The sequence below is a fragment of the Barbatula barbatula genome (assembly GCF_947034865.1).
Source record: "Barbatula barbatula genome assembly, chromosome: 6".
NCBI classification, from domain to species: Eukaryota; Metazoa; Chordata; class Actinopteri; order Cypriniformes; family Nemacheilidae; genus Barbatula; species Barbatula barbatula.
In genome coordinates, this window is record NC_136765.1 from 19,521,848 (window position 1) to 19,582,795 (window position 60,948).

Below are 60,948 nucleotides of genomic sequence, written 5' to 3' on the forward strand. Positions count from 1 at the left end.
TCTATTTATGTTTCAGCAATCATCGAGAACAAATACTCTTACAGCAGCAAGTGCAGTGATGAAAGTGTCCAGCACCTAATAAAAACCTGACAAAAGCGGTATCTGTATGTAGGCTACTTGTGTCTAAATTTACACTCATTAAATATTGTCCAAAGGTGAAACCAGCCACCCAGCACACCCAAAAAGAGTTTCATTTGTGTTTAATACATTTGTATATATTGTCTGTTCATTCCTTCATTGTCACATGAGCCGGAAACTACTCAACTTCCCCTACAGGTTAAATCTCATTGTTATAAAACAGCACACATTTAAAGTGAGTCAACAGTTATGCCGGGATCATGCCATGATTTATTGTGTGCTCATGTTGTAGTCCCCCCCCCCTTCACACGTCCAGGGCTCGCCTGTTTTCAGAAATAATAGTACAGCTGTATCTGTCTTTTATAAATGTAATCAAACTAAGTTTGCAATGCTACTCTATAGGAATTTAACCCGTTAACTGTCACTGTTCCATACATGGAACACCTGAGTTTGCTTCAATATTGTGCATGGAATTTCTAGTCGAATCATGACAAACTATATATTTTTGGAAAGGTCTAAGACTCTAGAATACAATTCTTTTCGGTGTTTTTTCAAATAATTTATTCAGGAAGAGTAATTGTTTCTTTTTTACGAAGAGTGTGCTTAGATTTGTTAATGTCCTTTCAATTGTCACCGTTCCGTATACGGAACACCCACGTTTGCTTCCATATTTTTGTGATAATTCTGATCCTAGTCTAATGCAATGAATGTGTAACATAAGGCCAAAATGTTAACCATCCACAGCGCATGAATCTTACACCTTCTCGCGCATATTTGTGTTAAAAGTTTAACATTCAGCAACTCTTAACTTCACGCAATCGCATATCACGCATGCGCTTTTGTAAGCCAATCAACGACGGCAAAAGCGTTAGGGGTCGAGCCACGAACTAGGGTGACTGTATGGACTGACCACCATCCCGCTGCGTTGTCCCACGTCATTTTCACCCCTTGTCCCGCGCGTCGCATATTGAGAACATGTCAAGCATTTTCATCATTAAGAAACGTTCTTTAACCCGAAACGCACATGAGACGCTATTTTGCGCCATTGTTTATTTAACAGTGCTGTGTCAAAGCAGTCCGGTGTACACCGGTGTCCAACTACAAACTCATTCTTTTAGTTTTTTTGAGAAGATCTTCAAGTGTACAACATGCTGACTTCACGTCTGATGTGTACTCAAAATTTAAAGAGACAGTACACCTTAAATTGAAATCGCCATTAAAACGGTTTTATGTAATATAACATTTTATCTGTGCATTAAATATGTTGTGGTTGGAATGGACTTAATAACAAATTAATTTTACGAGTTAGAAGGTAAAAAACATATAAAAGTGTTTAATTCATTATATCCCAGTTGCAGGCCTGGTGTCCCACAAAAACGGATTACCTGTAACACATTTGGTTTGTTGGGTGGTGGTCAACCTACCACGAACTAATATTTAAGTTTAACTCGTTTTATTTTATTTACAATATAGCATATTTATATTAAATAACTTAATCCGAATATTTCTGGCTGTTTGATCAAAATGAGGGTTGCCCTGACAGAAATAACTCACTCTCATTAGCCATTTTAGAGAAATACACAGGTAAAAATCAAGGCAATATCATTTTTAGCGATAACAGTGAATATATTGAGCTAAAACAATATAATTTAAGCGTTAGCACTATTAACAAGACTATCGATCATTTCTATAATCTAAAAACATATTTATTACAATTCAATGAGAATATATTAATGTTAATGTCTTATGTGGAAGTAAATGTGTCCTTTTCCTGATCTCTGTAGTCAGAATTGCATATTAAAGCATACATTGACATATGGCGTCATTCTTCAAGTTTGAAGTTGTGCTGTATTCACAATCCTTTATCATCCTTTTGTCATATTGGATCAAAATCTTAAGTCTGACTGTCAGGGAACATTGGACTCCCTCACACTTCATGAGCTACACTCACAGGGGTTAAAGTACTGTTTAACATTTCTTGTGTATTTGTACAATGCTACCTTTTAGATTTTTTTACAGAAATGTGAGGTTTCTGTTTTGTTTAAACACCTTGACTTCTAGTGTCTTTAAAACAGATGCATGAAAAAACTTGTCTATTTATGTTTCAGCAATCATCGAGAACAAATACTCTTACAGCAGCAAGTGCAGTGATGAAAGTGTCCAGCACCTAATAAAAACCTGACAAAAGCGGTATCTGTATGTAGGCTACTTGTGTCTAAATTTACACTCATTAAATATTGTCCAAAGGTGAAACCAGCCACCCAGCACACCCAAAAAGAGTTTCAAATGTGTTTAATACATTTGTATATATTGTCTGTTCATTCCTTCATTGTCAGGGCTACGTCCAGAGAAAGGCAGGGTCCCTAAGCAACTGGGCCAGGTGCTGGTTAAACGGCCTGTAGAAGTCTTGCAAAATCTCCTTGGTTATGGGCAGCATTGGGCCAAGATTTCGATTCGCTGGTCTTCTGGTGTTGGAGGCGGGGCTCTTTGTGATGTCTGCTTCCTTCTGGCGAGTGAGAGGTCCTGTGAGGTAGATGAAGCAACAAATGAAGCAACAAGCAGGTAGATGAAGAAAACAAATTAATATAGGTGATAGATAGACAAACCTAGAAAGCAAACCATTTAATATATGTTTATACAGAAACATAATGATTAACTCACCTAACTGTAGAAAGTCAAAGACTCTCCGCATGGTGTTTTTCCGGTTGGCCGCGTGATCTTCCAGTCGTAGGATGAGAATTTGCTCCCTACTGAAAACGCTCAGCCAGTCCAGCAGATATATGACATATAGCCCCACCTGAAGCCTCACCTACAGAAAACAGAAAAGAACAGTCAGAATCAATACTGTTGTATATGCTGTATATACTCATTTGTTCATGCCTAGATTATTGATTTGACAGGAGCCCTTTGAATCTTTTGAATTGTATACAGGCGCAAATGAGAACTTTGCGAAAAAAGTAATTCCTGAGTAGTCAGATGAAGTATGAATTCATCTAATTTTGGTTTCATGAAATGGAATAAAAACACGGTTTGGAATGACAACAATAGGGGGACTCAGAGGCTCAGGAGTATTCGGAAGTAAGACAACCCTATATATTTTAGTTCAACATGCACTGATTTTTCTTTCTAATATATTTTTAATGCTATTTTATTTTATTCTTATCTAAATCTGAAATGTTAACGTTAACCATGATTCAACATTAAAAAGTGTTTTGCTGGTTCATCAAACAGCTTGAAATGTTAACTATCAAGCCATAAATCAAGCAGTCACGAGGTTACGGTAGCAAATCAATCTATAAAACAATTACATTTCTTTAGAGCTGCTTTTGTTTCAGCTTTCTCCAGAGGTAAAGATCATCTTCGGGGTTCAAAGCTCCAGAACAGCATCTTATCTGTCTGTGTGCACCTGGTGGCTGAACCAATTATATCAAATCATAGTGAACAAAATGTAACTCTGACTCACTCCAGCTGGACGTGATTCCTCTTTAATAAATTGAAGAAATGCTTCCCCTAAAGTGAAAATGTTATCATTATTTTCTCATCCTCATGTCATTCCAAATTGTGTGAATTTCCTTTTTTATGTAGCACATAAAGACACATGAAAGTGAGTAAATGAAATAGAAAATCCCATGTTTCTGTAAAGCCATACTGTCTCAATGGATATGCATCGTGTTTCACAAATGCAGTTACACTCACGGGCATTAAGTTGTTGAGGGTAGTGTTGTAAATACAGGAACGGATGGATCTGTCAATCAAGCAGACCTCAAACAGCTGCAGCGATTCTGATACTCGCTCGTGAAAATCCTCCACAGATTTATTAGCCATTCCAAAGTACAGATAGTCTGAGTAAAGCCTGCTCGCTCACAAAAAATACACAGACGACCACAGTGCGACACATTAGAGGACAATCTAAAGAGCATTTTTCACGCACTCAGCAAACTACCTCTGGTTCTGATATCTAGTTTTAAAAGATGATTTGAAAAAAATAATAGTAATAGTATATAGTACCTCTCTACCGGGTCTCTAAGCATCACAATAAATCTGGCATCTGGTTGGACAGCATGAATGAAGTCTTGTACAAGAAAAGGAGGTTCCAGCCCCGTGCCATTGTCGTAGAAATAAATCCAAGCGTTGTTGTCCCACATAGTGGATGCACTTGCTTCACCTGTCAATCAGCGAATGAATTAAAGTGATAGTTCACCCAAAAATTGTAATTCTGTCATCATTTACTCATCATCTTGTCATTTCAAACCTGCATCATAATGTCGTTTTAAATGATCAAGAACAAATTTTAGTAAGCTTCATACTGATAACTACGCAGATATTTAATGGCTGTTAAATATTACAATGTTCATTTTTATGAATATATTTGTAGCACCCATTTGCAGTCTTTAAAATAAATGCTAACCAGTATGCACAAGATTGTGAGAGGTCATAGTTAAGGAAATACATATCAAAAACAGACCAGGCAGTTTATTATTATTATAATATTATTATTAGCAAAAGGTCTGAGTCCTCCTTGATACCAGCCAAGTTAATATTTTATATGAGATTGTGCTCGGAATACACAAGCTGGTGAATTATATTTTATCTGACTGGGGTATTTGATGTGGCTTTAATATCGCAGGTCTCAGCAGAAAAACAAAAAGGACTTCCCTTATTATTTTAATACCTCTGCTATGAATCATAACAAAAGGGCAGACTTGACCATAGGATCTGGAGCTATAATGGGAAATAAAGGCTGTGTTTTCAACCAGTGTGATTTAAATCATTATATTAAAAAAGGAAAAGGGAAGGTTCCACACTGATGTAAAAGTACTCTTGAGTAACTAAACCTGATTTTTAGTATTGCACTACAAAGATAACTTTACCTATTATAATGTCAACCTTTTTGTGGCCTCTGGAAGAGATGTTCATCAGCTGATCCTGAATCTGATTGGTTGCTTGGTCAAACAGATCCAGGTAGTCTTTTAGTGGGTAGGGGTTATGGAAACCATTACTCAACCTGATGATACCTAGAATCAGAGGACAAATGTAAGATAATATCAGTATATGGTGCTCTGAGTGGTTGCTACGAGGTTGTTCTTGCTCTGATCATCTGGTTTCTAGATATGTGTGGGACCTTTTTCATTGTAAGAAGCGGTAGTGTAGTAATGCATCACTAATTACAGGGCAGCTGTTTGCTAGCTGTGAAATGTGTGATAAATTAAATGTGATAAAACCCAATGATATGTGAAAGAACTAAGCAGATGCTCTGCACAGTAAGAAAATAAGACTGACAAGGAGATGGATAGGTGTTTTGTTTTCAAACAGCACCATTTATAAATATTCACATTTCAACCTCACGTTGACATTCATATCTCACATGATTTAATAAAGTGGAATCCCAAACTCACCAAACCTCTTTCTCGTCCACCAGTGTGGTTCCTTCATAGTGGTGAAATCGACCTCAGGATGTAACAGTAAACGGTCGTAGAGGTCCGTGGTGCCACATTTGGGCTGACCGATGATGTAAAAAAAAGGCAGGCAGCGAACACGGTAATGACGCCCTGCATACTGATGAAGGTGAGCTGGAAAGGCTCTACGCAGGTGATCATATATGGCCTGAAAGCGCTTCGAATAAAGAGCGTACATGTTTTTCCCATATGGATCTGCTGTGATGTTTTCAAGGAACTCCTCATACCAGCATGGGTTTTTGAGATAGGGAATGAACTTGCGAGGAATGGCAGAAAATATCTTGGAGGGAGAAAAAGCATAAAGTGTGACTTGTGAAAATTGTATTAATTATGATGGTATATACTGTACGTTTTTATTAACAGGTATCATTTAGTTATTTAAAAAAATTGCAAAATAATTGAAATGCGCATACTTGTGGCTCTTTCTCTCTCAGGTCTCTGAGCTCAGGGACTCTTCTCTGTCTAAAATCCACTCTGGCCACAATACTTCTCACTATTTCTCTCACTGCTGTGTAGTCTGTAGTGAAGTTCAGGTTAAGGGTAAGTTGTGCGGGGTGAGATATAACAGTAAGGTGATATGGTGATGGTGTTAGAAAGAGCCCTTTCTGCTCCCTCATTAAGATGTAGGAAGCCATGATGAGGACGGTGACTATAAGGCCAAAAATAAAGCTTAACATCTTGATTTTCCTTACAGATCCCAATGTCCAGGGCCTCCATGCTTGGTTTTGCTCTCTGCTGTATTCTATTATAGTCAATACACTCATCCACCTGTTGCCCAGGTTTAGAAATGCAGGCCTGTTTTCACAGTACTCCAGTTTTTCAGCCAAGCCATTGAGAAGCCCATGTCCGTGGTCCATTTTGTGTCACGGTAATTTATCCTCTTTGCATATAAAGTGAACCCCATTGATGTGAGCTACTGTCGGGCGAAGATTGCTCCATCACACTGCTTGCCTGAAGTACACCGTTACCCAAAAGAGCTATACCAATGAAATCAACATCTTTCAGACAGCAGATGCTGTGTGGCTTCAGGTCATTGTTTATAATGGAATACTTGTGGGCAGGGAGACAGACAGTGGAATTAGAGAGCCGGCTGCCTGGGGCTTCCAGCACGTGCAGTGTGGGAGAAGATTACAGCAGCCTTCAATTTAGCTGCCACAAATGACACAGCGACACAGCGGCACTACGGCGCAAATTTTGTTGTGAAGGTCACAAACGTTTCGACAGTATCGTAGGTCTCAGAAATGGCTATTCCTGTAAGACAGATGAAGAGCATTACAGCAAACAACACCATAAATACACAAAAAGAGTTTATTGATTTGAGCTTGTCTGGAAGTTTGGAAAACATCTTTATCATAGCTCAGGAGATGTTTTTGAGCTTTTAGTTAAGTTTTGTGCAGATTTGAACAAATTGTCTCGTAAAATTCCTTTAGCCAAATCCCCCCAAAAAATAATTGAGACAACAAAGAGACCTCCATGATGTTTGTATGGGGTGGTATGCCAATAATAACAAGGTATCTGATTGTCACACACGGGAGTAATACTGTGATGAGGTTTGGATCAACATCAGAAAAACACTGGCTGATCACATAAGTCTGGGTACAGTATGTATGTATGTATGTGGGCTCATGCGTGTTTGTGTATGTGGTGTGTTTTGGAGAGTTTAGTGTGTAATCCATTTAGGCATTGTAGCCTCAGGACATGCCTAATTAAGATCAGACCAGACCAGCTGCAAGCTAAGAGATACATTCACTTCACTTTCACTTTCTCTCTCATTCTCTATTCTGTATACCTTTCTTTCTTACTGTTTCTGCAACTAAACAAACACACAGTGAGGAACACAAAATGCCGTCTGATTGAATCTGTTTGAATGTTAAAAATAGTTTATGAAAATTGTGTGAACATTTTACTTTTTCAATTTCCATTTACTTAGCAGATTCTAAATGTATTATACATGAACATATAACCACCACACAAGCCTGAACTGTTCAAAAACTCCAAAAAAGGAAATGTCTAATTTTAATGTTGTAACTTCAAATTGAAAGTAAAGCTTCCCAATTCAGATGAAACGAAACAAGAAACGGAAATAAAAAAGAAGATGTTCTGCTTTTAGGTGTTAGGAATAATCTAATTTCTGATAAACATCTGCGAGTCTATATTTAGGACCAGTCATATGGTTTAGGACCTGTCATATGGCTTGGTTATTCAAGTCTTTCCATTTAACATCTACAGTGTGTGTGTAATACATCCCAATGAGTCTTCTTCACATCATTGCACTGTGAACATCACAGCCAGGTGAGGAAAGAAACACAGTTAAAAAATGAATAACAAAACAGTTCCCATCAATAAAGAAATAAACTATTGTTTTTATTGGATATGCAGGATTGGAAAGTCTAGATCCGAGCTTTTAAAAACTAAATCTTGTATGGTTTCTTCTTTTCACTTTGTTAGATTAAAGGTTCTGCTGGGTGCTTTGGCGGAGGATTTTCCTTCATCTTTTCATCAGACAGTCCAGAGCAGTTATTTACCGCCTAATTGTGGTTAAATTGACCTCAGGGAGGTTATTAACAGAAATGTGACTCTACTAAAGCCCACACAGACCACATTTAAACATGCTGAACTAATAAATAGATCTGGGGCTTAGAAATTATAGATCATTTCCTATTTGTGCATGAAACAATAATTTGAATGAGGCAGGGAAAAAGAGATTTATGAAGTGAAAAGAGGTTGTCATAAGAGGACATATGTTCCCATGGTGATGAAGGAAGGTGTCATTGATCTGTGTTGCCATGGAAAATAGATTCTAGGAGTGTTAATATGTGTATGCTGACCTGAAATTACATTCTAGTGACGGATTGTATTTCTGAGTCACGTAAATTGGCAACAAGCGAGGAGTCGCTATGCGTATTTGAGTTAAACATCAGTCTTTGTCAGCGTGGGTTTCTATTTTAAGCATCGGCGTAAAATTTCTGATGATTTTAGCATGGGGTTGAGCTGACGTTGTGCGATGTCACTTTAAATACATTTTAGAATAACAAAATCAAGCTAAGGATGGGTAGCTGAGCCATCTGTGAACGTGTCTTCATTATGAATCTGACTGAAGTAGTGGAGGAGTCTGGGACAGCGCGATGATGCATTAGTGCTGAAATGAACACCGCAGCTCAGTGATTCATTACTGAGAAGCCCCATCATTATACCGGTCAGTCAAAACTACAGGTGAAGGGCTGCTTTTGATCATGTTTATGTATAGCCAGCATTTAAACACACAAGAACGTAATGCAAAGCTCCTTTGAGGTGGAGTGATTCATTTCTGGGAAAAATAATATCTTTAAAAAGTAATGACTGTTGATAAATAGGTTTGATAAATGGATTAAAAGCGCCACAGTGTTTACAAACTCAACATGAAAATGGAAACGGGACAAATTGGTCAAAATAAAAAGAAAGATGTATTGTTTTCAGATCTTGAATACTGCAAAAAATGGTTGTATTCATGTTAAAAAAACACTGTACCAATGTTTAACGTGTATTTTAGAAACAGGTAAAAAGTGAATATCTGATGAATAAGGCCTATTTTTTACAAAACTTTCATGCATCTTTGCATTCTCTCAGTCTTTCATATTTCTGCTTGGAGACTTTGTCATTCCTGGGTTTTTTTCCTGTTATATTTAACACTGGACTAGACTGGACACCGGACTCAATGCTAATTAAAGGCAAACTGTTTTTTCTGCAGCTGTATTTTAAAACCAATAAAGACATAACACGCATGTTAAGCTTTCGAACTGCATGAACACGATGCATAAATGTTTTGGCAACATTATTCTTTGCAATCTGTCAGACATCGGGCCTAGACCTTACAGCATTGTCATTGTAACATTACAAGGACTGTTTAATGTCAGTACTGAAATGATCCACTCTGTGTTCTTTATGACGCAAGATATTTTTACAACACAGTGACCAAACCATTATCATAAATAACCAACCATGACAACATATTTCTAGTGCACATTATGTCTTTCTGTGCACCCCCTGCCCGCAAAATCCACAGTCATAAAAAGGGGTGGCTGAACTGGCAGGACTGTCGCCTCAAAGCACAGAAGCTGCCCTGTGTGTGCCAGGCATGCCATGACTAATGGATCAGAGTATGCAGGAATGGATCCGGATGGAAGGGAATTGCAAGGATCCTGGGTGTAAGTCGCAGCTGAAGTTGGAGTCCATATAGAAACACAACAAAAAGAAAAAGCTAAACACACAAAGTAATACTTAACATGCATACTTTTCCATTATTTATTATTATAAATCAAATTTAACTTAATTTTGTGCACAGGTTTACATATAGACCTGTCAAATCTAGTTTTAAATTTTTTATGCATTTAGTTTTAATTACAGTACACACACAGTGACAGTACGCTGTATTGTACCACAGCTTAACAGGAAAAATACAGCAGTACTAATGTCTTAAATTCCACCCTGACCTTCACTGAGCAGTTCTAAAAAAATAAATGATGTCTTATATCCTATAAGTCTGTATGACCCCAGTGAGCAAGCAAACTGTGGCATTGAACGAACAACTAAGGGGTAATCCTGCTCAAAGAAGATGCAGAAGGCAAAACACTTGCTATCATCTGTCGCTCAGCTCATCTAAATTCCCCTTTAGTACCTTCACACACACACACACACACACACACACACACACACACACACACACACACACACACACAGACTGACAAGTACACATTCCATTTGTACATTGTCAATAAAGGGGAAACATGCAGAGATAACATCTATCTCGCAGTCAGTACAAGTGAGAGGAAATGAATGAATGTGGCAGCCAATAGAAACAGATAATGAAGCTCAGTGGAGCGCAGTGTGAATGTTAGTCAGTTACATTAATATATAGTGATTACATCAAATAATCAGTGCTGAATGCCAGTGCTTTATATTAAAGTGCCCTATTCAAAACATGTGTGGACAGTGACATCTGAAAAATCTTGCTCTTTTCTCCTTTTCATATATAATTTTATTATAATTTGTCATAACAAACGTTTATAAAAGTTAATTATAATTTAATACAGTTAAAAATGGTCAAAACAAGTATAATTCTAATTTATTAAAATGAAATTATTATTATTATTTATTTATTGACATGTTTCTCAGAGGCCGACTATTTATATTCGCCAGACTTGAAACACACATATACATCGACCAACGGCATTAAAAATCCCTTTTGTCTTATAACTGTGCAAGTGCCAAGGCAAGTTCTTGCTTTTCAAAAGTTTTTCATCGTATAGATGTGGCCTTAGCTTTTTTTTCAACAAATACTTTTCAAAAGCCACTAAAATAACTCTGTATACAAGAATGTGATGTGTGCCCAGAGATAACAGTCTCCAGAGTGACAGTTCAATTAATAAAGTCACGCTGTAAAAAACTCAGATGCTCCCTGAGCTATGCAGCATACAATCTATTAAGTTCAGTTACATATTCATCTGCATATTCGCCATTGGCAAAATTTCCGTTTCTCCAAAATGAAGGCAGCTGGCATTAGACACAAGAAATAATCCCTTTCATTTATATTGTGTTAATGTTTCCAAAATTACCTTCAGGCTAGATAAATCACTTTGCGCACGCTATTTAATCTGTTTGCATTAACACCCTTTACTTTGCGCTATTATAGAATCATGCCCTAAATTACAGTCACACAGGACACCACAAAAACATGATGTGCTATTTTGAAAAAATGAGCTGAAAAATATAGAATACTTCAGGCATATTTAGCATTTTTAGACATACAAACCTGACCTAAATGATTACTAAAAGTCTTAAAAAGGCCTTTTTTAGCATTAACAAGCTAAGTTTAAAAATGTTCTCTGAAATCTTTTGACAAAATTGAACATGACAGTTGTTTTTGACTTAAGCAGGGCGGTGATACATTTTCTTATTAAACTACCGCTTATGATTTTTTAAGCAGATCGATTCAAATATTAAGACATTATTAGTGACAGCAGGGCCCATCTGGCAAAAAGATGTGCTTATGAGCCATGTTTCATGAACTTCTATTACTGTAAAGCAGGTCTTTTTCTCAGTGCCCCCTCTGATATTCCAGCGTACCAATGTACTGTATGATGATAGACTTGAGTTCTGTTTGGCAGATTTGTTTTCAAACATATTGAAGATGTTTGTGTCTCTGTGCTTAAAACATCAGGGATGTGGTTTGCTGTTGATTTCAGACTGTCAGCGGTTTGATGGAAAGCTTCATCGTGTTTTGTGTGCACAACGTGTGGCACCAGAGCGAGGAAGCAGTGGAGATGTGTTTATGTAACCCTCGCTGAAATGAGCAATAACACACCAGAAAAGAAGGGAAGTTCCCTCAGGTGCTTTGCTTAGCTGCCTATGTGAGGGGGAAATTTAACGCTTTTAAAAAGAAAGAAAGAAAGAAAGAAAGAAAGAAAGAAAGAAAGAAAGAAAGAAAGAAAGAAAGAAAGAAAGAAAGAAAGAAAGAAAGAAAGAAAGAAAGAAAGAAAGAAAGAAAGAAAGAAAGAAAGAAAGAAAGAAAGAAAGAAAGAAAGAAAGAAAGAAAGAAAGAAAGAAAGATTCTGAGTTTGAACAATGCCTGCTGACCATAGTTACAGACTAAAATAGAAAAAACTTGACACATCATTTACTATAACAAACAAGTCCAATGGAGCCACAAGTTCATCCATCAAATCCTAATTAACTGACAGCAACTGAGAAAGAAACTGAGCCTGAGTGCAACCAGACCAAACTGGTGGAGCCGCTCTGGTGAAAGATAGCAATATAAAACCTTCAAAGGACAAACAACTCATATCTCTACCTGTGAGTTACAAGAACCCAACACACATGAGACAAACTAGAGTAGCTAAAACTCAAAACTCAGCAGTAAGTCCTGAAAATGTAAAGGGATAGTTCACCCCATTTCATCATTTACTCACTTTCTGGTCATTCCAAACCAGTTTGACTTTCATTCTTCTGCAGAACACAAAGGATGATATTTTTAAGAACGTTGTCAAAGGTCCAGTGTATGAAATTTAGCGACATCTAGCGATGAGGTTGCGGATTTGCAACCAACGGCTCATGTTGATACATTTTCACGTCTTTGCCAAAGGAGATAACGTATTTACAAAACGCGCGCTTTGGAGCAGTTTTTCTTGTTAGGGCTTCAACATGGCAAATTCGATGCAAGGGGATCCGTGGTGTATGTAGATAGAAATATCTCATTCTAAGGTAATGAAAACAATGCTTCATTATGTTAGGTGTTTATACACATTTGAAGACATAGTTATGTATATTATATTGCCTTTCTGTCAATATATACTGCACCCTTTGACCTCCATGGTATGGACAAAAAAACAAAGACGTTAGTCTTAATAAGCTTAAAATGTATATTATTTTGTCTTCCACAGGAGAAAGAGTCATTTACAGGTTTGAACAACATGCAGGGGGAATAAACTGTGACATAACTTTTATTTTGGGGTGAACCGTACTTTTAGTGTAGGTTCTTCAAGGATAGCATTCTCTTTCACACCCAATTGTGAATGAACTTAACTGCATTTAGTATGATAAATGTGACTAAAAAGCATATTTTGATGCTGCTGTGTAAACATATCCATGGTGTAACTGGTTTATTTACCCTGAAGAGATACAAATTTACATTATTTATACAAGATTTACCAGCAACATAATCACATGTTTAACTATTATATGCCTCCTACAAATGCTTAGTTGAAGCATATTATGTTCTGGATGAGAAATTCAAGACAAACTCTTACGGACCATTTGTGTGCCAGTGACGCACACAGTACAACAATAGATCCAGGTTCTTGTTGCCAGTTAATCAATAATCTCTTATTTGTTGCAACCCCAATGCACAATTCACAAGGATATGTAGCCAATGTCAGCGGTGCACAAAATGTCAAGTCACCCTGATTCTGTCCTGACAGATAACAGCCACTTCAATTGATCTCATAAATAAACTATATATATCGGACTGGACCTTTAATTAAAACCGCAGCGTAGTATGTATGATACAATGAGAGAACAATGTAGAGAGAGTGTTTACAGAGCATTCGCTGTGCCAATGAAAACTGAACTATAAATAAGTCAAAGCAAAGCATTCTGTCTCATCGCTTTATGGAGATGAGGGATGCCGGAAGATATTTACATATTACAGGAAATATGTTGGAATACACAAGACACTATAATGTGATGGGATCTAAGTGACAATCCCAAAGTGTGGTTGTGTAAAATTTTAGATAACAAACTCAGAATAGACAGCACACTTTGTTCTGTCCTTCCTTAGTAGGCCATGCTATTCTAATCCCAAACAATGAAGCCTCTTTGACCAGAAAATCGGCCTCATCCTATCTTGGGATGCTGGCTGGCTAATGTTCCATGCATCATTAAAGAGGGCAGCAGACCAAACCTCCTGGCACAGATGACCAGAAGACAGAGAGAGAGAAAGCAGTGAACTCACACAGCCCACTGATCAGGCACCCCCTATCTCCATTGGTACCGGTCAACAATGTTAATGTGTCTGTTCCAAATAGACATGACTGAGTGTAAAACTGGCCCCCAGACAGTTTAACTTAAATTATGACTGAGTCAGATCTGAATCTGTGCTTGTTTACACATTTTCCCTACCCCATGATACTATTAATGCAAGAAATTACCTCCAGAAGTGTACCCCGGAAAATATGTTACTGTAGTTTCTTAAAGTATATAATTATATGTACAATATAAGGTAGACTGGTTAGAACTGTGTAAGTTTCTATTAAAAAAATCATTCGAGAATAAACTCTGGAAGATTATTTGTGTTTGTGTGTTGGTATTATCAAAAAGTAAAGCAGTGTAACTCCCGAGGTGCCTGCATTATGAATCACACTGGTGGAGTGGATCATCAAGTAAATCCCACCTGCTCTCCTAAGTACTATTTCATTTCATCTCTCTGTCATCCATGGCAAACTTGAAAACTGCTGTTTAGCGTCTATCTTTAATACAGTGCTCAGTTTTTGCTCCAAATAAACCAGAAACACAAGTACTGTAAACGTATACGTATGGACAAGCATGGAAAACGTGTGGAGTCCATTACAGTTAAGTCACAAGGTCATATAGTGTTGCCAAAAATATTTTACGATTGAAGTCAGCAGACCCTTAATGCAACCTCAGTGAAGCGGGCTGAGGCATCTCCCTATTTGGCCCTTTCAGCCGTGCTTAACACAAGGACAAATACCACGTTGACACCATTAAGACTAGCAAAAACCACTCAGGCAAGCTAATACTGCTAACAAGTTACTTCTCAATGGCACTCATGGTCACTCTGAAACACATAACAGATTCAAAGTGAGTTTATACTCGCAATGACAAATAAATTGCTGGCGGTACTGGTGTTGCACAAAAACATCAACAGAAGGACAAAAGGTTTGTCTCTTCCTTGTTTCACAAAGTGCTCCCTCCATTGGCTATTGACGAAACTCTTTGGAAATCTAAGGCTATAGTATCGCCTTTTAATGACACTGAACACAAAAATACAGATGCGGAAAGAGACATAATTTCAAATATAAATAAATCAAAATTTTCATTTAATCAGCACAAAAACTTCATTTAACCAGCATCTCTAGATGTATTGTGGCCTTTTCAATCCATTGACCATTCTGTCGAGTCTTGACTTTCTGCAAATAAATGCAAAAAAAAATTCATTTGGGAGAAATATTGTTAGAAGTCCACAGAATTAAACAAAATTGATAATTTACCTAAACACATACCTATATGAATCCCGAAAAACTGAAAATAATTTTAAAATAGTCTCTTATTTTTTTTCCGCGGCTGTAGCTTTTGACTGTTCACTAACCTAACCACATTACTCTGTGCAGACAACATGATAAACCACCAAGCAATAATAAAAAAATTATATTATAAAACATATATAAATAAATATGTATATACATGAGTAACATTATTTCTTTAATGAAAGTTTTGTGTGAGGTATCTGGCAAGTTTCTTCATACAATCGGTGCAGAAAATGTCTGTGCAGATTTACTGGGTAATAATCCCTGGCAATACAATAAACACTTTGAAATCAAAAAGAAAGGCAATATAGAAATAACATTATAAAAAGACATTTCAGAATGCTCGAAGAGTTGCGTTACTTGAGTTTAACAACTTTCGGTTTGTTAAAGATCTCTTTCTCCCTCGCACCGCTCACACAATATTAAAAATTCAAAGCTGTATAAAATCTGATTTGCTGAGCTGTGAAATTGCGAAGAGAAAGAATGGAGAGCCTTTACGAAGCATAAATCGTGCCAATGAACAGGAGACATAAATAAATAAATGCTCTCTCATTTCCTTTTCTTCCTCTTATATTATGGTTCCCGTGGTTTTAGTCTATAACAATACACAAACACACAGACCGTAACACAAAGGTAGACGGAAGCCACTTAAAAACACACACAGACAGACGCAAAACCTCAAACACAGCTCCAATTCAGAAGCCAAAGGGTATCTGTCTACCTGTCAGCCCAAGCTTTGTGACTTTCACGGAAAAAAAACGACATGAAAAGTCAATAAAAGCCCTATGCCCTAGTGTGAGGTCTGAAACCCTGCTGACACTCACTGCTAAATCCATCACCGTTGAAAGCAACAGGGACGGCATACGAAAAGCTCCCAATTCACAATACACTCCTCTGAACGTACCTTAGGGAATACTATACATTTGGCCTTTAATCATTATGTTATTTCATGACAAAGAAAACTTGATGACTTTAGTCAGTGTTATTTTTTCATCTTAATTTTGCCTAGCAAGAGTAACAAACAGAAGAAAACTTGATGAAGAAAACAAGTAAATCAGCTGTTGATAACAGGCTTCAGGATGAATGTTTCAGTAAAACATCTGGTGTGTCCCAGAGAGACGCAAAGCCGGGACACTAAGAAACAAATGTTGTTGTAGATGACAAGGCCAAGGAAAAGTCTGTGGCCGAGAACGGTAAGCGTGTTTATTTCTTGAATAGTCCAAGTGTGTTTGTGGCAAACTAACATGAAACAGAAACCAGATCCTTTATGCTATAAATACATTTTGAATCTGAAACTTGTGTGCTGTTTGTCAAACAGAGGTAGACAGCGGATGTAATGTGTGGCATGTGACGCAAGCTCGAGGTCAGTCTATGTGTGTCTATAGACAGAGGGTACGAGAGAATCAAAAGACTTGGTTGTTGGTATGGATGTCATGTTGACTCATCAAAGACTTATATATTCGACAGCTGCAGATCTGGGACCGCTGAATGTCTTTCTAAGGAAATGACTCTTCAACCATCCAATGTTGGCTCTGCCAACAATTACTAATACATCACAGCAGTGTAAACACTCCTGAGCACAGTAGCCACGATAAACATGAAAGCAGTCCACACTCATTTCCTGAGGTAACAACGGCAACATTTTCATCTCTATCCTTAACATGAACTTTTAATTTGAACTCGAAACCAAAACCAATTTGAAAAAATCTGTGTTAATTTATTCATTCTTTCTTCAGGAACATTGATCGTGAATGTATTGTGGTAACCATGTTTTTATTTGTTTGTTTGTTTATACTTATTGATTGTGATTCGTCATAATAGCAACTGTGGTTCTTGTGATGAGAAATTTCTGACTGGTTTTACTGACTAGGACTAGCTATACAAACGCGTATAAATCCAGTGAAATGCTTTGGTAAATATATTCAACCATTAAGTTTAGTCTATTTAGATGTCTACCGCTCTCAAACAATCATGCAAATTTCAGTTGAATACTTTTTTGAAAGCATCTGACGGGATATAAATGAGATCCCGAGATCTTTAACAATGATGCTTCCAAACAAAAACTGCACCTATGGTGTTTTGGACACTGTTGTTACCATGGTAAATTGCAGGGTAATTGAGAATGCAGCCGGTGTCATGCATCTGAACTTGCCTGAGGTCGCAGACAGCGAATCTTCTTTCACAGCAATGTGAGCATCTAACGATATCGATTTGAATGAAACATTGTTCTTCTGAATATCCCGATGAGAGCAGCGATTTGTCAAGAGAGAAACGATTCTCAATGGACGATTTATTACTGACGCTCTAACACTCAACCTCAGAAGACACGGACATATCTGCGTTGAATTTTAATCTGTAACACGTTTAAGGGCACAAATTCACATCTTAAACCTTCAAATGTCTATTACGCGAAATAACAGTTTCGGAGAAAACTTAACGTTACCTTGTTAAGTTGAACATCTCAATAGTCCCTGAGGATGATGAATGTTAAATCTGTCCGCTGTATACAACTTTCTGACGACTGACATGATGAAAGCCTTTCTGTCTCTGTCTCACCACAAACCCTGTGTAAACCCGCTCCCTCGCCCCCCCCCCCCCCTCTCTCTCTCTCTCTCTCTCTCTCTCTCTCTCTCTCTCTCTCTCTCTCTCTCTCTCTCTCTCTCAGCAGAGGTTCTTGTGGGGAGGAGGGGACTTGCAACACATTCTGAAACTGATGTTCTTTGCTCCCACGAGGCCACCTGGTTATTGAATATACCTTTTACTGTATTCAACTTCAGAAATGAATGAAAATATATTTAAATAGACAACCCAACCTAAGTATTTGCGCTATAGATTCCCAAGAAACTCACAGATGCTATATGTATGTGCATTAATGCAAGAGCTGTCCAGCTCTAAATCTTCCTGTCATACAATATCGATAAAATCTTTCATATTTCAACATGTTTAATTTGTAAGTGTAGTAAGTGTAATAATGAAACCAAATAAAGAGCAAAGTTATTATGATGAATGGAGAAGTGTTTTCGATTCATCATAGTGTTTTACATAGAGCACATCAGTGTTCAACTGGTTCTTATAAATGTCTATTCATATGATGGTTTGTGTGTGTCATTTGAAAACAAAATACCATTTTGAGAAGAAAGAACATTGTTTTGAATGTGAAGTTTCATTTTGCATGAGAATTGAGGGGTTTTGCCCATTGTGTGTGTGTTTTTGTGTGTAGAGTTCTGAGAGTATGATGCATGCTGTCAGAAAATGTGTGTAAACAATTGAGAAAAACTGTAAAGCACCATGGTCATGCCTAGAATGCACAATGACATTTTTTGAATTAGAAAATTTAGTGTACAAATATGAATATGGTAAAGTGTTGTAAACAAACTGAAAGTGTTAGCATTGGTTACTGAAATCATTAGCAAAAATATTTTCACTCAGGGTTCTCACATTCCTTATCTCAAAGGAAGTCCTTATTTTACTGGTACCACACTATCTGGAAATTCCCTCATTTGGGTAATTTACAAATTATACCAAGAATTATGTTAGAAAACACCATTTTAGACTGGCTCATAGTCCGATTGTCTCGTTTATTTCTACTCCAATTTTTCTGCATGATGTATTTTGTATGACAGGAAAACGAATCGATCCATCATTGCTGTTTGAAGCTCCAATCTCTAAATTCCAAAGTAAAAAAGTTATGAAAATCTTGTTGGGACTACAATGATTCAGACCAATTCTTTTTTTGAAATTCTCAGCGGTAGATGCAGTGTATATTTTCAAATGTTTCCTGTCTAGAATTCAACTTAATGAAACTTGCTTTGTTCGGTGTGTTGTAGCAGTATGAATCTCTAGATTCTGGTGCCATGTCACAGAGCAAATCTCACTCTCACTCTGTCTATCTCTCTATGTTGCAAGTAGTGCCAGCAGCCCACCTCTTCAACGAGAGCTGCCCGCGGGGAAATCAACATTTAATTCACCGTAACGAATGGGATTTGACTAACACTGTCACAACCTCACGTTTTTTCAATGGTCTGTGCGCAACTTGGAGATTAAAAGCTAGGTCTTGTCTCGATGCAGAAAAATATTACATTGATTTATGTGATAATGGTGGTCTGAACAAGTACAAACATTTTCCTGTCTGATGCAAGAAGAGAATTTACTCGGCCTTCCATTGACAGATGGAAAGCTGGCAGAGAAAGATTTTAAACTGCCAAATGTGACTCACACCGTGCACATCTGTATGTGGAAATGTTTTTACATGGATTCCCCTAATTCTTTTTTCTCTGACACACAAGGGGAAATCCCTTAAAATTAAGACAAACTGCAGGGTTTGGCAGAGAGAAGGAGAGAGAGAATTAAGGCATCCTCAACTGACCAATAAAACCCTTAATTTGATGTTATCATTATCCAGTTCTGGATTATTCTCCTGGTTTGACACATTTGGTGAGTCATCGGCAGCGGGGAGGGGGGATGCTGCAAGATTAGAGTAAGGATTAACAAAATTTAAAAGCAAGTTTCTTAAATAGATTTTATCTCGATGTTGACAATTTAATGATAAGCTGTTGTCTATAAATCATCTTATGAAATTTTCAGAACATGCTGTAAGAATAAGCAAAAGCCTAAATCACCAATAAACGATGTTGCCAGTAAATAATTTAATTCTAAAAAAAATAATTGTGTTGTATGTTTCAATGATGGTGTTGCTAAGATGGTGTTGGAAGGTCACCAGTTCTATTCTCAGGGCCAGCTGGGGGCAACTGACGTGCCCTTGAGCAATGCACCTAACCCCTGTTTGCTCCCCGGGCGCTGCAGTGACTATTGGAAACGCAACAAAACATTAAACAAACAAATCATGCTATCAGTCCCAACGACAAAGTCTCTAAAGTACTATTTTAATTTGGCCCTGTGTATGGGGTTGAAAATGCTGTTTGAATAAAGCGACCAGTCCCTCATTTATATTCATGACAAAAGCATGTCTAATTTCATGGGTGAGTGAGTTGTTTATAAACATCTCATCTGAATGCTGATCAACTCGTCATTCTGCCCAGAAATCTTACTTGTTTTGATGAAGCTGATGATGTTAATCAAGTCGATGAGGAATGTCAAATTACTTTTTGATATTTTATTCAGGTAATAATTTGTAATTGGGCGGTCCACTCACACAATAGTGACGTGGTTTCCTGATAAAATGTCAGAAACCATCATAGAAGACTTCCTGAATCTCATCAAATTGTTAGAAGTCATTTTTAGTTTTAAAGTACACTATAATGTTCAAAGCCTGCACTGCACAATGTACGATTTTGGCCACCATGAGTTTTAAGTTTGAGAATCCTAAAGCATTATCCTTGACCAAAAATATGTAGTCTTTGACTGCTAGTTTGACATGTTCACAGAACATTAATGAACAGATCTTTCCTTTCATAAAAAGTCTGCCTGATGTGTCGCACATTTTTTAAGCCTCAGACCTGCAGTTCTCCTGTCTCCTTGTGTGTGTCCATTTTCAACAAGCCTTGACTGTTGATCCCACTGTGTGGTGTGAGTGTTACAGCTGAGATCATGTTGGTACAGGACTATTAAAAATCACACATTGTGCACCTGCCTGTAGACAGGAGGATCGTATCATGTCTTCTTTTGAGTCTTAGATCTCAGACAGGAGATATCTGTCTGGTGATCAGGGCTGTAAAAACAAGAAGCTATTTTAGAATCCACACAAATTTATGTTACATGTATTTGTGGGTAATGGTGACAATGTAAAAAAATACCTCTTGGGTTAAAAGAACAGTTCACCCAAAAATGAAAATTCTGTCTTCATTTACTTTGTCACCGTTACCTCCCATAGTAGGAAAAAATTATTTGTACATTTCTTTGTTGTTTGGAAGAAAGAAAAACTTTCAGCACATTTGACTACCGTTGTATTTGTCCATAAAACCGTTGCCTTCAAAGGATACAGTTTCACTCTGTGTCCAAACCTATTGCCCCGTGGTCCAGTAAACAACAGGTTCTTGGTTAGAGGCCCTACCTTCTTTTTATCTCATTCAATACAGGGGAACCTTATCTGATAGATACATTCTTAGTTGTCAGGATGCGTTCTCCTGCTTTGATGGGAAATGTAGTGATATCAGGCTGGAATTCCATTCAATACAGGGGAACCTTATCTGACTGATACATTTTTAGTTGTCAGGATACGTTCTCCTGCTTTGATGGAAAATGTAGTGATATCAGGGTTGAACTTTCTATCTTATGGAACAGAGGGGCAAGGGTATCTGACAGTAAAATCCTCAGCCATCAGGCACCGTTCCCCTTGCTACAATGCCTTAAAAAAGATTTTCACAGAAAAGTGACAAGTAAGATGAGAGCAAGACAGCAGAGAACGGCACATCGCTATAAATGTTTAAGCAACACACATACAGTATATAATTTAGACAAAATAAATAATTTCACACTTGAGAATAGGATGGCAACATTACTGCATTATAATTTAGTGCCAGAAATTAACACTAAGCACATGCTGTTTATGATGCAGAAGACTTGCCATTAAATGATTCCCTTCGGAGATCAATAGTCTATTTTTAATTCACACTTGAAGTATTTACCATTAAAGAACAGTTACTAGTTTTTGATGGCAGAACTTTGAAACTCTAGTTTCTATTATAGAGATCTTATTCATTTTTTTGTACGGAGTCTATGTCTGTATTCATTCCTCACAAAGGTACATGAAAGGCAGTCAATAAAAGGCAGAAACTATGCACACACATTTTTCAAAGTAAGGTCTATAACTAAGAAAAAGTGAAGGAGCATTTTAATTTCTATGAAATCCTGTCAAGGTGGGTTGTGGGGTTGACTTTGGGAGAAAGCGTCTTCACTTGCCCCAAAGTTGTGCTATGGCTTTATCATCGAGATTGCGACTTTCTAGTGAATACAGTTGTCAGAAAACGGTGAACTGCCTCATAAGATATCGATTTTGTAATTTAACTGTACCGTTGAAGTAATATATCAACTCTGAATGTTTATTCTGTAATTTGAAACTTCATTGACATACTTCAGATTGAAACCTACTGTACTTGAGCCTTCGGTAAGATTTTTACAATTAATTGACCCGTTCAGCCTTCATCTAAGTCAGATCATGACGATAATTCCAGAGTTTAATGAAGACTCTGACCTTCGTCCCTCCGGCTGTTGGTGCATATGCTTAACAGTCATGTGCTCTTCTAAGCAGCTGGCAGAGGATGAGAAAAACTGACTTTTCTAAACAGGTGAAGCCTGTAGACATCTATGCTTCCTGCTCGCAATTATTATGGTTTGTAATGGAATAAAAGTAATGCAAATTTAAAGAAAATATGCTTGAAAATGTATTTGTTCTGTTGAACCAGTTCTGAAGAATTATTTTAGGGCTAAAGCACCCATGCGTACCCATTGCCAACAAAACACAGATGTATGACTCTCTTTCACTTACTGCATATGGTTCATGTCCGGCATGTTTTAGCGCTGGGACCGCTCCATCTATCAGTTTCAAACAATCTCCAAACCCAGCGTTATATCCCCCGTTTATATAACATCCATCACTGAAATGCAGTGAACAAACAAACAAACACACCTCAACCTCTTTCACTATCGCAAAAGTAACGTTGCAGCTGCAGGCCCACATCGCAGCCAATCTTGACGCAGTGCAGTCAATCTTGATGGTAAGCGGGTCTTCCAATTGCTCATCGGTTAATGCATGGGCGGGCTCTTTCTTTCGCCTTGCCGTGGGTGTGCTTTTCCAGGAGAATTGCTCAATAAGGGACTAAGAAAAGTTGTTATGTAACGGTTTTACATGTTTGAAACCTACACAAACCTTGGGGGAGTGTATCAAGCACAGAAATACTACGTAATACGTCCAACTCGTCCAAGTCAGAATGCATGACATACCATTACACATACCCTTTAAATCAATATTCAACAAATTGATAAAAAATTTTCAACAGTATACCACACATACATAACTATTTGCCGAACGTTCTTTCTCTCACAGTGCGTTCCAGGATACATCCTGTCTGCAAACTGTCAGATTTCACAACATCTTCTGCTAAGCTTCATATGGCCATATTTGGAAGAACACAGAGCAGATGCAGGGAGTGTTCCAGGGAACAATGCCCCTTGTGACTGACTGTAAGTTCAAACTGGGGTTCAGATTGAGAAGAAGGTCCCTTCTCATCTTCCTCTCCTGACCTCTATAGATTTCCCTTCACCATCCGTCTTTTTCAAAAACACAAGTTTACCATCCCACCCCTACCCCCTCCAATCCCACATCCAACACTTCATATGACTTTTCCACTCATCTCCACCTCCTTCATTCTTGTGGTTCCATCCTCAGATCAGACGTCATGTTGCCGTTCCCACAAAATCCAATCATCAAGACCGTTTCCCCTCCACTGCAGTTTTCCATCAAACCACATGCAGAACTTAAAGGCCAAACGCTCATCTCAAACCAAAATCGCTTTCTCATGTCCATTGCGCTGTGGAAACCAGACAATGACCCTGTGAAGGGTCACAAATAAGAACAGCATCGCATTACTTCAACACCTCGCTGTCATTTGTTGCATTTTTGCAACGTGATATTTATTTTGGAACTAAATATTGGGTCTTGGTTTAGTAGCTGCATTAGTACCTACATTAAATTCAAAAGCATCTCACATAAGTCAAATAAAACTTCAACTAACAATGCTGCTGTTTTTTGTGTTTTTGCATTTTGTGCGTGCAAACATATGCAGATTTTTTGAAGTTTCAATTCTCAGAAGAGTTTATAAGATTGTTTGTTTTCTTGTTATATAACATTTCTGATATTTTATTTGTCAAGTTTATTTTGAAATATATTTGTTATTTCCTTGTAATCTAAACACAATATTTCCTATGTGAGATATCCAAAATCTGCTCACTCAAAGTGTCTTTGATATAAATGTTCTCACGGTAACAAAAGCTTGTGTCTTAACTGTTTGTTTTTTGATTTGTTTTTCTCCTCAGTTGTTTGTTGAAACAAATGTTGTTTCCTTAGATCCAGATTTCTCCCTTTTTTCTTTATTCTATCTGTTAAGCATGAATAAAGCAACGCTTACGAAAAAGACCAATAATATTACAGTCATATTGTTGTGTTTATATTGTGCATTATTGTGCATTATTAAACAAATGATAACATTTGTAATATTTGTGGTGTAATATTTCTCAGCAAACGAAGGATTGGTTGCCCTAAAAGGAAACTCCCCATCTTCTCTCTGTCTTGTCTGGCCAAAAATAGCTTGGCTGCAAAAAGGATCAAGATTATAATAAAGCACAGTGTTTACAATCTGTATCAGTCTGGCTTTAAAGTACTTGAGAGATCTGATTAGTCCATCAAACCAACACAATTTCTTCTCGCTATATATATATATATATATATATGTGACAAATGGTCTCTATGCTAAACAGCAGTTATGGAACCAATTTTTCAAATTTGAATCTCACAAAGTAAAAAAATGTGTAATAGAGACTTAATGACTGAACTGAAGAAAAGTGCTTTAAGTTGATGTGTATTATTGTTTTATATATTTCTACTGTTAATACTGGAGATGTCTTGTCTGTACGGGTCATAGAAATCAAGCACAACATGTAGCCAATCAAAATCTTTATGAATAACAAAATGTTGTCAATTAGGGTTACATTTTTTATTTTATCTTGTAAACCTTTATGTGTGTCATTAAAATGTACACTGTAATTCACAGCAATGCAAAAACTTTTCATGGACATCCTACAAAATATTTATTCAAGTAATGTCCAAAATTCCTTACAAATACCCAAAACATTTTGACAGAGAAACGTTTATATGAAAATAATGATCATTCACATTTGACAAACCGGAGAAAGTGCTTTTCCAATGTAATTTAGAATACATTCTCCAATGTAATTTTGTAAACTGAAGGTTTATAAATCACACAGCCTGGCTCCAAGGAAGCTCTAGTTGCTCCATCTAGTGGACAGACATTTACAAGCTTGTAAAAGCAAGCAAATTGATCATATTTATTACTTTCTCGAATTCAACGTCAGTAAAATTAAATCTCTACTCTGCTTGATATCGTTAGTATCTGAAAATTCCAGATCAATTCTAAACCACTTTAAAAATTGTATCACTTGGCTGCAGGTCTACTCTTATTGAGACTCTCTGCGTCTACAGAAGTTCCCTCCATGTTCTTCTTAATGGCTTTGTTCAGTGTGTTTAAAATGATGTCTTTGTTGTTTAAAATGTTGTATGTGGTGAGGTCGGCCAATTTCTGGAAGTCCTCAGGTGCATAAGTAAGTCTGGACGTAGCAAATGGACTTGAGTGACTGGTGTAGTCAATGTCAAAATCTCCATTCTTCATCTCAGTCTTACCCTCTCTCTTCACTCCTGTTACACAAATACATACATAAAAACATTTATTTGATTTTGCAGAAGATTTCCTTTCGATTCTGATGCATTTGAGTCTGTGAAAATGTATGGTCATAATTCTGAAATTACAGCGGGTATGTCTAAAGTGTTAGATGTGCTTACCAGGAGCCTTGAACTGTTTGAATGTGATGTTGATCAGGGGGAAATGAAGCACTATGGGAGCCTCTGGATTTTCTTTATCCTCAAACACATAAACTTCCTTCATCGGCTCTGACTCCAACTTTTTGAAATCAATACTTGGAAACGCAATCTTGCGATCAGAGCAATACTTGTGAGTTTGTTTCAGGGGCTATTGGACACATACACATGCATTATAAAACTGTGATCAATAAACAGATACAGATGCATTATAAAAATGTGATCAATGCACAGAAAGAGTTTCTAAGTTCTTGACATCGCATTACTTCATGTATTCATGTAATCATGTATTCGTCACCTTAAAGTGGTCCACATCCCAAGCGTAGTTCAGAGACAAAATGACATCTGCACGTCTCTTAGGGCGAAGCACAGGAGGAAATCCCGACTTGATCACAAGAGCAGAGTCTATGAGTCCAAGTGTAGTGTCGGCTGGTGTCAGACAGTTAGGGAAAGCATCTGGATGGGTTTCTGCAGTCACGGAAGGCAGATCACATTATAATTATGGTGTTCCCAGTTTAATTCGATTAACACTAATAGATGACACTAATAGGACTAAAAATTATTTTCTGACCCTCCCATGCGGTGAAGTCACTGTTCTGACTGTAGTTCCTGTGCAGTTGGAAACCTCTCAGAAAGTTGTTAGTTTGACTGATAATCGGACGGCTGGTCAGAAAGTTGCTCAGTTTTTTTGCCAATTCAGTCATAGGACTGATTTGTAGCGTGTCCAGTGTTGACACGTTATCATCCTTGTCTATGGTTAAAGGAGGATAATATTGACTGTAGCATTGTTTATTGTTGTATATGAACAATCCGAAAATACGAATTCATACATTTTAATTTATGCTAACTTATGCAAGTTTATTGTACTGCATTTTTCTCACCTGTCTGTGCAACGTCTTCTCCAATCTTGTTAGCCCAGGATGGAATGACTCCGGTGACCGTACTCCAAATCTGAGTCAGGCTCAGAGAGAAAATGCTGCTCCATATTCCTGCAAACACGTCTTATTCAATGCATCACTGTGTCCCAAGGTGTCAAAACATGGCGAGGGTTTAACTGCTATTTTTAGCATGAAAGTGTTCAAATCTATTTACCCAATTGAGTGAACACTCCCGTTTCAGTGAGTTTCCTGACCAATTGACCAAGATAATATTCACTCCCAAAGTTCTGTGCAGGTATGAAGGCTCCATACTTGAGAAATCCAACCTCATATGGGGTGAATTCACACCATTCTGATTAAACAGAAAAGAACAACACTCAATGTATATTATAAGCATGTTTAGTATTAAAACCTGTCCATATATAATTTCTCTTGCATTCTAAATTACACGTTTTTTGGAAATGCCATACTAAAGAAATTAATTGAAAGAAATCTATTCAGGTGTATTTGGGGAAAATTTGAGGTTTATTACAAGTAACACTGGTAAATGGTTTGCACACTCTTTGTCACAAAAAAAGTGTGAACTCTATTCAATATTTACCAGACTCTACTGTACTTCCAGTCTTGCCATTCTTCATGTTGAGAGCTGTGTAGATTGGAAGTGGGTTCTGGCCATTTAATAGTGCCTTCTGCTGTTCAGAGAGTGTCCCCATTTTTTTCTGAATAAAAAATTGTACAGATTACTTCAAAATCTTTGTTAAAACAATGATATGCCACTAACATTCAGAGTCTGTTTTAAATATAAATGTGCTGTCTGATTTTGAAATAGACCCATTACAAGCAGTCAAATCTCTGTACCTTTCCTTGGATGACATACTCTATAACCAGACCCCACATGTCAATGACAGAGACGAGATGTCCTTGTTTTTCTTTCTCTTCCATCTTTTCTTTGTAGTGTCGTAGCTGCTCTGGAGAAAATAAACTGAGCACACTTTTGGAAATCTCCTTTTTCACAGACTCCATAGTCACATTCAGATCACTGCATGACCAGTCAGCATCACCATAAAGAGATGCCAAAGTCCTGTGAGACAATGAGAGAAAAATGAAAGAGAAAAACCACTGAGTATATAATAAAGATTGGTTGAGCTGAAGCCTGTAGTTCTTCTTTCGCTCACCAGGTGGAGCCAGAAACTCCTGTGATGTAGCTGACAGCATCAAGAAGCTGGAGTTTCTGAAGTCCTCTAAGACTTCCATATGTACCCGTCATTGCCCTCGTCCCACCTCCAGAGCACACCACAGCCACCACTGGCACCTGAGGAGTCACAAAATAAATGAATACTGTAAAAATGTTTGATAAATGTTATGTCTGTTGATTGAACAAAAGTTTTTATTTGTTTCCCTACCTTGCTGGGTTCAGGTGGAGAGGTAAGTTTCAGAGCTCTCTGTAGCGCTTGTGACACCACTTTTCTCCTCTTTACCAGAAATTGTTTTTCTTCCATCGGGATATCAAAACCAAGACGTACATTCATGTCTTCATTAGAACTTTAAAACAAACACACAAATTTTACTCTGAGAACTGAAGTTTGGAAATTTACAATATTATGTCAGGTTAAGGTTAAAGAATTTTGAAACGTTACTGCACATTTCATAAAAAAATATTTAAACTGTTTACCGATCCTCTGTCTTTACTTGCAGATCTAGGGTACCCTATGAAGATAAAAAGGACTTTTTCAGTTACAAAAATCCCAATTTGTACATGTTTTTGTACATATATTGGCTATGTATAGTTTTTTTACATATACATATATGCTATATGCTTTCTACTGACTTGATTTGCTTGTACTTACCTGTCCAACAGGCAAAGAGAGTTTGAACTGGTTTTTAGTTAGTATTTGTTTAATGGGCATAGAGGACAGAGGGTTTACAGCTTTCACATTTGCACCATCCACTTCAGTCACATCCTGGAAAACAAAGTCAGACAATGAAACAAACATAAAGATATTTTTGCCTACAGTTTGATATATTTTATCACACAAACCTTTAAAGCACATAAAGAACAGAAGCGGAAACTCAAATGTTATGTGATCTTCAGTATAAATTGATTTGCTATAATAAGATCAATGTATCTGAGTACACACCTGTGACGGCATGAGACTAAATTCAGTCTCCAGGTCTCGGTTGATGTAGTAGCACATATTTTCTGAGAGGCTGGGATTTTTCTCAGAGCCCGAGATCAAGAAGTCTTCCTTAAATGCACCTCTCAGTTTTAAATACAGGTTATTCACTGAAATAAATACACACAAGCTTGTTTATAAGTTTTGCTGTGAGAAAATCCTGACTGTAATCTATACTTTTGTATTTTATATCATTAAACATGCTTTTGGTTGTTTTTCATGTTTTAAAATATTCGTCTTCTGAAGGTCTGAACCCAGACCCTCTGTTTACCATTAGTCCTTAGTTTTTCTGGCTTCACGTCAAGTGCACAGAATGGACCAGCCTAGAATGACATTAAAAGTGGTTTTCAAGGATATGCAGAGTACATAGAGTTTTACTAGACACAATAAGCAAGAAAAAATATTCATTTTCATATCACTTTTTGGAGAAAAATGTGCTTGTGGACCTGTTCAGTCCAAGAGACGATTATTTGCTTAATTCTACCCTGTGGGGGCGTGTTTCTTTTGTTTGTCATGTGTTAGTCTCTTTTTGATGAAAATGTAATACATTTTATTTACCATCAACACTCCATTAGAGAAGTAAGGCTTGGGGATCTCAGAGCTATGACACATAAAAAAGAACAGATGAAAATAAAAATCTGTTAATTTAGGCAATACTAATAATGTTATGTAACATTATAAATAGCTTATATGCCATTGCATGATTTACTAATGCTAAAAACAGTCAAGAACAGTATTGTTGTTTTTCACAACTCACCTTTCAGTCACCTTTAACTCCACCCACAGCTCATAATGTTTCTGAGAAAAAAAATATAATCAGACTTCCTCATCATCTAAGATCTGATGTCTATACACCGATTCAAAGAACCAGGTACCAAACACATGTGAGAAACAAATATCTTTGTAAAAACTAGAAAACTGTGGCGATTATAAATTATAAATATTTTTAAAAACGTATTTGTTTGACAAGTTACCTGATGCCACATATAGTGATTTATCAATAAATATATTTTGTATAACAATTATCACAGGGAGGGGCCATGCAAGGATATGCAAACACATACTATGAGTCACATCATCAGTTTCTACATACTGTCCACACATGTTAGAACTGACCTTATCATCTGAAATAAAGCATTTTGTCAGCTTTTGTCCAAGTGTAAGGTTACTGATATCAAAGAGAATGGACGAACAGCAGTCATCTCTTGTAAAGCGGTCTTCATCATATATGTATAATTCCAGAACATTCTTAGAAAATAAGAACATAGTGTCAACAACTCATTTTGACCTCCAAAAAGGTTCAGGTTTTACATGTTTTGTTTTATGATCTTAATTCCCAAGACAAAGAAAATAGATATAGACTACAGTGACGCTTTGTTTGAGAAATTGAATGTCATACCTTAACACCACTGTGCACTCTGAAACAGAAGGTTTCATTCCATTCAGGTGCATTGTTGTTTCTGACAGTCTTGGTTCGATGACAGCAGGCGCAGGCCGTGGGTAATTTCAAGACGATGTAGCAGTCACACTTAGACACTGAAGAATAATTTAGAATAAAATCAAATGATCTGTAATATTTCAAAAGCAAGTCCATCCTAATTATTATTTTGTCACATGCACATCAAATTCTTGAGAGGCAAGCAAGGCTGCTGTTTGACTCACCGAGATCTTGTGAAACCCTTATTTTCCCTCGCAACACTGTGACAGTGAAATTCCAATATGGCATTACCTCCTGTAAAACAAAATTCATGCCCATTTATCTTTAGGTACACTGTTAAAAAAACTGTAATTTTGCGGAATTGTCAAGATTTTTTCATACAATGTAAAAGAACTGTAAAGATATTCGGATAAAACAAAAAAAATGTTTTATACAGTAAATTCTTTCTGTGGAAGTTGTTTCTATATTGTCATGTCAAATGTATAAAAATGTGCTGTTGCTAACTGTAAAAAATTCTAAATATCACATGTTTTTTCTGGAAAATTTGCAGTCTTTTTCTGTAATTTGACTTTTTTACCATATTTAAAAAATCTGTAAAAATGTATTGTAGATAAATTACAATTAGGGATGTACCGATCTCACTTTTTGTGCCCCTGGTCCAATCCGAGACATTCTATTTTAAGTATCTGTCGATCCGAGTCCCAGTTATTTTAGCAACGTGTAGTAAGTTTTTACATTGGAACTAATTCAATCAATGTGCGACAAATAAGTAAAAACTATTGCAGCTTCTGGTTCACAGGGACCTTAAATAGTTATTATTGAACCAAGCTACATTGCTACTGTTTACAGAAAGCTCGTGCAAATATCGATCCCGATATTTGCGATCGGCTCGGGACATCCCTAGTTAAAATACTTAAATGCTAAATATTGTTTTCAAGACTTTTGCTTTTTATTCTGTGTTGCACTCCACCCAACTATCTTAAATAAAGTATTTAATTTTATAAAGTATAAAGTGTGTATTTGTATTTATTACAAAGCTGTGACATTAGTTAGTGTTATACAAATGCTATATAATGCTTTAAGGTTCAAATATCATGGCCAAATATCATTAAGAAAAACTTACCTTTTGCATGTTTGTGTGATCTCAGCAGGACTGCCGTGAAGTCTGAAAGACAAAAGATTCAATGACAACCTGACTGTTGCTGTCAGATATACTGTAAAAGGGGAAAAACTGGAAAACCCGAGGAACCTGTCCTTTCCCAACCCTTCGAACCCAATTTTTTGAGTCTGTCTTAAATCTTATATTTGTAGTTTGCATAGTTGTTCACACTTTCTTTGCTAAGTAAGATATTTTACTGTATGTGTCTGCATGCATCATTTGCAGCATGTTTAAAGCAAGAGAGGCAGTGATGCTATTCTGATATAGTTCATTTACATTTACATTTTTGTTCTTGACAGACGCTTTTATCCAAAGTGACTTACATTGCATATACTATACAATTGTATTGTCTGAAGGCATTGCACCCTTCTTCTGTTAGAAACAGCCTGATACACAGTATAAATAGTTAAAAACTAGAAAGACAAAAAAAATCGCACTATAGCTCGATGAAGATACCTGTTCTTTGTTACAAATAAACAATGGGCATTGACCAATCGGCATTGAGAAGTAGAAGTCAAACCAAATGACACATTAACTGGAATGTTTCAGTTAAAGAAGTGGGTGTTGATTGAATGTTTTTATTGGTGTGGTCAGCGTTTAGAGCTGTTAACAATGTGTCATGAAACTAATACAAAGAGTCACTGACACACCCAAATAATGATATGGAAATTATCGGTCAACTGTATAAGTCATAAAGCTTCTTTGTAATTATCTAAGGCTTGGCTTTAGTCATTATCTCTATCACACCTTCAGGCTAAAATACACTACAAGACATTCGCTTAGATTTTGCACAGATTTTCAGTCTGTGCCAGTCTGCAGATTTGATCAGTTAGTGTGTTTCTATCTGAAACTTTCAAAAAGTCTGCAAGTGTTTGATGTCTTAAATCTGTTCAGATATTAAAAGTCTTGTAGCGTATTCCAGCCATAAAACTGTAGAATCAAATTCAGACTAAAATCTCAGCTACTCATCACCCTATTAAACCATTTTTTTCAGTACTAAACCCCAACGACAACTTGAAAACCTTTTGTCGTGAAAAAGCTTTTGCCCTGTCATGTCTACACACTTAGAAAGGATGTGTTAAAACAGACACAAACCGTGTTAAATTCTGACACATCTATGGGTTAGTTCTGGGACAACACGTGTTGTGCTATTTTTTACACATTTACTGTGTTATTGATTTCAACACAGTGTGTCTGGAAGGTTAACACAAAGATGTGTAAACATGTGTTATACTTACACATTATGTGCTGGCCTTGGCTACACACATTGTGTTAAGAATACATCTAAAGTCTTACACAAGTTAGGGGGGCCAAGGAGGGGCCAGTGTTTAACCAGAGGGGCACATTAAAAAAATTGCAAAAATGATATTTAAAGATTACAAACTTTATTTTACTTTACAATCATATAAACATTTATTTTGTACAGTAGTGCAAGAGTGAGTGCAGGTGCAAAAGAGGTAGGGCCATAAAAAATGCATCCAGGGTACAACAATGTGCCATTTCCTATTGTGGACAGTTGAGTCCACACTTAACTTGGCATAACAATGCTGGATTATACCAGTTTGGCCTGAAGCTCCGTTTTCTGTCCCCCATCAAAGTGGTTGGGAATATATTCAAGATGGCAGGGCAAGACTGGTACATCATTCTTGGACTTGCTGATATCTGTAGAAATATGTACAGTAAACACACATTTAATGACTTATGCATGTATATCGACATGTATTTCAATTTATAAGCCAAGTATTTACTTAAAAAAATAAACATTAGAGTCATATTGTCACAAAAAGGAATTTACAGCAGAAAGCACCATTTTAAGGACAACACAGTAGGCCAACAAGGAAATTATCATTGCATTGTTTTGCAAATACTAAAGACCTTCTTCATCACAAACCTGAAGGTGCAGTACTTGATCCACATGGATCAATTTTCTGTCCCTCTCTCTGTCCCTGTATATTTTCTTCCTCCTCACCCTCTTCTTCATGCTCATCACCCTCTGGAATTTCCCTCTCTGTGTCAGAGCCCTTACTTTAATCACATGCTCTCTCTCCAACCTCCACTGACTCATCTGGCTCTCCCTCTTCCTGCTCCTCGACACCTTGATTTGTTTCTCTCACTTTTTTGTTTATTCGGGCAAAAAAGGATGCTATGTCCCTTCCTCGTTTCATGATAACTATAAGAAAAATAACTTAGGGGCATGCATTACATTTCCTTGCCTATTATGGGAACATGTGTGCAATATATGTAATATAACTTTGTAAATATAACATGTAATGCTATTTTTGTCTTCATTTATAAATATTGTATATGTATTAGCCATTCATGGTCAATGCATATATTGCAGTATATTGAAAAATATAAGCACTAGTTTCCCATATATGGAAATGCATTATGTAATATATCGCATTACATTTTGAAGTATATTCCCATATATTTTTGTTCCGTAAGGGCATTGTGTAGACCTAGTAGAAAGGATACTGACACTTAGATATTCGCTTCTGCTTCAACAAGTTTGCTTAGATATGAATATGTTTCTAAACATATCGAAACCAGACATTTACAAACTTTATTTTATTATCAACGTAAGAACAAAAGTAACATGGTTATGTGCAAGAACAACAAGTCACTTATGAGATCAAATCATTTTTTCTTACCTGCTTCGACTCTTGCACCAGGAGAAATTGTAGCTCCGCTCTCCAAGAGTAGGTGCTGAGCCGAGCAGCACCGCAGGCGGCTACATTGTTCGGGTGCGCCGCTTTAATTTACCTGTGTAGAACGTTAAGTCGTATTAGTTCCGCTTTTGGCGCTCGCATGTAAAATCAATTAATTAATTGATACTTATTTTTTGGTCAGCACGGGGGTGGCCAGGGACATTTCTACAGAGGCATGGGCCTCCCTAGGCCTCCGTGTAGAACCGCCACTGAAAGCAGATGAAATTTAATGTTATGTGTACAAATAAAGCTAGGAGCACAACGTGTTAATGGTCAATAAAAAAATAATTTACCCATTCAAGCATGCCGATCATGTCAGTCCCATGTGTTTTGCGTGGAGAAAGATTATTGTTTTGGTTTGTCACGCCATGCTCTCTCTCCGGTGTCGCGTCCTTTAGCCCCGCCCCCTTGTTTCCCTGTTAGCGGCCCATTAGTGTTAGTCTTGTCACCAGCCCTGGTCCATCTTTCCCTTAGTGTTTCATTCCCCTCACCTGCCTCGTGCAATCCTCCTGTTAGCTTTCCTTTAGTGTTTCATTCATGTCTCCTGCCGCCACCCTCCCTGTGTGATCAGTCCTCGTTAGTGTTCCCCTTTATCAAGTCCCATTTTCCCTCTGTCCCTTGTCGGTTCATTTTGCACGTTTACCCACCTTCGTCTGTCCTGATACCCTGCCTTCCATTGGAGTTACCTTGTTGCTGTTTCAAAGTTTGTGGACTTATAGTTTATTTATTATTCGTAACACCTTGTTTGTTTTGTCCCCCTTGTGGAAAGTTTTAGTTTTCAGTCTTGTCTTGTTTTTGTTCATGTTTTCCCCATCGAGGGTCTTTGTTTAAATAAAGTTTTATTATTTAGCAAACCGCTGCCTGCGCTTGGGTTCTGTCCATACCTCATGACAGCATTTATACCCCATCTTCATATTTTTTGACCAAATCTTCCTTTCTTTCCTTTACAGACACTTACACTTTTTATTCCATATAAATTTAAAGTTCACCCTGTTTATAAATTTGATCATTTTTATGATATGGGCAGAGAGAAAGCTGGATAAATGAATCTAGACAAACTATACATTTTTGACAAAAGAACCCTTTCAGAAAATTATAAGATCCCTCTACAACCATCTATTTAATAAGCTTACATTTATCTCTATTATCCCATACATTTTTTCCATTATTTCTTTATCCTTTGAGACTGTGATGCCCAAATATTAAAGTTATTTCTTTATTAGAATGTATATAACGACTCTAAAGGGCTGTCAAGTTAACATTTCAATACCACTATATTTAATCAAAATTGATAACAATTCAGCGACCATTAAAAATAATAGTGGTTAACAACGACACCCTTGAGGAATTCCTCTTTTAATCCGAAACCTTGAAGATGTTCCTTAACCCAAAGCCACAGATGTCACAATATAACATTTTAATACAATTAGTAAACCTTGATCCAAAGCCAAAATGATGCAACGTTTTAAGAATAAAAGGGTGTTCGACAGCATCAAATGCTTTATAAAAATCTAAAAATATCAGGAAACCACTCCCTTGAACCACGTCACTATAGTCTATTAAATCCCACACAAGTCTAATATTATTACAAAAAGACCTTTTTGCCAAAAAAACTGATTATGTCTCGTTAATGATAGTGTCTTGCTGCAATAGCCCCAGAGAAAATGTTATAGTCCGAATTGAGTAATGTAATTGGCCTCAGATTGTCCAATATTATTCTGTCTTTGCCAACTTTGGGTATAAGGGTAATTATCCCTTGTTTCATACTAGTTGTCAATTGTTCTTTGAATCTTTTAAAATAAAAGATTTCTTAATTCTTCCCAAAAAACTGTATTAAAATTACTAGTGAGCCCACCTGACCCTAGTGCTTTGTTTAAAGCCATCTTCTCCCCTACAGAATCTAATTCTTCAATTTTAAGATCTGAATCACATAATAGTTTCAAAGTGTCCTCAATATTTGGAATATTGTTTTGAATTTTATCAAAGAGAAGATCAGACTCTTCTGAGGAAAATGACGAAGAATTATAATTTAGAATAAAACATAAATACTTCCTTCTAAATTTTATTGTAGTCTTTGCATTCTTCCCCTAGGATCATTAAGCTGCAAATTGAGTTTCTTTGCAGTCTACTTTTTTCTAAATAACTAAAAAATGTTGTACTGATTGTAAAGCCCCTTCCAAAATACTATCACTAACCCTCTAATAGTCTATCCTAGATTTTCTGTCACCATTAGGCTTAAACCAAGAGAAGCATTGTATTCCAGGGTTAAGGGATCTCCCTACATCTGTCAAACCATTTTCCAATCTAAAACCTTCAACAATATTATTGCGACGCCCCCAATTAAGCCTAGAAGGCCATATGTCTTCCCATTCATCTGGAACCATGTTCCAGTCTCCCCCATCAATATATTATCAGACGAGACGGGTATACAATTTTGACTTCTGAAATCACACTTGATCTTCAAGTAACTTTTGATTTTGAGATTCATTATTAAAATCATAGATATTAACAAAAAAAAACGGCTTTCAATTTTCATTACAACCAGTATCCAGTGTCCTTCTCCATCAGCTCTGTGATAAACAACTTACCCCGGACATTTGTCAAAACATATCCCCACTCCTTCAGAGCGATTAGTTCCATGACTGAAAATAATCTTATCACCCCATTGATTGGTCCAAAAAGATGTATCCGCCTCTGAAGAATGAGTGAATTGTGAAACACACAATTAGATCTTTGCCATTTACAAAACAAAAAGATTGCTTTTCTCTTATCCGTGTCTTTCAGGCCCCTAACATTCAAAGAACCAAAGGAAATTTTAACCTTGAGCATTATCACTAGAACAGAGAAACAGTATAACAAAAGTAACCTACCCAAACGATATATGTAATAACAAGCTCTCTGTATCTAAAGAGAGCGAAAAAAAACAGCAGCCTTCTAGTAGAGCTTCCAGATCCTCTCATAGAAAGCATCTCAGCAAAATAAATTCCTTCAGCTTTGCAGACAGCAGAACCTTTACTTCGTCGCCAGATTTCTTCTTTAACTCGCCTTTGTGTAAACAACACAATGATTCTGTTTTCTTGTCCATTCTTTTCCCTAGCCGCTGTACAACATCCACAGCCTTCGTCGAATCCATATCCGGGGCAATTTTACAGAGAATTTGGATGACTTTTGATCTGACCTCATCTTTCTTTTCCTCCATGCCTTTAATATGGAGACACTTTCCTGCTCTATGATCCTTTCTTTGAAATCGCAATTGTCTTTACGCAAGTTTTCATTTTGTATCTCCAAATCTTTAACTCTCTTTTTGCATTCCTTTACCTCTGTCGTGGCAGCCTGAATCGCCTTGGACAATCTTGCGATCATGGCGCTAATCTGTTGACGTAAATCCTCCAATTTCTCATCCACCCTCTTTTACAACTTTAAGATTGCCTCCAGTATACTTTTTTTAGAAATGTCCGCCTCCTCGCCAACAACTTCTGCTTTCGCTCTTTTTTCGATCGTGTTTTTAATTGTTGTCAAACGAAGTGAGTCTACTTTGTTTTGCATAAACACTTCCATTGCATAGTTGTGGTCCGTCTCTATAGCCTTTTTACCTGAATTAGGTAATGTATCCTTCTCTTTATGTTCCAGAATTAATGTAGCCGGTTTGAGAAGACATCGTGAAAATCCAATGTGGGAATTTATTACTTGAAATCAACTTTTGGGCACAACTTCCACGAGCTCACAAAAACACAACCGCTCAACCTTCCTTGCTTCGCCCGCGTCCATCCAAGTTCGTTCTTCCAAGGCTGACTCACAAGACTGGTCTCCACGAGAACACAAGTCCGTTCTTTGGGTTCTTGGAATTGAGAAACAGCCAAGGCTTCATCTGGCATGCCCATTTTTGCCTCTTTTCAAATGTCACATCACTAGTGTGGACAACAAATTTGGACCCTAGGACAGGCTATGTACGCCAGTAAGAATAAATAGGACCAAGAAAGTTTATTCATTTAACCTGTTCTCGTATCAGTTACTTTTGCCATGTCTGAGCGATTTATGCTTTAGACTACATGTTGTCATGATTCTGCCTAATCTTGTCTTGGTTTTCTGGTCTAGGGGCAGAATCATGACATACCCACGTGTTTTATGTGGAGAGAAACATATTATTGTCATTTAGGACATAATATGTTTTCTCTCCAGTCTCGTCATTGGCCCCGCCCCTCTCGTTCCTAGTATTGCTTTCCTCCTGTGTCTCATTACCCACACCTGCCCATTGTTATCTCCTTTGTTAGTTTTCCTATAAGATGCCCTCGTGTCCATTGTCTTGTGCTCGTTCGTTGTACTTGTTACCCTGTAATAGAAGCCTTGTCTGTTGCCCTAGAAGTCTTGTCCTGAAAGCTACGTTAAGTTTATTCTAGTCTTGTGAGTGTTTGTTTCGGTCTTAGTGTTTTGAAGTCCTCCTTCAGTTCTTGTATGTTCTTTTACCCCATGTGGGCTTTTGTTTTGTGTTTTGTATTTATTAAAATCTGTTAACCCCTTCACCGCTGCCTGCACTTGGGTTCTTCCTTACCAAACCCTGACAGAACGAACGAGCCACTACAGAACCCAGCAACAGCATGGACACTGACCGGTCCAGCTTGGCCCGTCGCCTCTGCAGTCTTCGCCAGGGGAGTGAGACTGTGGATGAGTATGTGGGGAGGTTCCTGGACATCGCGGAACAAGGTGTGTTCGGGGAGAGGGAGCTGGCGGTGCTTTTCAACACCGGTCTCAGAGAGCCACTCTCTCGCTCCGAGATGAGGGCGATGAGGCCGTTGGACTTCGACGCCTTGTGGTTAACTGCCGCAGCTCGTTCGGAGTCCGCGACCTCAGCGAACGCCCTTTACTCATCTCAGTTGGTAGCGATACCCGAGAGTGGTCCTCTGCAGATCGATGTTGTGGGCATTGCCAAGCACCACTCTCCAGCCTCTGCAGCCTCTCCACAACCGCCCAGTCTCACTGGCAAGCGGGGGAGACGGGAATCCTGGGTGGTCCTCGTCCGAGGCCTCCAATCCCGAGCCGCCCATCCCATTCTCGTCGTTCCTGCAGCCGACCACCAGGCGGGTGGCTCGGCTGAAGAAGAAGAGGCAACGGAGGGCGGCTCAGAGTCTTGTGGTCCCGGTGGTCCCGTCAAGTCCGGTGGTCCCAAGTCCGGTGGTCCCAAGTCCGGTGGTCCCAAGTCCGGTGGTCCCAAGTCCGGTGGTCCCAAGTCCGGTGGTCCCAAGTCCGGTGGTCCCACGTCCGGTGGTCCCAAGTCCGGTGCCTCAGCCGGCCTTCCAGCCGGCGTCAAGTCCTGTTCCTCAGCCGGCCTTCCAGCCGGCGTCAAGTCCTGTTGCTCAGCCGGCCTTCCAGCCGGCGTCAAGTCCTGTTCCTCAGCCGGCCTTCCAGCCGGCGTCAAGTCCTGTTCCTCAGCCGGCCTTCCAGCCGGCGTCAAGTCCTGTTCCTCAGCCGGCCTTCCAGCCGGCGTCAAGTCCTGTTCCTCAGCCGGCCTTCCAGCCGGCGTCAAGTCCAGTTCCTCAGCCGGCCTTCCAGCGGGCGTCAAGTCCTTTTCCTCAGCCGGCCTTCCAGCCGGCGTCAAGTCCTGTTCCTCAGCCGGCCTTCCAGCCGGCGTCAAGTCCAGTTCCTCAGCCGGCCTTCCAGCCGGCGTCAAGTCCTGTTCCTCAGTCGGCCTTCCTGTCGGCGTCAAGTGCTGTTCCTCAGCCGGCCTTCCTGCCGGCGTCAAGTCCTGTTCCTCAGCCGGCTGCCCCTAGACCCTCTGGGACTCGGCGCTCTCGAGCGCCGCCCCCCAGGTCGTCCCTGGGGACTCCGCGCTCCCGAGCGCCACATACAAAGACTGTTCCCCCTTGTCCCAACCCCTTTGGACTTCCACCTATGGACTCATTTGTTCCCCCCATGAACTTTGTTGTCCCCCCCCCTCCCTCGTTTGTTATTTTTAGTATGTCACCCCAACCCTTTTATCATGTATTCTTGTCTGCCCCTAATTGTGTTTACTATGTTTTGTTGGTTGTTGTCTGTTTCCCAGTCGGTCTTGTCTTGTTAGTGTTCTCCCTTGGTGAACGCCAGGGGGCATTCATTAAGGGGGGGTTCTGTCATGATTCTGCCTAATCTTGTCTTGGTTTTCTGGTCTAGGGGCAGAATCATGACAGACCCACGTGTTTTATGTGGAGAGAAACATATTATTGTCAATCAGGACATAATATGTGTTCTCTCCAGTCTCGTCATTGGCCCCGCCCCTCTCGTTCCTAGTATTGCTTTCCTCCTATGTCTCATTACCCACACCTGCCCATTGTTATCTCCTTTGTTAGTTTTCCTATAAGATGCCCTCATGTCTATTGTCTTGTGCTCGTTCGTTGTACTTGTTACCCTGTAATAGAAGCCTTGTCTGTTGCCCTAGAAGTCTTGTCCTGAAAGCTACGTTAAGTTTATTCTAGTCTTGTGAGTGTTTGTTTCGGTCTTAGTGTTTTGAAGTCCTCCTTCAGTTCTTGTATGTTCTTTTACCCCATTATGGGCTTTTGTTTTGTGTTTTGTATTTATTAAAATCTGTTAACCCCTTCACCGCAGCCTGCACTTGGGTTCTTCCTTACCAAACCCTGACACATGTTGCTCGAGAATGCTACTGCCAAAAAGCTTAATATTTAGCTCATGCATACAAATGCAAGACTGCAACATAAAACTTAGACTTAGATTTAGACTTGTTATATGGTTGCTCATTTCTTTTAATGAAGTAGGCAGACCACACTTATGCACAGCGAGTATAGAGGAAAAGATCATTCACATATCTTAGATAAATATGCTTTCTGAAACGTTGCATTGCTACCACAACTTTAAGCATCAAACTTATTGGCTGCTGACACAGAAGGAACCAATCGGCTGCTCCGTGTGGTTATAATGTCAGATTGGACTATAGAACTGCGCCATCTAGACTTTCATGCAAGAACTTTCTCTGTCATTGAAAAAATGTAAGCTCAAGTCAAGTCAACATTATTTTATAGCACTTTTTACAATTTTCATTGTTACAAAGCAGCAGTACAAGAAAACATATTGACTATAAGCAAAACATATAAGGTTATGCAAGTCAAAACAAAAAAGGTGAAAACACAGAAGACAGAGAAAGACACACAGATTTAGCCACACACAAAACACTCCACACAACATGCACAAACACGCACAAACCAGGCCTAACCAGGGAATTCCAGTTCCCCTCAGACGAAAGCTGCAGCCTCTGCACAAGCTTGAAAGTGCTAAAGCTGATTGATCATTTATAAAAGCAGTCTTTTATCACAAAAGGTTCATCTGATGGTCCAAAATTTAAGAGCAGGTAGCATGAATCAGTCATAAAAAAGAATGAATATGAATAAACCCTTATTAATCGCACTTATTTAACACAGCGTATTTCAAATCTACTTCAAATCCAAGGAGAAATCTCTGTGACATTAGAATTTGGAATCACTTTATGTTTTTCTCAATGGCTTTTTTCAGTGTGTTTAAAATGATGTCTTTGTTGTTTACAATGTTGTAGGTGGTGAGGTCGGACAATTTCTGGAAGTCCTCGGGTGTATAAGTCAGTCTGGAGGTAGCGAATGGACTTGAGAGACTGGTGTAGTCAATGTCAAAATCTCCATTCTTCATCTCAGTCTCACCCTCTCTCTTCACACCTATTACACAAATAATTACACACATAGAACCATTGTATGATGTTGCAGAAGATTTAGTTTCTATTCTGAATAGAAAGTGCATAAAAGTGTTCCAGGTGTCCATGTTGTAGGACATTGTTCATATTAGTTTCTTAATAACTTACTGTGGAAATCTATGGTCCTAAATCTGTGAAATTATAGCGGGTATGTCATAAGTGTTGTATTTTCTTACCAGGAGCCTTGAACTGTTTGAATGTGATGTTGATCAGGGGAAAGTGAATCACAATGGGAGCCTCTGAATTCTCTTTATCCTCAAATACATAAACTTCCTTCATTGGCTCTGACTCCAACTTTTTGAAATCAATCCTTGGAAACGGAATCTTGCGATTGCTGCAGTATTCGTGAGTTTGCTTCAAGGGCTATTGGACACACACACAAACATTATAAAAACGTAATAAAGAAATCCATAGTTATTTAAGTCAGAAACTGAACAATGTACAGGTGAAGCTATATATTCTTTACCCATTATTAGACCTTAAGTTCTTGCTCACCTTGAAGTGATCCACATCCCAAGTGTAGTTCACAGACAGAATAACATCTGCACGTCTCTTAGTGCGAAGCACTGGAGGAAATGCCAAACTGAGCACAGCAGCAGCATCCACGAGGCCGATGGTGGGGTCTGCTGGTGTCATGGAGTTAGGGAAAGCATCTGGATGGGTTTCTGCACAGACAGTAGAGAGATCACATTATATTCCATTAAATTGACACTGCAGCACTAACAAGACTAAACATAGAAGATGTTCTGACCATCCCTTGTGGTGAAGTCATTGTTCTGACTGTAGTTCCTGTGCATGTGGAAACCTCTCATGAAATTGTACGCTTGGCTGATAATGGGACGGCTGGTCAGAAAGTTGCTCATCCTCTTTGACAGTTCAGTCATAGGACTGACAAGAAGCGTGTCAAGAGTTGACGCTTTATGATCTGTGTCTACAGTTAAAGCAGGATAATGGCATTCAAATAAGTGGTTATTAAAACATTCATAGCTATTGTTATTGTCTTTCTCTCACCTGTCTGCTTCACATCTTCTCCAATCTTGTTAGCCCAGGATGGACTGACTCCTGTGACCGTACTCCAAATCTGAATCAAACTCAGAGAGAAAACACTGCTCCATGTTCCTGGAAACAGAAACCCATTCACATCCTATTGAATACGTCTTTCACCATGTCCTAATGTGAATCTACAATCACTATTTTTGACTTCTCCAAATAAACATATCAGTAAACTGATTTACTGTAAATTGGCGTGTTTATCTATTTACCCAATAGAGTAAACATCCCAGTTTCCGGGAGTTTCCTGACCAAGTGACCAAGATAATATTCACTTCCAAAGTTCTGTGCAGGTATGAAGGCTCCATACTTGAGAAATCCAACCTCATACGGGGTGAATTCACACCATTCTGAACAAGACAGCAAAGAAAAACATTATACAACTGTGTTTTTTCCCCAGTTGTAATAAGGGTCAGTCAATATTCTTCAGTGCAAAGACATGAATATTTACCAGACTCTACTGTACTTCCAGTTTTGCCATTCTTCATGTTGAGAGCTGTGTAGATGGGAAGTGGGCTCTGGCCCTTTAAGAGTGCCTTCTGCTGTTCCGAGAGTTTAAATATTTGTTTCTAATAAAAAGATAGGAATAACTTTAAAATCTTTAAAACTATGATACAATTTGTGCATCTGTGTGACCCTAACTGCATTACAAATGTACTCATGTAAAAATGCATTTTAACAGATCAAAACTAGCAGTAAAATCTCTGTACCTTTCCTTGGATGAGATACTCTATAACCAGACCCCACATGTCAATGACAGAGACGAGATGTCCTTGTTTTTCTTTCTCTTCCATCTTTTCTTTGTAGTGTCGTAGCTGCTCTGGAGAAAATAAACTGCGCACACTTTTGGAAATCTCCCTTTTCACAGACTCCATAGTCACATTCAGATCACTGCTTGACCAGTCAGCATCACCATAAAGAGATGCCAAAGTCCTGAGAGACAATGAGAGAAAAATAAAGAATAAGAATTGTACTTATGAACCATGATTCTTACCATGAGCCTTTAGTTCTTCTTTCACTCACCAGGTGGAACCAGAAGCTCCTGTGATGTAGCTGACAGCATCAAGAAGCTGGAGTTTCTGAAGTCCTCTAAGACTTCCATATGTACCCGTCATTGCCCTCGTCCCACCTCCAGAGCACACCACAGCCACCACTGGCACCTGAAAAAATTGAAATAAATCAAATAAATAAGTAGTTTCTGATTATACAAAAAGTTTGCAATTGTTTTCCTACCTTGCTGGGTTCAGGTGGAGAGGTAAGTTTCAGAGCTCTCTGTAGCGCTTGTGACACCACTTTTCTCCTCTTTACCAGAAAATAGTTTTCATCCATCGGGATATCAAAACCAAGACGTACATTCATGTCTTCACTAGACCTTGAAAATGCATACAAACAATAACAACTTATAGACTGAGAAAAAACTTTAAATATTTTTGTTGCGACAAAGATTATTATTAATAAGCTTAATAATGAAATTGATTTCAGATAAATGATTTTTAAACTATTTACCGGTCCTCTGTCTTTACTTGCAGGTCTATGGTATCCTATTAGACAAAAGTCTTTGTCAGTGCAATCATGCTTCCGATCTTTCACTTTATTAATTGAATATGAAGCAAAGTTGATCTTTTTAGGACTGACCTCTCCAACAGGCAAAGAGAGTTTGATCTTTTTTTTGGCTGGTATTGGTCTAATAGACACAGAGGACAGGGGTTCTACAGCATTCACATTTACACCATCTACTTCTGTAATGTCCTGGACAACAGTAAATAAACAAGGTTCATGATAAAACAATTATATACTGTATATATTTTGCCTACTAGCTGTACTTGATATACAGTATTTGATCATACTGGTGTTTTAAAACATTTACAGCAAATAAAGAACAGAAGCGGAAACTCAAATGTTATGTGATCTTCGGTATAAATTGATTTGCTATGATAAGATCAATGTATCTGAGCACACACCTGTGACGGCATGAGACTAAATTCAGTCTCCAGGTCTCGATTGATGAAGTAGCGCATATTTTGTGAGAAGCTGGGATTTTCCTCAGAGCCTGAGATCAAATAGTCCTCCTTAAATGCACCTCTCAGTTTCAAATGCAGATTATTCACTGAAGTAAACATAAACAAAAACAAACAAACCTATTGTGCTGACTGCAGAACTCTTTTATATATTTTTCTATATTTTATGAAATATAAATCATTATGTATGTACCCTCAGCCATTCCAAACCCTTCTTTCTTTACTTGAATAAAAAGGTAAAAATGTTTAAAGAATATTGTCTATACAACAACTTCTACAAAAGAAAACTAAATCTAACGGTTTTGGAAAAATAAATAATAAAGGTCAGAATAAAACATTTCAAGTGAACTATTGCAATATAAAAAAAAACTAATGTGCATAAATCAGTAAATCAAATGTTTTTTACATTTTTAGATTGACAGATTTATATAATAATGTTTTCTAATATAGGGTTTGAATGAGTCTAAACTCAGAAATGATGTCTCTAGTGATTATTTGATTCCCCTCTGTTTACCGTTGGTCGACTCTTACCATTAGTCTTCAGTTTTTCTGCCTTCACGTCTAGTGCACACAATGGAGCTGCCTAGAATAAAGATTTTTTTTTAAATACATCCCATTTAACTGAGAACAAGAAGTCACAAAGTGACTAAGCTTTGACTAGTGTTTGTAGAAACTCTTTCAAAGGTTTAATATAGGTAGGTATAAAATGTGTAGCAGTACTGTTATAAATTGTCTTACCATCAACACTCCATTAGTAAGGTATTGCACAGGACTCTCAGAGCTTTAATACAAACAAAACGATATAACAGTTTATTGAATTTTGTTCAAAGATACATGATCATTAAACATTAACAAGTCCTTATCCTTACAGAGAAAAACTATAAAATAACAGCCTCATGCAAAGCGTTCTGGGGACCAAAATTAAAAAGGTTAATGTGGATTTTTGGTTACCAGAATGCTTTGTAAAGCAAGTAAAGATAAAGTTTAATTATCATTTATCTTTGAACAAACTGTTGCTAATAAATGATATAAATCTACAGTAAGTTACTGGCAACTAGCTGCATAACTACTGCAAAACCGTTTACATTGTAGTAATGTAAATGTAATGCTATCAGGTGTACTGTGCAACTGGTGAATGACTTTACTGTATTGCAGATATTTTCACAAATGTTTACGCACCTCTTTGTCACCTTAAACTCCACCCACAGCTCATTCTTTGTCTGAGAAAAATTCATATACAATATAATCAAACGAATAAATCAGACTACAGCCAATAAACGTTTCTCAAATCTGATGTCTACTGATTTACAGGATTGGGCAAAAACAATATGTCTTTCATATACATTCATTTAAAGAGCGATGTGAATATAAATGCAAAAATATTGCTGTCTATAGGCTTGTGTTGCATATGTTGGCAGACAGTACCCCTCAAAGTACAAAAAGCTTCAAGTCACATAACAAACGTATCTTACTCTCCACACATGTGATAGCTGACCTTATCATCTGAAAAGCATTTTGTCAGCGTTTGTCCAAGTGTGAGGTTACTGATATCAAACATGATAATAGAACAGCAGTCGTCACTAGTAAGGCTGTCCGCATCATATATGTGGAACTCCAGAATGTTCTGAGAAAACAAGAATAGTGTGGTAAGCGTTGTCTTCTGATCTAATTCCCAAAGAAAATACATATTAAAAAAATTTGTAGATAATTTAGCAAGATATATTGGGTAATATTGCAGGGTTTAACTACAATTTAATAGTGACAGTAATAAACTGCAACAACAATTTTAAACTGACAAGTTTAAACACGTTTTCTTATTTCTGTAGAATGATGTTTCTACAATAATGACATAAACTGTGAGGAGGATTGATCCACTTCGGAAGAACAGTGGGGCTGGAGAATGAACTTATTTGGTGAGCTTGGAGGGTCTGGTTTAAAATGAGACTAAAATTAACCATATGTTATACCTTCACACCACTGTGTACTCGGAAACGGAAGGTTTCATTCCATTCTGGTACATTGTTGTTTGTAACAGTCTTGGTTCTATGACAGCAGGCGGCAGCCGTGGGTAATTTCAATACAACGTAGCAGTCACACTGTGACACTGAAGAGAGAGAATATGCATTATACTATATATTTATTTTATCAATATTTGGTCACACATAAGAAAAGGAAAGCTAGGCAAGAAAGGAAGCTTACACAGGTCAGGTGACTGATTGAATTTTCCTCTCAGCACTGTGACAGTGAGCTTCCAATATGGCATGAACTCCTGTAAAACATAATTAAACAAAATTACATATATCTTTAGACTGGAATCAGTTAAGAAATGTATAAGATATGACACAGATTGTTGAATTCATAACCACAAAGCAAAAAAACGCTTCACCTGAAAAGTAGGTAAAAGGCTTAAACCTGTTGGATGGGATTTTTTTTTTATAATATCACTCATTGTAGACCAGTTGCATGTTTTGCACAGTGCATACATGTTTTGTTGACTCTGTCTAAGCAGTAGGCACAAGTAGGCTACATAGTAGATTACAAACATGTTTGTTTTTCCAAAGTCTGTAGCAACATTTAAACATTATTTTCTTAAAAATCGTCTATTTGTTGAGAACCAGTATGCTTCAAAGCTTAGTTTCTATAAACACGTTGTTTTGTTGATATTAAGACAGACTAGGCTTATATGTAACTATATTACATTATTAATATTCTTGTATTTGTTTCACTTCAGAAGAAACCTCCCATCCGCTGGCTGTGCATTCTGTGATGAGCTGATGCATGCGCCTACTGTAGTTTAGATAAGTGATTCTGCAACCTTTTGTAACCTTTGTGGCCCCCCATATAAACTTACAATCTTAAACTTAGAATTTTAAATTAACCAAAAACATTTCAGTGCAATACTGGAACGTAAAATATTTTGGTTAGTGGTCTTATTTTTCTGTTGGTTGATAGCATACGTTCTATGAAAAATTCATATATTTCATAAAATGCCAAAACATCTGTGTTTTAACTTTTTTTACATATTAAATACCAATTTCTGTTCATCCGAATTTGATTGTAATAAATGGGTCATGTCCCACCTGTCTACCAGTAAAACGCACGCTATAGAGCAAGTTAGATTAGCAATAGGCATACTTAAAATGAACCAAAGTAGTTCATGATTTTCAAATATCTTTTAGAAAATGCTTACTATCTTACCTTCTGCATTGTGGTGTTCTTAGCAGGACTATTCGGTGAAGTGTGAAGGCCAATGTATCACCATCTCGCAAGTTTATGTGGCCTATAAAACCAGCGAAACTTGTTAGTTCACAGCCCCACGCGCCCTGATAAACTATTTGATAGTGTTCTGTACTCATGCCAGACTTATGATTAACTATTTGAGTGTCTATAATCTTGAATACGCCAACAGTTTACTTCCTGGTTATCTCACCGAGCATCAATATTGATACTGAGGCAACCTTCCAATTAACCAATCAGATTGTAAAATAGATTATAGGGTCAATGTTAGTTTAAGTCTTCTATACCATACTTGAGCGAGCATTTTCTTCTAGTATCAGGGCTAAATTATAGTTAGGGTTTGGATTACTGGTTGGGATTCAAATGAGTGCTGCCTTTTTTTTTATTTTTTTTCCTGGATCAACAAAACATCTTACTAGGCAAGTATTAGAAGCACAACAATTAGATTACTGCATCATGGGTCAACGTGTGCTCTGGGTGTGAAGAATTGTTATTATGTGCAAAAAGATCAAGAACAAGGATGATGTAATTGTTGACGGTTAAACCCTCACCTGCTCACACATACAGCCTAGCCCTTCATTATAAAAACAAACTATATATATTCTAACACAATAGATGGGCGTAATGGCACAACACCAAGTTAAATAATCTGTTAGTCAGAATGTAACAGAACTTTTTTGCTTTGCGACAACAATTACAATCAGCAGATACTAATAGTAACTTCTTTATTATGAATATTATGGCAAAAACATTTCATCATGAATGATCAAATTGAATATTATTAGGGCACTTTACCAATAAGTATGTTAAACATGTATCATATTTGTTCTACCACCCACAAACACTAAAATCATACAATATATCATTGGGTGATCAGGATATTCTGATGGGCCCTGGTGTGATCAGGCCCATTAGGAACCATTACTGCTGGCCAAAAAGCCTTACATGTGCTTTTATTTCTTCTAGAATTATATATTATTTTCAGGAATATACAATTCATTGGAAAACAATGTGTGCTAAGCATGTTGGTAATGAAACGTTAATGTAGCGACTTTTGATCGCACATGCAAAATTTTCATTAGAATCCCCGCTGCCACAGTAAATCATCAAAAACAAGAATGGTTAGAGCGTTTAGTAAAATTATGCAGTTATGTCATAAGCCAAAGCATGATAGGCACACCCAAAAAACACTACAGTAACAATAAGGAAAAAGAATAACATGTAGGCCTACATGAGAGAATGGACTCGCCTGTGCAAAATGAAAATTACCCATGAAACAATACAGTATAATAATATAGCTTTTTTTTATTCAGGAAATACATTGAAGTGATACCAAACATTCATGACTAAATCATTGTACTTACTAGGGATATACCGATACCAGTATCTGTATCAGGCCCGATACCAAGCTCATGTAGCCTACTCATTTACTGTAGATTCACCGATACATCACGTGATATTCCTGACAGAACTGACTGAAATTTGTGCTTCATGTGTTTTGAGTTATTAGTTGCAGTGTGTTGTGCTTGGAAAATTGGCACCTCACCAAAAAATACAGGTACAGGCATCGGAATTAGTATCGACGAGTACCAGAAAATAATATTTAGTAATAGTCTTGGTATCAGAACATCCCTAACTTACTATGGAAAACTAACTTCATAGATTCAAATATCACTGACAAAACAAGATATTTTGTTTCTTTTCTGGATGGACATTTAAATATCATTAGTAATTAAGAACGGGCACACTCTCTGGCACCCTCTGTATAGAACAGACCAACTTCCTGTTCAGAGGTGTGTTTGAAAGTAACGGGCCCAGTTCATTTTTTCTGCTTTCATTTGGATTTCCTATTCACCGTTTTTTTCAGCACTTTCAAAATCACATCTTTGTTGTTTATAATGTTGTAGGAAGTGAGGTTGACAAGCTTATCGAAGTCCTCTGGTGTGTAGGTCATTTTGTGAGTGACGTATGGAGAGTCGCTTTTTAAATCAACATTAACTGCTCCCTCTTTCAGCTCCTTCTCGCCTTCTCTTTTCACTCCTGCACCAAACACATCGTTGTAAGTTTAGAGGCAGAAATACAATATTAAAGCAATATCAAAATGATCCTGCCTTACAACTTTCTTATGCATCAGGATGTGCTTACCAGGAGCCTTGAACTCTTTGAATGTGACGTTGACCAAGGGAAAGTGAAGCACTATGGGAGCCTCTTTATTTTCGTTATCCTCAAACACATAAACTTCTTTTAGTGGCACTGACTCCAACTTTTCGAAATCAATCTTTGGAAAGGGAATCTTGCGATCAGAGCAATACTTGTGAGTTTGCTTCAGAACCTATTTGGCCACATAACAAAAACATAAATAACACACATTTACAGTAAAGTTGAAAATGCGTCTCCTCCTTAAGCCAAAACTTTAGTAATCTTTCAGACCTCCCTTACCATGAACTGGTCTTGGTCCCAGGAGTAGTTCAGTGAGATAATAACATCTGCATGTCTTTGAGAGCCTACCACGGGAGGGAATCCGGTATTAATAGCAAATCCAGCATCAACCAAACTAAGCAGGGGATCCACTGGGGTTAGGTTGTTAGGAAAGGCATCTGGATGTTCTTCTGCAGACAAAGACTCAGATTTTCAAATGCAAAAAGCCATGATTGCATTTCATGCAATGACAGACATGACTAACATCATTAAACAGACATGTTCATTGTTGCCAGTGGAATCCCATACGAGGGCGGTTATGCAGGGCAGACTAAGGTGAGTACATACAAACAATGAACCGACGCAGGACAGAGAGAAACAGGGGCTAGATAAAGGGAAACGAGGACAGATTACACAGGGAGAGTGGCAGCAGGTGACTGGGATGAAACACTAAGGGAAAGCTAACAGGAGGATTGCACGGAGCAGGTGAGGGGAATGAAACACTAAGGCGAAGATAGACCTGGGACAGTGACAAGACTAAACACTAATGCGCAACTAACAGAGAAACAAGGGGGCTAAAGGACGGGACACCGGAGAGAGCATGGCTTGACAAAAACTAAAATAATGCCCTTTCTCCACATAAAATACATGGGTCTGACATAAATTTTTTATAATATATTCTTAAAATTGATCAACTGAAAAAGTTACAAATTCATGTAGAACAATGTTTGAGTCACATAAAAAATAATAAATATGAACATATATAAAATATATATGTATTTATAAATATACACTTCATCCCAAAATACTTTTTTAACATAGCTGTAACAACAACAAAAAATTCAATATCCTAAATTATCATTTGTATCTGTACACTGCAGTGGTTATACTGCAGTGGTCTCAAAATGTTACTGGGTTAATAATGTAACTTTATTTTTGCCTAAAATACTGACTTGTCAAAGACATGTTTTGAGGTCATTCAAAATGTTATACCTTAGTAACTTGAAAATTCTGTCCTCATTTACTCACATTCGAGTTCCAAATCTGTATACATTTCTTTGTTCTGATGAACACACAGAAAGATATTTGGAAGAATGCTTGTAGCCAGACAGATTTTGCCCTCCATTGACTGCCATATTAAAAAATACAATGGTAGTCAAAAGTGCCCCAGAACTACATGCTGTCCTACATTCTTCAAAATGTCTTCTTTTGTGTTCAAAGTAAAACTACGGGAGTCAATGGGGGGCAAGATCTATTTGGTTAAATGCATTCATCCAAATATCTTTCTCTGAGTTCATCAGAACAAAGAAATGCATACAGATCTGGAACAACTGAGTAAATGATGACAGAATTTTCCATTTTGGGTGAAGTATCCCTTTAAATCATTAAGATTGCACACTTGCGGTCAATAGCACTTGTGTCCCAAACCTTTCCATGTGATGAATCCAGAGTTTCTGTTGTAGTCCTTGTGCAGCTGGAAACCCCTGAGAAAGTTGAACATCTGGCTGATAATGGGGCGGCTGTTCATAAAACCGCTCAACATTTTAGCTGTGTCCGTAACAGGGCTGATCAAGGACGTGCCGATTGATTTTGCCTTATTAACAGTGGCTTTTAAAAGAAGCAAAGAGATTATAGATAAGAATTTACACACTGTGTATAAAAATGAACGCCTATTTTTTATTATGTAATTTGGGAATACCACTGCCTTGGGTGACAGCAACTTGGATACTAAATCTGGTTCACCTTATACCTAATAACACAAACCCTCACTTTTGTCACCGGCTTCCCCTCCAGTCCCAGGGGTCCATGAAGGGTTGATTCCAGTTGTGAGACCCCAGATATTTGTCAGATTTAGAGAGAAAACACTGCTCCATATTCCTAAATAAGCACAAAAATGAATGTGTGCATACAGGATATATAACACTGCAAGTCAATGTTCTGTATAAATTCAGGACAGATACTTGACAGAAGAGGAGATGCATGAATTTGATGTAGAATGAACAACAAGTGTAAACAGCACACACAGTGCTACTCACCCAATAGAGAGGACATCCTTGTTTCAGGAAGCTTCTTGACCATGTGACCAAGATAATATTCACTCCCAAAGTTCTGTGCAGGTACAAATGCACCATACTTCGAAATTCCAACCTCATATGGCGTGAACTCACACCATTCTAAATGGGGGAAAATTAACATGGTAGTATAAATATGCTGTACGTACATTACTTTAAATTACCACCTTTAAACTAGAATGTTCTAGTACATTTCATTAGTCAAATGAATGAAGATGCAGTCTTATCTACTCAAACACTGTGGCCTAAGGAATCTTCATAGGGACCCTTAAGCTACAGTGTAGAATTTGAAATTGTGTTTTTATCATTTTAGAATAAAGGTACATGGTCGACTTTGGATAACAAAACTTTTAGCATGGGTTTGAGTATGTAAAAAATGTTACAGAGACATATGAATAAATTTTTAAAACGCTCTTAACATTGTGCTATATATATTTTGGGTGTAAAACATGGGAAACATGGGGGAGCAAATTTAAACATGGGGTACTGTGACTGTTCTACAAGCTAAACAGCCTTTAGCTATATTTTTGTCCCTAACTGCTACAAAAAGAATACATACCAGCCTCTGTTGTAATTTCAGACTTGCCGTCCTTCATGTTAACAGCTGTGAAGATGGGTAAAGGGTTCTGGCCCTCTGACAATGTCTTCTGCATTTCGCTCAGCGTGCCCATGGGATTCTATGAAAGTAAATCATTAATTCATAGTTGCCCAAGTCTGACTATTATTATTGATACAGTAATGTGCTGTTATTTACTCCACCACTGCCACTTACAGCCTACAAGCACATTACATAAAAAATAAAATGCATGCATCCAGTACCTTTCCTTGAATAAGATACTCTATAGCAAGACCCCACAAATCAATAAGAGATGTGATATATCCTTCGTTCCCTTTTTCCTCAATCTTCTTTTTGTAGTACCACAGCTGCTCACGTGAAAATATATCCAATGTACTTTTAGACATCTCTTTTTTTGAAGACTCTATAATCTTAACGATGTCTGTTTTAGACCAGTTAGGGTCGCCATAAAGAGTAGATAAAGCCCTGCATGACAGAGAAAACTCTTAACAACAGATCTTCCATTCTTGGTATTTTTGTGCATTGTTGTTTAAGTAGTTTTTACAATTCAAATATAAAAATTTTCTCAAGATTAGTTTAGCTTTCTGTTATTCAAAGGATATGGCACTCACACAATAAGCAACTTATACTGCGATTTCTGTAACATAATGCTATTCATCATTATAAAAATGTATTTCTGAAGTATTTATTTAAGTAGACTGTCTAGAGTTCTTCTTTCGCTCACCAGGTGGAGCCAGAAACCCCTGTGATGTAGCTGACAGCGTCAAGAAGCTGGAGCTTCTGTAGGCCTTTAAGACTTCCAAACATGCCTGTCATTGCCCTTGTCCCACCTCCAGAACACACCACAGCCACCACTGGCACCTGAGGGTCATCATCAAAGACAAACATATTGGTTTTGCTCTAATAACCTAATAAAGCTCTTGTTAGTGAAACTCAGGATCTGTTGTTGCTCATTCTCATCTGTACCTTGCTTGGTTCGGGTGGAGAGGTGAGATTCAGAGCTCTCTGTAGAGCTTGTGACACGACTTTTCTCCTCTTTACCAGAAATTGTTTTTCTTCAGTCGGGATATCAAAACCCAGACGTACATCAAGGTCTTCGGCGGCACTTTAAATCGCACAGACAAACATGATTACTGTGACCAAATGACTTCATCAGTGTTTTGTTCCATTGAACATATTTTGAAGAAAGAAGGACAGAAAACTGTTCTGGGGCACTTTTCAATACCATTGTTATCGTAAAAAACTTGAATGTAAAATGTGTTACCAATCATCTGTACAAAGTTCCACATCAACTTTTTCCTTTGAAAGAAAAAAACATAAATCATTTAAGAAATGCATGCATCTCAAATGTATATGTGTATTCATTTTGCCAGTACTCACCTGTCCCAATGGCAAAGAAACTGTAATTTGCTGTTTGGCTCGAAGTGGTTTTAAAGCGATAGATGACCCAGTGTCTTCATACTTTGGATTTGCATTATCCACTTGATTTGTCTCAGTCTGGACAAATTATATGCAAGTAAACAAATAAACAACTCTTTTAAAAGCTGAAAGTTTAAGTATGCATACTGTCTTCACAGTATTTTTAGAAGCCAAGTAAAATATGTAAATAAAAAATTTTCATTTAGTAACATTACTACACTCCACTACTGTCTATCATGGCAGACAATAAATGTTGGCAATATCTTTTTGTCAGATGGCATGTGTAAGAAATCAGCCTTTCGGGATTGATGACTCACATTTTCCAAGAACATTACCCTCTCAGGGGTCAAATAAAGTTCAGTTTCCAGGTTTCGGTTGATGTAAAAATGTAACGTCTTCATTAATTTCGAATTGGCCATATTTGAAATGACCTGATCTTCTTTAAAAGCCCCCTTTAGCTTCAACACCATGTTCTGGATTGCTAAAGGACAGAAGAATGTACAGTAAATCCACTTGCACCTGGGTACATGCCACTACTGAGAATATCTAACCCTTAATACCTGTATCATTTCTGTGAATTTCAGATGCAAAAAAATATTTGCATGGTGGTTTGCATGCAAGTATCTGCATTTACCTTCCATGTTAAGAAGCTTGTCAAGCCCCACCTTCAGCTCACAAAAAGAACCTGCCTGGTTTCATGAAAAAACAAATCTCTTTTTATCAAGGTTATAATTGACAGTACATCTACTTTAAGGGGTTAGTAAGTATGAAAGAGCTTGTGTATTTTTATGACACAAAGCACATTTTGCTTTGTAACACTACATTGAAAATGATATACTCTGAATGTAGTCTTATAACAAACATTAAGACATACAGCTGTGGAAAAAGTCAAGAGACCATTCTAAATATTAATTGAAATTCAACTAAATCAAACTTCAGAAGGGAGATAAAATAATCCAACATCAATGTGAAGGACTGACAGCATTTGAAGATACATTAAAACTGTGTTGATAATTGAGGTGATCACTTTTTTTTGCTTTTTATAAATATAGAACATATTACTGTTGTATTGCTTAAAAGTGAAAAGAACTTGTTTTCTTTGCAGTATTTGAAATCTGAAAAAATTTAGATTTTTTAAAGTTGGAATGAATATTGTCAGTACTTCACAGAATTAAATAAAAAAATGTTTTACCTAACACATACATACGAATAGTAAATTGAGTAAAACTTAAAATAATTTTGAAATCCCCTTTTCCACAGCTGTATATAAGACAGAGAAAGTTCTGGCATGAAACTCTTGAGCAGTCCTATAGTCTAAAAAAACAATCTGACATAATAGCTTTACCACATGGCACAGCTGATTGGTTCCTTCTGTATTAGCAGCCAATGAGTTTGCTGCTCAACGTTTAAATCTTGGCTAGTGATTGTCGTAGCAGTGCAGCGCGCTTCAGAAACCCTCCTCCTTCCCCAGCTCCACATGTATAGATCTTCAAGGTGATCATGTACCCTATAACTGGGTCAATCATATATGATGGCTCCGAGTATGATCCTTTTTTTAATCGAGAGACTGCTGCATCATTTGCCTTAATGAAACCTGCCTAACTGCGGGAATTCCAGATACGGACATCGGATTTGCAGGGTTCACGCTGCACAGAGCGGACCAAGCGAAAGACCTTTCAGGGAAAAGTAGAGGAGGTGGTGTATGTTTTATGATCAACAAATCATGGTGCGATCAAAGGAAGTCTTTCTGCTCTTCTGATCTGGAATTTCTCATGCTTTTATGTCGACCATTCTGGCTACCGAGGAAATTCACAGCAGTCACTATCACAGCTGTGAATATCCCACCACAAGCCGACACAAAAAAACTACGCCTACTACTGACGCTGATGAATTAGCCTTCAGAACCTGCACAATCTGTCATGTTGGTGTGAAGAACACAACCTCTCTCTCAACATCTGTAAGACCAAGAAGTTGGTGGTGGACTTTAGGAGGAAATAGTCCTATCACAGATTCAAGTTCCTTGGTGTCAGAATCACAGAGGAGCTCACATGGACCATTCACACAGAAGCCGTTTTGAAGAAGGCTCACCATCGTCTCTTCTTCCCAAGATGGCTGAGGAAATTTGGCCTGAATCACCACATCCTCATTCTACTCTACACCGGCATAATAGAGAGTATACTAACTGGTTGCATCACTGCTTGGTACGGTAAAAGCACCGCTCTCAACCGGCAAGCCCTACAGAGAATGGCACGAACTTCCATGCACACCGTTGGAGGGGATCTTCCTCCATCATTCTAACACAGTCAGACGAATTTATAAAGCTGTCTTGCTGTAATACCACAATACTGTACGTACCAATACCTGAACACTGCGCACATTGTGAGTACATTTGCTGCTGTGTATATGTAAATTATGTGCCATACGTTTTACTATGGTTAAACCCTTGTACAGAAATGTCTATTGTATTGTAATTTTTTGTAACTTGTAATCTACAATTCTGCAAAATATTTGTCGTACTGCCATGTTGGTCGGAACTGCACCCAAGTTTTTCACCCACTGTTGCACTTGTGTATATGGTTGAGTGAAAATAAAGGGATTAGATTTTAGGCTATATGTGCAGCAGCATCATTCCTTACATGCACACAGCAGCATGTTGTGGATGTATTGGCAGTAGCACGTCTCTGTACTTGCTCCGTCGCAGCAGCTTAGCAGATCTATACTGTATGTGTCATGTACACTTCCATAGAGAGCCCTCTGAGAGTTGTCACGACAGAACTTCTTTTAAGGATTGTATAATGCAACAGGTAATAAAAAACTGCCGAAAGGTTCTTACCACCAACACACCATTAGTCATGATAGGGCTCGGTGCCTCAGAGCTGCAATGGGTAAACACAAAAAATGTCTTACTTCATATTTGTGTGTATGAACGTACAATATAGAGAAAAACAAGTCATTGCATTTAGCACAAAGCTGTCAGTCATCTCTGGTTATCATTAGCAAAATGAGCAACAAATAAAACTTTCCACAATTCATATTTATTAAAAAACAACTCTATATTTTTTCTAGCTTTAACTCCTACATAAAATGAATGAATCAAAAAGTAATACCATAAAGGCAGTTTTCACCCACCTTTTTGTAATCTCAAACTCCACCCACAGCTCATCTTTCTTCAAAAAAGACATAGACATATCAAATATCCAATAAGTTGTCTGTCAGTTTTGTATTGTATGTCATGATATTTGTCATCTCCACACAGCACTGACCATATCGTTTAAAGTGATGCATTTTTTTTCTTTCTTCTCAGGTGTGAGGTTATCAATGTCGAACAAGACGGTGGCGATATGATCATCTCTCATGTACGGGTTATTGTCATAGATCTGGAACTCCAGAATATTCTAGATAGAGAAGAGAAGTGATTTAAATACTGCAGATAATGTTATGTCATTTATTTGACAGGAACAGCATCCCTGAGCCATGGTTTACCTTGACATTGCTCTGGACCCTAAAGTGAAAGGTTTCATTCCATACAGGCTTGTTGCTATTTGGGACTGTTTCGGTTCGATATGTACGAGCAGATGCCGTGGGTAGGTTCAAGATGACATAACAGTCAGATTCAGACCCTAAGGAAACAAGTTAATAGGGTGTTGGCATTTTCCATACACACAACACCGTTGCAAGTTTTTTTGTACAAATACAACCAAGAGGATTTGCCGTGTAACAGCGTTTTCAACTTGTACATGTGCTGCTGTAAAAAAGCACAAATGTCACGACCACACTAACAGGCACCAGCATAGCAAGTCTGAACAACAGTACAGCAAACCCTAAACAGACAAGTTTTAACTTGTTTTCAGCAAAAACACTCTTACTTACAGTAGTCGTATGACTTTTTGATATCGCCATGTAAAACTGTGACTGAAAGATTCCAGTATGGCTTCACTTCTCTCTGTTGAAAAGAAAACAGAGTAAGAGCCACGATGGTGACAAGATTTTTCTGGGAAGAAACAAGATTAGCTTACCTTAAGCATTGTTGTCTGCAACGTCTTTCTGCCTGAGAAAAGCAAAGAACGTGTTACAAGGTGATCGTATGAAGCTTTTTTTCTTGTTAAAGATTCCTAGAAATAGCTCAGAGTTTGATAGAGAGAAATAGCTCACTCTACAGTAACCATTGTGTAAATGTTGACAGCAGAACACAAGACAAGACAAACACAACAGTACAGTCTGATCTGTAAGGAAATGCTGTCTAAGAAAAAGGGGCTGTTCATTTATCATAACATAAAACACAGCACAAATGGGTAGTTGACAAATAATTTGAAAATTAAATAAATTTGTGGTGGGAAACAGCAAATGTTGGGGAATTTTGTTAAAAAAAGTGTTCATATATTATTATTATATTTATCATACGAAATAGCATAAGAGAAATTTATCTTCACTGTATTTTTTCTATTTGCATAATAGTCTGTCAACTACCCAAATATGAACTTATAAATACATGCCAAATACATTTTAAAATGTGCTAGCAAAACTAGACCATATAAACTAACTTTCTAAAGGAAACACATCTTGACCACCAAGGCATACAAATTTAAACCAAATTCCAATTATGCGTTGCTCTGAAAGTCAAATCTAATCAATTACCAAAAGTATTCTTGTTTTATTTTTCAGTTTTAGAAGAGCTTGGCTATATTTGCCTATGGTTTCAGAGTATACTCACCTAGGTCAATAGATAAAGACAATGACAAACTGTGGTCCAGCTTCAGAATTCAGAACCATCTGTGAATCTGCTAGATTATATAGCAACCAGTCGTCCATCCTGATTGGACAAAAATGAGTTCATAGAGCTATGACAAATACAGGAACCCCAGGGTATATTGCTGTCACGATTGTCAGCTAAAGTGCCCATGAACTCCAGTAGAGGGCACTCCAATCAGGACTCTGGTATGTTGTATCCGTTCTCAACTCCATTTCCCATAACCCCATGCTAACCACCACCAGGTGTTCCCCATTAACACTCCCCTATATATACTGTGCTCTCAATCAGTGCGAAGCCTTGTTTAGCCTGTCTAGCATTTCTGTGCGGTTGTTCCGCCTGTGTCTTATCCTGGCTTGTTTATGCCGACTCTGATTTGCTGCTGCCTTCCTTGACCTCTGCTCTGATTGTTTCTGATTTTGGATATCCCCTGACATACCTGACGCCGTTCTATGATCTCTGCCTGTTTGACCATTCTGTATATTAAAAAACTGCATATGGATCCGAACGTCTCTGACTCCTTGTTACAATTGCTCTTTTTACATTTCTTTTGTATATTGTTTTATATGACCTTTTACACATTTGGCAGACTCTTTGCGGGGGATTTGAGCTGTTCTTTGTCAGTGCACACATTACCTGGAAATGGAATCAGTGTACCTGACATGCCCTGAAAGTAATCTACTAGAACATGCTGTAATGCAACCTAATTATTCAGTTTTATTTCTTTTATAATTTACTTTTTCTACGTGCATGTCTGTAACACAGCCAGGCTTAATAAAAGAAAAACATATATTGCGAGTGAGAAGATGATGCCTGCGTGTTTTATCTTAACTTTTTAACTTTGCATAACTCCACAAGGCTAAAAGGTTGTGCACCAAATTTTTTCATATAAAGTAAACGCATTTTAAAACACATCCCTTAGAAGGTCTACAGACCCAAATCAACGTGCCTTGTAATAATTATGTTGTCAGTGCCATACAGTCTATGTGCTTTTGCACACATATGTGTGCAACTTCACTTGTATTCTGAAAATATAGATATCACCATTCATACAACAGGTATCATAACCATATTAAAACAATAATTATCACAGAGAGATTCCAGCCTGGTTTCACTTCTCTCAGTTGAACAGAAAACAAAACAGAGTAAGAGCCACGATGGTGACAAGATTTTTCTAGGAAGAAACAATATTTGCTTTAGGCTGTCTTCACGTGCTCTCTGAATAATCGGAAATATGAGTTTCTGAGGTCCCTCTGATTTCACGTTTCCCACTGGGAAGTTGGGAAATAATTGTGATACCCGAGTCCCCAAGATGGGAAAATCAACAAGGGCTAAGAGATATTGGACAATAAACTGATATGCTATTAAGCGTTGCATCTATGAGATATAACTGTCAAAATTGACAGTCTGGCATGGACAATAAAAACAATTCTAGAAATCTAGAAATTCC

General features: G+C 37.7%; 3 protein-coding genes across 4 annotated transcripts; all 3 read right to left on the reverse strand.

Annotated features, from left to right (window-relative positions):
- Window positions 1–1,098: 1,098 nt before the first annotated feature.
- On the reverse strand, window positions 1,099–17,909 carry chst15 (carbohydrate (N-acetylgalactosamine 4-sulfate 6-O) sulfotransferase 15). Of its 2 annotated transcripts, none has more exons than XM_079458244.1 (8): window positions 17,775–17,909; window positions 5,948–6,785; window positions 5,475–5,814; window positions 4,950–5,093; window positions 4,087–4,243; window positions 3,775–3,931; window positions 2,740–2,887; window positions 1,099–2,601 (listed from the first exon to the last, which is right to left on the reverse strand). In XM_079458244.1, exons 2-8 carry the CDS (start codon window positions 6,389–6,391, stop codon window positions 2,417–2,419), a joined length of 1,575 nt encoding a protein of 524 aa, XP_079314370.1. In that variant the 5' UTR covers window positions 6,392–6,785; window positions 17,775–17,909; the 3' UTR covers window positions 1,099–2,416. The 2 variants fall into 2 exon arrangements, with proteins under 2 accessions (XP_079314370.1, XP_079314369.1); XM_079458243.1 differs by lacking the exon at window positions 17,775–17,909 and adding an exon at window positions 17,484–17,688 and having other exon boundaries at window positions 1,291–2,601.
- A 7,033-nt stretch (window positions 17,910–24,942) lies between these two features.
- On the reverse strand, window positions 24,943–31,606 carry LOC306895854 (cytosolic phospholipase A2 delta-like). The gene is made up of 20 exons (XM_079459395.1): window positions 31,512–31,606; window positions 30,613–30,682; window positions 30,350–30,486; window positions 30,067–30,198; window positions 29,708–29,748; window positions 29,509–29,551; window positions 29,222–29,273; window positions 28,915–29,060; window positions 28,624–28,737; window positions 28,449–28,483; window positions 28,180–28,318; window positions 27,952–28,088; window positions 27,635–27,857; window positions 27,378–27,495; window positions 26,991–27,128; window positions 26,780–26,887; window positions 26,470–26,649; window positions 26,197–26,366; window positions 25,863–26,049; window positions 24,943–25,718 (listed from the first exon to the last, which is right to left on the reverse strand). The coding sequence occupies exons 1-20, from the start codon at window positions 31,518–31,520 to the stop codon at window positions 25,459–25,461; spliced, it is 2,439 nt and encodes an 812-aa protein (XP_079315521.1). The 5' UTR covers window positions 31,521–31,606; the 3' UTR covers window positions 24,943–25,458.
- A 9,635-nt stretch (window positions 31,607–41,241) lies between these two features.
- Window positions 41,242–59,824, reverse strand: LOC306895430 (uncharacterized protein). The gene is made up of 41 exons (XM_079458651.1): window positions 59,463–59,824; window positions 58,768–58,799; window positions 58,622–58,694; window positions 58,235–58,371; window positions 58,015–58,146; window positions 57,881–57,918; window positions 57,585–57,627; window positions 55,386–55,440; window positions 55,069–55,232; window positions 54,713–54,829; window positions 54,597–54,631; window positions 54,299–54,437; window positions 54,057–54,193; window positions 53,575–53,797; window positions 53,315–53,432; window positions 52,720–52,857; window positions 52,448–52,561; window positions 52,112–52,291; window positions 50,705–50,874; window positions 50,411–50,597; window positions 50,121–50,305; window positions 48,227–48,280; window positions 47,228–47,297; window positions 46,996–47,132; window positions 46,524–46,652; window positions 46,208–46,248; window positions 45,767–45,809; window positions 45,560–45,611; window positions 44,972–45,117; window positions 44,646–44,759; window positions 44,517–44,551; window positions 44,244–44,382; window positions 44,034–44,170; window positions 43,721–43,943; window positions 43,462–43,579; window positions 43,223–43,360; window positions 42,972–43,079; window positions 42,712–42,891; window positions 42,456–42,625; window positions 42,137–42,323; window positions 41,242–41,925 (listed from the first exon to the last, which is right to left on the reverse strand). Exons 2-41 carry the CDS (start codon window positions 58,774–58,776, stop codon window positions 41,717–41,719), a joined length of 4,824 nt encoding a protein of 1,607 aa, XP_079314777.1. The 5' UTR covers window positions 58,777–58,799; window positions 59,463–59,824; the 3' UTR covers window positions 41,242–41,716.
- Between the last annotated feature and the right edge of the window lie 1,124 nt (window positions 59,825–60,948).

Excerpts from the sequence above, each read along its gene's own strand:
- chst15 (XM_079458244.1), bottom strand. The coding sequence starts at position 6,391 with ATGGACCACGGACATGGGCTTCTCAATGGCTTGGCTGAAAAACTGGAG. Across the intron at positions 4,244-4,949 it reads AAAGGTTGACATTATAATAG|GTGAAGCAAGTGCATCCACT; the intron begins GTAAAGTTATCT and ends GCTGATTGACAG. Across the intron at positions 3,932-4,086 it reads CTTAGAGACCCGGTAGAGAG|GCTTTACTCAGACTATCTGT; the intron begins GTACTATATACT and ends GTGAGCGAGCAG.
- LOC306895854 (XM_079459395.1), bottom strand. Across the intron at positions 30,487-30,612 it reads AAGGGTTTCACAAGATCTCG|TGTCTAAGTGTGACTGCTAC; the intron begins GTGAGTCAAACA and ends ATTATTCTTCAG. Across the intron at positions 28,089-28,179 it reads CTCCACCTGAACCCAGCAAG|GTGCCAGTGGTGGCTGTGGT; the intron begins GTAGGGAAACAA and ends GTGACTCCTCAG.
- LOC306895430 (XM_079458651.1), bottom strand. Across the intron at positions 54,632-54,712 it reads TTTCTTTGCCATTGGGACAG|GAAAAAGTTGATGTGGAACT; the intron begins GTGAGTACTGGC and ends TTTCTTTCAAAG. Across the intron at positions 53,433-53,574 it reads AGTATCTTATTCAAGGAAAG|AATCCCATGGGCACGCTGAG; the intron begins GTACTGGATGCA and ends TTACTTTCATAG.